Source organism: Ipomoea nil, unplaced genomic scaffold, assembly GCF_001879475.1.
Source record: "Ipomoea nil cultivar Tokyo-kokei standard unplaced genomic scaffold, Asagao_1.1 scaffold2792, whole genome shotgun sequence".
In the NCBI taxonomy this organism is placed as follows: Eukaryota; Viridiplantae; Streptophyta; class Magnoliopsida; order Solanales; family Convolvulaceae; genus Ipomoea; species Ipomoea nil.
In genome coordinates this window covers 373,419-445,507 of record NW_017619220.1, presented here as the reverse complement: position 1 = coordinate 445,507, position 72,089 = coordinate 373,419, and the positions used below count along the sequence as shown (strand labels likewise).

General features: G+C 38.0%; 3 protein-coding genes across 10 annotated transcripts; 1 reads left to right on the top strand and 2 right to left on the bottom strand.

Annotated features, from left to right (window-relative positions):
- Positions 1 to 28,605: 28,605 nt before the first annotated feature.
- Positions 28,606 to 30,073, top strand: LOC109157712 (tropinone reductase homolog). Its single transcript, XM_019305552.1, has 5 exons — positions 28,606 to 28,717; positions 28,883 to 29,090; positions 29,215 to 29,431; positions 29,541 to 29,653; positions 29,731 to 30,073. The coding sequence occupies exons 1-5, from the start codon at positions 28,653 to 28,655 to the stop codon at positions 29,899 to 29,901; spliced, it is 774 nt and encodes a 257-aa protein (XP_019161097.1). The 5' UTR covers positions 28,606 to 28,652; the 3' UTR covers positions 29,902 to 30,073.
- On the bottom strand, positions 29,332 to 33,817 carry LOC109157714. 8 transcript variants are annotated; one of them, XR_002050274.1, is made up of 8 exons: positions 33,500 to 33,817; positions 32,366 to 32,650; positions 32,160 to 32,273; positions 31,977 to 32,059; positions 31,720 to 31,789; positions 31,222 to 31,301; positions 30,763 to 30,915; positions 29,332 to 29,419 (listed from the first exon to the last, which is right to left on the bottom strand). XR_002050274.1 is itself a non-coding variant. In XM_019305556.1 (5 exons), the coding sequence occupies exons 1-4, from the start codon at positions 33,502 to 33,504 to the stop codon at positions 32,051 to 32,053; spliced, it is 321 nt and encodes a 106-aa protein (XP_019161101.1). In that variant the 5' UTR covers positions 33,505 to 33,807; the 3' UTR covers positions 31,566 to 31,789; positions 31,977 to 32,050. The 8 variants fall into 8 exon arrangements, 3 of the variants coding, with proteins under 3 accessions (XP_019161101.1, XP_019161102.1, XP_019161099.1); XR_002050275.1 differs by lacking the exon at positions 29,332 to 29,419 and adding an exon at positions 29,810 to 29,897; XR_002050276.1 differs by lacking the exon at positions 31,222 to 31,301.
- Positions 33,818 to 43,678: 9,861 nt separating this feature from the next.
- On the bottom strand, positions 43,679 to 45,573 carry LOC109157713. The gene is made up of 5 exons (XM_019305553.1): positions 45,543 to 45,573; positions 44,985 to 45,105; positions 44,483 to 44,628; positions 44,194 to 44,309; positions 43,679 to 43,987 (listed from the first exon to the last, which is right to left on the bottom strand). The coding sequence occupies exons 2-5, from the start codon at positions 45,094 to 45,096 to the stop codon at positions 43,948 to 43,950; spliced, it is 414 nt and encodes a 137-aa protein (XP_019161098.1). The 5' UTR covers positions 45,097 to 45,105; positions 45,543 to 45,573; the 3' UTR covers positions 43,679 to 43,947.
- Between the last annotated feature and the right edge of the window lie 26,516 nt (positions 45,574 to 72,089).

Genomic DNA, 72,089 nt, shown 5'->3' with positions numbered 1-72,089 from the left:
ATATTGCCCAATGTCATTACTGATAAAAGTGAGATTTGAACACATGCATTTTACAAGGACCAAAACTTAAATTTCACGTTTTAAACCACTCAAAAATCATAACCAATTATAAATATATAATGTTTATTTTTATTGAATAATTGAATAATTGATGTAGCTAGTATGGATTTTCATTTTTTTTTTAACGCTTCATTATATACGATAATGTTAAACAAAATCTTACAATAAAAGAATAATATATAAATATTGAATTTGTTATTTATGAGTGCATTGATTATGAATATATATAATTAATGTATTTGTTACATTCATTTTTTTTTTATTAAACACAAATCTCATATCCTTTATATAATAAAGCTATATGGTTTGGGAAATAATTAATGTTACAATTAATGCCACAACATCCTTTATTATAAAAAAAAAAGCACAACATTTTAAAAATAAAATAGCTATATATTATATAATCATATAAAAAATATACTTTTGAAAAATAAAATAGTTATATATTATATAATCATATAAAAAATGTGTTCAATTAGAGTTTAAATTTACACATACAAAATTTGAAATTTGCTTTCCAAATGTAATTATCTTAGTTATTATTCGTATTGTAAAAATTATAATATAGATGAAATACAATTAAGAATAAATCAATGTAATTATGTAAATTCTCTCTATAAGTTTATTTGAATATGCACATAATTAGAGATTATATTAACCATACAAAATTATAATTTTAATATTAATTTTAATTGTAATTTTTTATTCTATAAAAATAATAAATACTTGACCAATGAAAGCTCAAAAATATTATTATATTAAATAATTTAAAATATTTTAGTTTTTCTATTTTTTATTTATATTTATAATAACATAATTTTTTTCCGTGCATCGCACTAGTGAATTACTAGTTACTACAAATATTGCCAAATGTTGTTATTATGAATCTTAGACCACTGTCCATCATGATGTTTAAATTTATTAAATACTGTAGCTAGTATGTATTTTAATTTTTTGAAATTGCCACATTATATACCACAAGGTTAAAGTATTACTTATAAGAAAAAAAATATTGTATAAATAATAAATTTGATTTATTAATGAATGTATTATTTTTAAATTCAAATAATGTTTTTGTAACAAACATTTTTATTGATCACAAATCTTTTATTGCTAATAGAAATATTGTCAAATGCTATTATATGTTGTCAAAAGTGGGATTCAAACTCACTTTTGCCCTTTTACGAGGACCAGAACTTGAGTCTGGCGTCTTAGACAACTCATACATCCTAACCGTTTATCAATGAATAATGTTTAATTTTTTTTAATACTTGATGAATGTAGCTAGTATGTAATTTTATTAATTTTTTTTTTTTTTGATAATTCTTCATGTATACGATAATGTTAAAGAAGTTCGTTTGGAAACTTAGAAAATGATGTCCAGAAAATAACTAATTTTTCAAAAATTATTTTACTTTTCTGGTGTTTGGTTGAATGTTAGAAAACTATATTTTTCTGTTTGGGAGAAGCCTAAGAAATTGTATTTTTTTATTTGGTTCATTTTCCTAAAAATGACCATAATATTTTTTATAATAATAATAATGACAACAACAACAGCAACATCATCAACAACAACAACAACAATAATAATAATAAAAAATAATAATAATAATAATAATAATAATAATAGTGTGTGATGATGACAGTGGTGTTGTTCTGGTGGTGGTGCATAGTGTGGTGGTTGTGGTGGTGTTGGTGTTGGTGTTGGTGATGGTGGTAGTGGTTGTGGTTATGGTGGTGTTGGTGGCGGTGTGTGTTGGTGATGAGGTTGGTGTTTATGGTGGTATTGGTTGTGTGGTGGTTGTAGGGTAGTAGTACTGGTAGTGGTGTGGTGGTGGTGATGGTGGTGGTGTGCGGGTGATGGGGGTGTGAGTGAGATAGTGGTGGTGGTGGTGGTAGTGTTGGTGTTGTTTCTCGTGGTATGTGTGGCGATGGTGCTGGTGGTGTGGTAGAGTTGGTGGTGGTTCTAGTGGTGGTGTTGTAGTGGTGTTGGTGTTAGTGTTGTTGTTGTTGGTGGTGGTGGTGGTTCAGTGGTGGTGGTGTGTCATGGTGCTGTTGTGGTGTGGTGGTGTTTGTGGTGGAGGTGTTTGTGATGATTTGGTGCTTGTAGTGGTGGTAATAATAATAATCTTGAAACTAACTTTAAAAAACAGAGAGGAATAGAGATGGAAAATAAAGAATAATCCGGAAAATGTTTTCCTACTAAAAAACTAGGAATACATTTTCCATAATGAATATTTTGTTCAAACGGATTCTAAAAACTTTTGCCCAATGTCATTATTGATATAAGTGGGATTTGAACACATACCTTTTACGAGGACCAAAACTTAAATTTCACATTTTAAACCACTCAAAAATCCTAACCAATTATAAATAAATAATGTTTATTTTTATTAAATAATTGATGTAGCAATGAATTTTCATTTTTTTTATAACGATTCATTATATACGATAATGTTAAAAAAACTTTGTACAATAAAAGAATAATATCTTGTTGGGAAAAATCTTACTTCCTGTGACAATGAAAATCACAGACCCCGACACGGTACACAAACACGAGATAACACAATAGCCCAAAATAAATAACAATGCAAGGGACACCAAATTTACGTGGAAAACCCCAAAACCACGGGGAAAAACCATGGACCACCACAACCAAAGTTTCCACTATCACAAATATTGGGTACAAAGTTTCTGGCTACCACCCGAGCCAAACATCAAACATCATCAAATACAACAACTCTAGGCCAAAGACTTCTATTATGTTCCACAAGCGTAAAACGAATAATATCTCGTACTTCAAATATTTTCAATTACTACAAGAGATAAAAAGAATACAAATACTACGAGAATACTCAAAAGATGCCTGGAACAAACAAGCTGACCTCCAAAAAGTATTGATGAATAAAGCACCCAAGAGCTTCGGCAAACCTCACGACAAATCCATCAAACGTGTGACAAAACCCGCCAAACACGCTGCCGTCGTGCCGCTAAAAGTAGTGGAGAATGTCCTCACAAGACCGGCCAAGGAGACAAAAAGAAGCAAAAGAAACTTGGCTTTGTTTCACTGCTCTCTACTGCCTTGCACTACTGCCGAATCAATATCATGTGTGTGTGGTAGTGGCCATCTTGCATCCAAAATCCCTAAGCATTTTTATAAGGAATGAAGTACATGAAAGATCACAAGATGCCAAAAGTCTCTTTGTTTCCAACCCTTCATAATCCCTTATTATTATTATTATTATACATTAATAATAATAATAATTAGGGCTCAATAAAAATATATATAGTGGATACAAAAATGCTCGGTCCAAACATGAGCTATTTTCCACATAGGAGGGAATCTCAACCCAACATATCTAAATATTGAATTTGTTATTTATGAATTCATTGATTATGAATATAATTAATGTGTTTGTTACTTTAATTTTTTTATTAAACACAAATCTAATATTACTAGAAATATTGCCAAATGTGGTTATTATGCGTCTTAGACCATTGTCCATCATGATCATTTATCAATAAATAATATTTAAATTTATTAAATACCGTAGCTAGTATGTATTCTCATTTTTTGCAATTGCCACATTATATACCATAAGGTTATAGTATTTATTATAAGAAAAAAATATTGTATAAATAATAAATTTGATTTATTAATGAATGTAATAATTTTAAATTCAAATTATGTGTTGCTACAACACATTTTATTCAACACGAATCTTTTATTACTAATATAAATATTGTCAAATGTCATTATATATGTTGGCAAAAGTGGGATTTAAACCCACACTCTCTTACAAGGACAAGAATTTAAGTTTGACACCTTAAATCACTTAGCCATCCTGACCATTTATTAGTGAATAATGTTTACATATTTTTAATACTTTATTCATGAAGCGAGTATGTATTTTTATTAATTTTTTTATTTTTGATAATTCTTCATTGTATACGATAATGTTAAAGAAGCTTTTATAATAAGGGTTCGTTTGGAAACTTAGAAAATAATTTTAAGAAAATAACTAATTTTTTGAAAAATATTTTACTTTTCTGGTGTTTGGTTGAATGTTAGAAAACTATATAATTCTGTTTGGGAGAAGGTTAAGAAATTGCATTTTTTATATGGTTCATTTTCCTAAAAATGACCATAATAATAATAATAATAATAATAATAATAATAATAATAATAATAATAATAATACTATTATTACTATTATGTGATGATGGCGGTGGTGTTGTTCTGGTGGTGGTGTATATAGTGGTGGTTGTGTTGGTATTGGTGTTGGTGATGGTGAGAGTGGTGGTGGTTATGATGCTGTTGGTGGCGGTGTGTGGTAGTAGTGATGGTGGTGGTGTTGGTGATGGTGTTGGTGTTTGTGGTGGTTATTGGGTAGTAGTATTGGTAGTGGTGTCGTGGTGGTTATGGTGGTGGTGTGGGGGTGATGGTGGTGTGAGTGAGGTAGTGGTGGTGGTGGTAGTGTTGGTGTTGGTGGTCGTGGTATTTGTGGCGATGGTGCTGGTGGTGTGGTAGCATTGGTTGTGGTTCTGGTGATGGTGTGATAATGGTGTTGGTGTTGGTGTTGTTGTTGTTGTTGGTAGTGGTAGTGGTGAAGGATCAGTGGTGGTGGTGTGTCATGGTGCTGTTGTGGTGTGGTGGTGTTGGCGATTGTGATGATTTGGTGGTTGTAGTAGTGGTAATAATAATATTCTGTAAACTAACTTAAAAAAGAAGAGATGAATAGAGATGGAAAATAAAGAATCAGAAAATGTATTCCAACTAAAAAACTAAGAATATATTTTTTGATAAATTGAGCCTTTTTTTCTGTTGACAATAATGAATATTTTCGTTTTACTTAAAAAATATTGCCCAATGTCATCTTTATCTTTATCTTCTTTATATGTATTTTCATTTTTTTATAATGCTTCATTGTATATGATAATGTTAAAAGAAATTCTTACAATAAAAGAATAATATCTAAATACTGAATTTCTTATTTATGAATGCATTGATTTTTAATACAATTAATGTGTTTGTTACATTAAATTTTTTATTAAACACAAATATCATATTGCCAAATGTCATTATTATGCATCTTAGACCACTGTCCATCATGACCATTTATCAATAAACTAGCAATTTGTACGCGCGATGCGCGAAAATTCATGCCCAATATTAAAATAGTGATGAATACAAATAATTAAAAATTATAATTTGAATTATATATGCACAAATAATATATGTATTTTGTACACATACATATATAATTTATCATTGATAGAAATTTAATTAAAATATAATTAAGTACTAAATTAATATATAATGATTTTAATAGAATGATAATTAAAAGATAGGAAAAAGATATGATGGATATAGGTGTATAGTAATAATGATGTGTTATTAATGTTAGAATTAAAAACTAACGGTGTTATAACGGTGTAAGGGTAGTTTTGTCTAATAACATTGGAATGTACAACATTTAATGTAAAATATACACATTTATTTGCATAAAAAAGAGGGACAAAAATCAAGGATATAACTTTAATTGAGGCTTATTATGTTTTTTTGCATAAAAAAGAGGGACAAAAATCAAGGATATAACTTTAATTGAGGCTTATTATGTTTTTAGATAATGTTTAAATTTATTAAATACTTGATGTAGCTAGTATGTATTTTCATTTTTTAAAATTGCTTCATTATATACCACAAAGGTTAATGTATTTCTTATAAGAAATATTGTATAAATAATAAATTTAATTTATTATTAAATGTATTGATTTTAAATTCAAATTATGTGTTTGTTACAAACATTTTTATTGAGCACAAATCTTTTATTGCTAAGAGAAATATTGTCAAATTGCTTCGTTTTATACGATAATATTACGGTATTTCTTATAAGAAAGGTATTGTATATTATTTCCTTTAGCTCGTAGCATTCCCCGGTGAAACAGATTATTGTGATTGGACAATGAATACAAATGAAACAGGAACAAAAGAAAAGAGAGACAAAATAAGAGTACATTTCATTCCAACATCAAAATTAATACAAAATACAAAGGTTATATATATATATATATATATATATATATATATATATATATATATATATTTTTTTTTTTTTTTTTTTTTTTTTTTTTTTTGAATCCGGTGCACACCCCCTAGTCAGCCGAGCTCGTGAGCACACTCCCTGATCGTTGATTTTAATTTTTTGACGATTCAGATTGATTACCACTTGGATCCCATGTTATACTGATTTTAGATGAAGCATGACTCTTTTTGTCCTTAAACACTATATTAATTACTTTCCATTTCATTTATTTCCATGTTTCTAAAGATTTGTAGCGTTATTTCAGCTCTCCTTAATCAATATTTCTCTCTCTCTTAGGGTCCGTTTGGAAAGCAAGAAAATGACTTCTGGGAAATGTTTTATGGAAAATGAGTCATTTTCCAGAAAATATTGTCCTTTCCGGTGTTTGGATGCACAACAGAAAATTGTGTTTGTGTGTTTGGTTCATTTTTTGGAAAATGAGTAGAATTGTATAATTAAAATATAAAAACCAAAATAAAATTGCAATTGAAATTAATAAACCAAAACAAAATCACACCAAAACAAAATCACAGCATAATTCAGCCACACTAAATTATTCAAAATTGGACTAATAACATTCTCATGGCAGTTGACGGAAATTCCCATGGACTAGAAACAGCAGCCACATGCGAACAAAGACCACCGCCATCACTGATTTCTTTGTCCGCCTCCTCAATTTGCCGGCTGGGTGCCAATGTCCAGAGAACTCGCCGGTGTCGTCATGGATTCGAGGATGGCGCAGACTGCAAAAGATCGGGTCATGAATTTCGACTTTCCCCAAATTCGATTTCCGCCACCGTACTTGATCTACCTCGAAAACTCAGTCGGCGAAGGATGCTCTGGGACGGAGACGACGAAGGAGAAAGCTTCGAGGACGGCGCAGACTGCAAAAGAGAAAACTATGGGGGCAACGCAGTCGATGAGGGAGAAGGCGACGGAGATGACGGAGGCGACGCTCTCAGAAGAGAACGGGAGGAGCTTTTAGATGATTTTCGCCGGCGACGCTCTGGGAGGAGAACGGGAGAACAGAGGCAGCGAAGGCATCACTCCGATTCCATCGACGTCGAATCCGCCCATGGGAACGCAGTTCACTGGCAGCTTGTGGAGATGTGGAAATGGCAGAGAGAACTGTTAGCCATGTTATTATTATTATTATAATTGTTATTCATATTGTATTAGAATAAGTCAGTAGTTTACTAGTATGACTAGCCTATTGTGTAGGAGCAGTTTACGTTAAACATATCTACTTAGTATTCTATTGTAACTGCTTTCTGAACTAATCAACGAATATCATTCTCATCTGGTATCAGCCAACCAGGTTAGACTATCTCTCCAATTTTTTTCCCCACCACCACCGTAAACCACCATCCTTTATCGCCATGTCCAGTGAGTCGTCCGAGAGGACCGTCACCGCCGCCGGTGCTGCGTCGCCGGCGACCGCCTCCAATCCACTGTCCAGGGCACACCATTTTGTGTCTATAAAGTTGACAATGCGCAACTTTCTTTTTTGGAGGACTCAGTTGGTGCCATTCCTCCATGGCCAGGAGTTGCTGGGGTTCGTTGATGGCGAGATCCCGTGCCCTCCACCGCTCATCGCTGCTATGCCGGAATCCGGCGAATCCACGACTGCCTCCGCCACCCCGACTTCGATCCCGAATCCTGACTACAAGGCGTGGATCAGACAAGACCAGGCAATCCTGTCTTTACTCATCTCATCCCTCTCGGATGAGGTGATGCACTTGGCGGTTGGCCGTTCAACATCCCGGGAAGTGTGGGAGTCCATCACCACGACACTGAGCAGCTCCACCCGAGCACGTTGTCTAAGTCTTCTCGGTCAGTTCCTTTCCTTACGGCAAGGGAACAGCTCGGCCGCCGAATACCTCGGTAGAGCACAATTACTGGTGGAAAACATAGCGCTAGCCGGATAGCCTATTTCACTTGATGAACAAAATTTGTTCGTCTTCCGCGGGTTACGTCCAGAATACCGAGCCATGGCGTCGTCTCTTACAGCCGCAGGTACACCGGTAACAATCTCACAACTCTCAGATTACTTACAGGCGCAGGAATTCATACATGCAAAGGACTTTCTGGTGGGTGCCGAGGCTGGTTTTGGCACTCCACCAACGGCTCACTATGACGGACGAGGCCGCAATGTGGGCGGTGGCCGGCATGGCAATGGACAGTCCGGGGGTCGTAATCGCGGACGAGGAGGCCAAGGCCGGGGACGAGGTCGGAACGACACTCCTCGCTGCCAAATTTGTCGCGCCCAGGGCCATACCGCCGTGACATGTTACCAGCGCTACGCCGGACAGTCAGCAGCGCAGGCCCACGTCGCCGTGGCCGGCGACAAATCTGGCTCGGGTTCAACGGCCGGATGGTTTCCCGACACCGGCGCGTCGGCTCACGCTATACCAAACGCAAGTCTGATGTCCCAATCAGACGAATACACTGGTGGCGATATTCTGCGCGTGGGAAATGGTGCAGGTTTGATTATTTCCCGAGTTGGTCAAGCGTCTGTACCATCTGAATCTAAGTCACTAAAAATGTCTAATGTCTTATTTGTTCCTGATTTATCTGTTTCTTTACTGTCAGTACAACGGTTTACTAATGAAAATAACTGCTACTTTGAATTTCACAAGAATTGTTTTTTTTTTTTTTTTTTTTTTTTTTTTTTTTTTTTTTTTTTTGTGAAGGATTCCATAACTCAGGCAACACTGCTTAAGGGGCCCACCTCGGGTGGTCTATATAAACTTCCGGTGTCACAATCTCATTTTGCCTACCTCACTTCCCGTACCACTCCCGATGTGTGGCATCGAAGGCTTGGCCATCCTCATGCAAGCGTTTAGAGTCGTGTCCTAAAAACCTGTCCGGTCGCAACAAATAAAGCCACTTCACTGGAATCATGCAAATCGTGTCATATGGGAAAATCAGTTAGATTTCCTTTAGATAGGGTTCCTTTCAGTAGTCAAAATGTGTTAGATTTGGTATATACTGATATTTGGGGGCCTTCCCATGTAATTTCCAGTAGTGGCTATAGGCATTTTGTATTATTCGTTGACGACTTCTCTCGTTTCACCTGGTTTTATCCCTTACGGGTAAAATCAGATATATATAAAACTTTTGAGGTGTTTCGTGTCCTGGTAGAACGTCAATTTTCGCGTTCTATCAAATCCATTCAATCGGATCTAGGTGGGGAGTACCGTAAATTACATAATATTTTTGCTAAGCTCGGTATAAACCACAGACAATCATGTGCATATACGCACGAACAAAACGGGCGGGTAGAACGCAAAAATCGGCATATAGTTGAAACCGGATTGGCCCTACTGGCCTAAGGTTCAGTCCCTCTACAATATTGGGACTATGCTTTTGAAACAGCCACCTGTCTAATAAATTATCTACCGTCATCAGCCCTACAGTTTCAAAGTCCATACAGTCTTATACACAAAGTGTCCCCGCCATACACATTCCTTCGTGTGTTTGGGTGTCGCTGCTACCCTCATCTTAGGCCCTACAATCGGCACAAGATGGAGTATCGGTCTACACCCTGCGTATTCTTAAGTTACCCGTTGTCCTTTAGGGGGTACATATGCGTTGATTTAACTTCTGGAAAGGTCTATATCTGTCGCCATGTGCGCTTTGATGAACATGTCTTTCCTTTTGCAGAATTGGAGAAACAGGTTGACAACTCCGTATCATCACCGGCACTCCCGTGGGCGACCAGTCCAATCTCAACTCAGACTGTGTCTAATCCTACGGTGGTGTCCCATGAGGCCGTTCCAGGGCCGTCGGCTAGTCCGGTTCCCTTGGCACAAGAGGCGCCACCCACATTGGCTATTGAAGGGCCTGTCAGGACTCGTGCAGTCAGAGTCCGCAAAGCCCAGACTCGGGTTCGGGATCATACAATGCGGCTTCGCCGTATGACTTGAGGAATGGGCGAAGAGTTTCACGCGTTAAGCGCAACTACTGACCCAACATGCTACTCTCAGGCTGTTGGGCACCCGCAGTGGCGTGAAGCCATGGATCAAGAGTTCAATGCACTCTTACACAACAATACTTGGTCCCTGGTGCCTCCCGAACCCCACATGAATGTAATCGGGTGCAAGTGGGTAATCCGGACCAAGCATACTGCTGATGGCTCAGTTGAGCGTTATAAAGCCAGGCTTGTGGCCAAAGGCTTTAATCAGGTAGCCGGCGAGGACTTCTTCGACACCTTTAGTCCTGTTGTAAAGCCGACTACTGTCCGTTTGCTATTTTCCCTTGCTATTTCTCATCATTGGACACTCCGTCAGCTAGACGTTCATAACGCCTTCCTTAATAGGTATCTAGCTGAGACTGTCTACATGAAGCAGCCACGGGGTATGAAGATCCCACACATCCGGATTATGTGTTCCATGTTCATCGCTCCTTGTATGGCCTGAAACAAGCTCCCCGAGCTTGGTTCAAAAGGCTGCATGACTATTTGCTTTTTGCAGGTTTTGCACCATCGAAAACGGATGTATCTCTCTTTCATTACACATCTGGCCAGTCACGGGTCTACCTGCTCGTGTATGTTGATGACATAATTATGATGGGCAATGATGCAGCCCTCATCAACACCCTCCTACACCGACTATCAGACACATTCAAAATCCGGGATCTTGGCATGTCTGGATTCTTTCTTGGCATAGAAACGGTTCAGCTTGACTCCGGCATGATGCTCTCACAACGTCGTTACATGAATGACATACTAGCTCGCGCTGGAATGTCCGAGTGCAAACCGCTTGCTGCACCCGTGGCAGTAACTCACGATGTTTCACCGTCTCAGGAACCGTGTGACAATCCGACTCAATATTGCCGCATAGTAGGGGCACTTCAGTACTTAACCATTACGAGGCCTGATCTGTCTTTTGCTGTGAATCGGTTATGTCAATTCATGCATTCCCCCACTACTGATCATTGGAGTCTCGTGAAGCGGGTCCTTCGGTACATCAAAGGGACTCTTACTCACGGTCTACGACTGACAGCTTCTCCCTCGGCTACTATTCATGCCTTTTCGGATTCCGATTGGGCCGGTTGCCCGGTAGACAGAAAGAGTACTAGCGGATATGCTGTTTTTCTTGGGACTAATCTGATCTCTTGGTTATCCAGGAAGCAGCGCACTGTTGCTCGCTCTTCCACTGAGGCTGAGTACAAAGCTCTTGTTGACGTCTCTACTGAGGTCACGTGGGTTGTGTCGCTACTGCGTGAGCTAGGGCTACATAGCGGAGAACCGTCTAGCCTATGGTGTGACAATCTCGGCACTACCTATCTTTGTGCCAACCCAGTTTTTCACGTCAGGACTAAACATGTGGAAATTGACTACCACTTCGTTCGAGACAAGGTCGCATCCGGAGATATGACAGTGAATTTTGTTTCGACCAAGGACCAGCTAGCCGATATCTTCACCAAACCGCTACCTGGCCCTCGTTTTGCTGCTTTACGAGACAAGCTCAACGTGGTTGTGCACCCTCCTTGAGTTTGAGGGGGAGTGTTAGCCATGTTATTATTATTATTATTATTATTATTATTATTATTATTATTATTATTATTATTATTATTATTATTATTATTGTTATTCATATTGTATTAGAATAAGTCAGTAGTTTACTAGTATGACTAGCCTATTGTGTAGGAGTGGTTTACGTTAAACATATCTACTTAGTATTCTATTGTAACTGCTTTCTGAACTAATCAACGAATATCATTCTCATCAGAACAAGGGTGATGGCAGAGAGAATAAGCGTGAATAGTGCACTTGGAAAATGACTTCCCCAAAAAAAAAAGGGGAAGTCATTTTCCGAAAAAATGGGGTTGTTTTCCATTGACTGCAAGTCATTTTCCTTTGACTTCTTATTTTCCTGCCTAGCCAAACACCACAAACCCGGAAAATGATTTCTGGAAATCATTTTCCGGGTTTCCAAACACACCATTAGTGATTTTCTTTGGAATTTTATGACGGTGTATGTGTGGGTGTGGAATGGTGTGTGCGTTTTACTGTAACAGGGCTCGTACACCATGACGTGTTGGTTTTTTTTTCATAAAATTATGCGTTTTGGTATGTGCATTTCGTGATAAAGGCATGTACATTTTGGTTTGTGTTTTACTAGTTTCGGGCGTGTGCGAAACGTATCCAAAAGAAAACAAAAATATACGAATCTAATTTGGGCATTGACGTTTGAATTTCGAGTAGATAATCAGCGAGTAGTAGATATAGTATTGGGCTTGTTGTGTTTTTTTTTTTTTTTTTTTTTAAATTGTGGGGAATTTTACGATGGTGTGTGCGCGGGTGTAGAATGGAGTGTGCGGTTTTCTGTAACAGGAGGTGTACACCATGGCAAACTATAAAACGCACACACCATTCCACACCCACGCACACACCACCGTAAAATTTCCCATAATTTAATATTTCAGATGTACAAAATTTAATTAATTATTACCATTGATAGGGTCTCTAATAATTTAAAATATCAATTTCCGTTCATAATCTCCCTAATATAATGCTTAAGATTCCAATTGAATTATATCCATAATTAAACATATATCTACAATTACTATTTAATCCTTTTGATTTAAATATATCATTAATTACTTTCACAATCTCTTATAATCTCAACCATTTATGAAAAATGAATCAATGGATATCATGAGATCATGAGATCTCATGATCTCATCTAACGTGTGTTTTCCTATTTGTCTATGTGTTGCTTGCAAAACCCCTTTCAGGTGGGCCCAGTAGTGAGAAGTGATCGAGTTAGATTAGTCTCATAGTTTGAGATGTCTAAACTCTTATGTTTTGTTGATGACCTTATTATTCATGTTTTAGACTTATGATGATTTGTAGACGTTGATGATGTAGACTTTTGGGGTGACTTTTTCCCCCTTATGATTTTCAGTATTCATTATGGATGTTAGATATTTATTTTATTTCTAGTTCTACCCCTAGCCTGTGCAATCACCCCTGGTTGGTGGTTGTGGCAGTGACATTCCCACTAGTTATCTTTTTAGCTTTTATTTCCGCTGCTTAGTTTATGATAATTGTGGTTTAGATTTGTGATTAAGAGTTAGAAAAGTGGGGTGTTACACCTACGACTTAGAGTTGATGTCTGAGGACTTGAGGAGTTGAAGTTATTAATTATTATAATATTTATATATAATACTTGCATTTTGTACGCGCGATGCGCGAAAATTTATGCCCAACATTAAAAAATTGATATATGCAAATAATTACAAGTTATAGTTCAAATTATATTTCACAATTTCTTAAAGTAGTAAATTTTAATCATCGTATTTGAAAATTATAGAGATGAACAAAATTTATAGTTTGTTTATTGATAGTGTAAAAAATTTTGATATAATTTATACTTTGTTTTTAAAAGGAATAATGTTCAAATTGGCCACTGAACGTAACCTGAAAGTGCAATTAGGCCACTGAACGAAAAAAAAAGTGCAATTAGGCCACTGAACACTTCAAAAATGTGCAATTTCACCTGATAGCAGGTTACCCTCAATTTTAGCAGGTTATCTGCTTACGTGGCAGCTGAGTTGGCATTTTTAATAAATTTTAATTAATTTTTAATAAATTTTAATAATAAATTTTTATTAAAAAAAATTTTAAAAAATAAAAACGACTTTTATTTTATTTTTTATTTAATTTTTTCCAATTTTTTATAAAATTTATTATTAAAATTAATTATTCAAAAATTATTTAAAATGCCAACTAAGCTGCCACGTAAGCAGGTAACCTGCTAAAATTGATGGTAACCTGCTATCCAATAAAATTGCATACGTTTGGAGAGTTCAGTGGCCTAATTGCACATTTTTTGAGTGTTCAATGGCCTAATTGCACTTTTTTTTTCGTTCAGTGGCCTAATTGCATTTTCAGGTTACGTTCAGTGGCCAATTTGAACCTTATTCCTTTTTAAAATAAATAAATAAAATATCTATAATACTAATCTAGTACCACTGCTGGAAATTCCGACCACCCGAAAGTGGTCGGAAATGGCTTAAATTCGATAGGAAACGCCTTTTTCGACCACTTTTCCGATCATTTGGGGTATTCAGAAAATGCCTCGTCGGTAATACCGACCACCTTCTTGAGTGGTCGGAAACAGCGACTACCTTTTATAGACTCGTCGGAAAAAAGACGAGCCTAGCAATTAGACGGATTCAGAATTTCTGACCACCATGTGGTTGGAGAATCCGGATCCAAGAATGTGTTTCATATTTTCCACCACCGGTGGTCGAAAATCAACCAGTAAATATTTTTTAAAAAAATTACAATTTTTTTTGCTAATTTCCTACTAATTATCCACTGGTTACCAATTTTAAAACAAGTAGTAATTTCATAACACTACAAATATTATACATTTCAATAGCAAATTTAGTTACACATAATGTTTCAATTCTAACATTCACTTTCAAAACACTAGCACTACTGGAAATTATGAAATTTCCGACTACCTGAAAGTGATCTTAAATCAAGTCGAAAGCCTTGTTCCGACCACTTTTGGTATCCAGAAAAACCTTTGTTGCTATTTCCGACCACTTTTTGTTTTCAACTTCCAGGTGGTTAGAAATTCCATAATTTCCAGCAGTGTAGCTTCCAATTCTAAAATTCTACTATACAAATCAAAATATTTCCTACATTATCACAAGTAGTATCACAAAAAATTTAGAATCTTGACCTATTGATCTTGCATAGGAGATTGTGTGTCATCATTCAATCCAAGATCATCTAGCCCAACACCACTACTTTCATGGCTACCGACTGGATCTGTAGATTGGACACACGGTTGATTTGAACCACAAAATGCAGCAATTTGAGCTTCCACCAATGCAAATATGTCCTGCTCTTCCTGTAGTATGGGGTATTCAATCCGAATCCAAAAACGTTCCCTCCTTTCTTGAGGCCACCGGTTGCCTCGTACCATACGTTTGAATATCCAAGCTCAAGTTGAGTTTGTTGTTTTTAAATTGCAACTGCCACGCCGGGCGCGTTAGGCGTGCCTGACAGGTCCAATAAATATATATTTTTTAAATCAGTTTTGATTCTTTTTTCTTTTTTTTTTTCCTCTCCCCTCTCATCTTCTCTTTCCTAACCGCACTTACAAAAACTCCTAAAAACCCGCAAAATAACTCCACCATTGTGGATGCTCTAATCTCTTTTTCCCTCCAGGTCACGCCAGCCACACACAGCACTACAGCAGTGTTGAGCATATAGTCATTAATGTGCAATCCAACTATCAGCTTAGGCTTTAAGTTGAGATGGAGCACATGCTTCAATTTAGTATCAAGGTCATGGGTTATGGGTTCGAATCCCAGTGCCACTCGATAAAAAAAAAAGAAAAAAAAGAGAGACTATGCACATGTGAGAGGACGTGTTAAGCACAACCATTAATATGCAATCACCTTTTTTCCGACCACCCAAAAATTTGGTCAGAAAAAGTAGTTTTTTTCATTTTGTGACGGATAGTTAAAGTGGTCGGAATTTCCTACCACGTTCACTAAGTGGTCGGTAATTCCGACAACCTTTAGAGGATGGTCGGAAATATTTTCCGACAATTTAATTTTTGTAAACTAATCTTGTTTCCGACCACCAAGGTGGTCGGAAATATTTATTTATTTATTTTGTCGTTGTTGTTGTTGTGGTTCAATGGTATGAATACTACATGATTTATCTATTTATCATTGATTATTTCACTTATACCTTTTTTTTTTTCGATATCAACTGACCACGACGCAGAGGGTTTACTAATAGATACCATCTCACCATTCTTGCTATGAAAAATAAGACCACGCCCTTTCCATGTAGATACATGAAATCATTTTCTTACTTTAACTCTTTAAATCCTAGTTCTGTTAAGTTTCATCATCCTATATAATGTATTGTATATCATCGTGTATTGTACTACGTATTATTTTTATCACAGAATACAAACATCCATATGGTATTATTAGTCTATGTTTTCTCATGATATCCATTCCTGATGGCTTTGCCACTGTTTCTTATGAGCGAACCATATCTGACGCTGCTACGGTGTCTCCTACATCGATGGCCATGACTGCCCTTGTATACTCCATTTGTATACTCCAGCTGTGTGGCAGCAAAAGGTGGGGAAGTTGGTCACTGTGAGAAATAAATTAGGTACTATCAGCAATTAAGTAAGGGAGTTTAGATGTACTTTCAAATGATGTACACTTTCCAGTTTATACATTTAGCAATTATTAAGAGACTTTAGGAATGCCAAATTTTTATTGTATATTGATGAATGAATTCTCTTCAAGCATATGAAGTGTGTATTTTATGTTTTTCAGCATATATCTTAGCAACTATATTATATATTTCGATTCTCAGTAGTGAAATAATTTTTTTTTATTTGAGTACACTTCCGACCACTTTTAGTGGTCGGATATGTTAAATGTTCTTTGCATTAAGTTTTCCGACCACCATTGGTGGTCGGAAAACCCGGCAGCCACTTTTTGGCAATTTCCAACCACTTTTTGGTGGTCGGAAAATCGCTGATTTCCAACCGTGGTGAATCCAACTATCAATTTAGGTGGGGGCGTGTTGTGTGTTACGGAGCTCAAGATAGGTGGAAGAAGAAGGGAAAATTCTCATTAACTGTCAAGGATGCATACATCCATCTACTTGTACAGCAGAAGGGAAAGAAAAGATAGGTAAAAGCAGTTACAACAACAAATTTAATCTTCTAACTGCCTCTAACTGCCAAGGGCCTAAGATGGTGACAAGTGTCATGCTAAGGCATGTTCTACTAATCTCCTGAAAGCTCCCCTCAAGCTGGATTGTACAAATTTAGCAAGCCAAGCTTGGAAACATAACTTTGAAAAGAAGCTGGACAGTGAGTCTTCTTGAAAGGATTAGCTAATTGATTTTCAGATGAGATATGGAATAGTTTGATGAGCCCTTTGTGTAGCTTTTCTCTCACAAGATGGCAGTCAAGCTCTATGTGCTTTGTCCTCTCATGAAACACAGGATTTTCTGCAATTGCAATAGCAGATTTACTATCACAATATATGGCCACCTCCTCATTATTCTGTATGCCAAACTCTGCCAGTAGAAACCTCAACCATTGTATCTCACATGTTGTAGTTGCTAGTGCCCTATATTCTTCTTCTGATGGGGACTTGGAGACTGTGAGCTGTTTCTTAAACTTCTAAGATATCAAGGCATTCCCAAGAAAAATGCAGAAGCCAGTCATAGATTTTCTGGTGTCAACACGTGCTCCCCAGTCTGAGTCAGAAAATGCTTTCAGGTGAAAGTCAGAGGAGGATGGGAAGAACAATCCTTGACCAGGAGCTGCCTTTAAATATCTCAGCACTCTGTATGCAGCTTGTAGATGCAGACTTGTAGGTTTATCAAGGAATTGAGAAAACTGCTGTGTTGCAAAGCTGATGTCAGGCCTAGTGACAGTTAGATAAAGTAATTTGCCAATGATCCTTCTGTAGTGGCTGTTATCTTCTAGAAGCTCACCTTCATCTTTGCTCAATTTGTGTGAAGGGACTGTAGGACTATAAACAAGTTTTGCACTTGTAAAACCTGTATCTTCAAGAAGCTCAATGGTATATTTCCTCTGGCATACTGCAATGCCTTTACTATGCCTTGCCACTTCTAGGCCAAGGAAATATTTCAAAGAACCTAGATCCTTTATTTGAAAGTTTGTGCTGAGTTGCTGTTTGACTTCTTGTATAGTCTTCAAGTCTGCACTTGCAATCACAATATCATCTATATAGATAAATAAAGCCACAAAGGATTCTTCTTTACCTCTAGTAAATAGGGAGTTGTCAGGGACTGCTTGCTTAAATCCCATACTTTGTAAGGCAAGTGTAAGCTTGGTGTTCCACTGTTTACTGGCCTGTTTTAAGCCATACAAGGACTTGATTAGCTTGCACACTTGGTTGTTACTGTTTCCTGAATATCCAAGAGGAATTTGCATGTAGACCTCCTCTTCTAATTCCCCATTTAAGAAGGCATTATTCACATCCATTTGATGAAGCTCCCAGTTCTTTGCTGCTACCACTGCTGATAAAGTTCTAATAGTAGTCATCTTGGCAACTGGACTGAATGTGTCTAAGTAATCAATGCCAAGGGTCTGATTGTATCCCTTTGCTACAAGCCTAGCCTTGTACCTTTCAACACTGCCATCAGCTTTATATTTCACCTTATACACCCATTTGCACCCAATGGCCTTTTTAAAAGGAGGTAAATCCACCAGCTGCCAAGTGTTGTTCTTTTGCAATGCATCAATCTCATCTTGCATAGCCTTTCTCCAACATTCATGTGTTACTGCTTCATAGTAGTTTCTAGGCTCAGATTGGTGAGATATATTCATCACAAATGACTAAAAAGATGGTGTCAAGCCACTGTAATCTACTACCTTGCTCATTGTATGAGGAGAAGTTTTTAACTTGGTACTTTGACAGATATAATCCTGCAAGTAATTTGGTGCTTGCCTGTGCCTGGTGAATCTCCTGGTATCTTGTTGTTGAGGGTTATGGATATGATTAAGTGGCAGTTCAGAAGGCAACACAACATGTTCACCACAACTGCTCGCTACACTTTGCCTCTCACTTGGTGGTTGTGCTGGATGGGACTGATTATGATCACTCTCCCTAGCTGGTGACTGTTGAGGAGTGAGATCTTGATGAGGCCAAGCTTGTTCACTTTCTCTACTAGCTTGACCTTGAGTCTGAGGCACCTCATGTTCCTCAAGAGATGCATCAATCATTGTAGGAAGTATGATTTCAGATCCTACTTCTAGAGTTATAGAGTGTTGAAAGGGGAATACTAGCTCATGGAAAACAACATCCCTAGATATGAACAATTCTTTGGAGGCAAGGTCATATACCTTGTACCCTTTTGTTCCACCTGCATAACCAAGGAAAATGCACTTCTTGGCTCTGGATTCCATCTTTGTCTTTGGTCCAACAGTAGTGGCATATGCTAGGTATCCAAAAACCCTCAAGTGTTGATAGGATGGGGTCCTCTTAATCAGAACCTGATATGGAATTTGGTTATTGATGGCAGCAGATGTAATTCTATTGATTATGTAAGCTGCATGTAGGACACATTCTCCCCAAAACTCATCTGGAAAATTTGCCTAAAATTTTAGGGCTCTAGCAGTAGACAGTAAGTGACCATGTTTCCTCCCCACTCTGCTGTTTTGTTGAGGTGTGTAGGTGTAGGAGGTCTGATGTATGATCCCCTTCTGCTTGAAGAATTCCACCATCTTAAATTCCAATCCATTGTCTGATCTGATGCACTTTATGTTTGCCCCAAACTAATTCCCAATAAGATTGCAGAATTCAGTGATCAGCCCTCTAACTTCTACCTTGGACTTCATCAGATATATCCACACAGCTCTACTGTGATCATCTAAAATTGTGAGAAAGTAATGATGGCCATGAAGATCTATCTTGTGTCTTGTACTGCATGGTTCCACTCTGCAAGAAATCCGAATCATTCTCTTGAAACTCATCCTCTTTATCATAAAAGATCCGCTTGCCCCGAAATGACCTGGAGCAATAGGAAAATCTCAATTCATTGGGCCTTTCGATACAAAGAAAGCCCTAAGGGCGCCATATTCTAGGAGCCCAAACTATGTGATTGAATAAATCCTCCTCTATCTGTTGCGGGTCAAGGTTAGGGTTAAGGGTGCCTTCTTCAAACTCCGATTCGTATTTTTCATAAGGGCCCCATATATCCATCTGTAGTAAATCAAAACAATTACTTGACAAAGAACTACTGGACTGAAAAGGAAGCCTTTTTTGTTTTGCAAAATGGCAACTGTCACATATCATATCCTTATTAAACTGAATCATAGGCTCTATTTCTCTCAAAGATTGTAACTTTGAATGTGAGGCATGCCCAAGTCTGGCATGCCATAGAATACATTTGTTTGTAACTGAAATAGAACTACATACAAAATGTGCAGGAATGGGAAAAACTAAGTAATACAGTCCATTTCTTAGCTCAGCTCTTCCAATCATCTTGCCATGGGAAACATCCTGTATAATGCATTGATCAGAGTACATCTTCACAGTGTGATTAGAGTGTTTAATGAAAGAGCTCACAGAAATCAAGTTGTAGTGGAACTCAGGGATGTAGAGAGCATTGTGCAGGACCAAATCATCATATAGGTAAACTGATCCTGTAAAACCAATGGCAGCCTGTTGCCCATTTGGCATGCTAACATACATATTTTGTGCCCTTTTCTGATTGTTTAACAGCTCTAAATCACACACAATATGGTGTGTAGCACCACTATCAATGATCCAATCTGTTCTACCATGTTTAACAGAACTTACTGAAGGAGGCATACCTTCATTATGGAAGTCCACTGCCACAGTGTTAGCAAGGGCTGCTTGAGGTCCAGAGGTGAGTTGAAACTTCCCCCAACTGGTTTCTTGGCTTGTATGAACTCCATGAATCTTTTCACATCATCTTGAGTGAATGCCATATTCCCATCAAAATTCTAATGTTGTGCAGCTGGTGGACCTTGGATCTGGTTCACAGATTGGTTTCTTGGCCTTGGTTTCCATCCGGGAGGATATCCATGCTGTTTATAACACTTGTCCTGAGTGTGACCTGTGTACCCACAATATGTACACACAGGTTTCTTGTTGAACCCTGATGCTTTCTTGAACCCTTGCTGATGATGGTTGGTGTCTGTTCTGGCCAGTAGGGCACTAGCAGCAGTACTACTCTCCCGTGCCTGATATAAATGACTCCCAAAGCCACTGTAGGCCATGTGAAACTGCCTCTCTTGTTGAGCAATCATAGAATATGCTTCATTAACATCTGGAAGTGGCCTCATCAGCATGATATGATCCCTAGCACCTATATATTTCTCATGTAAACCAATGAGAAAGATAGACAGTCTCTCGCTGAACAGATATATTTGGCTTTCAGGCACAGAAGAATAAGTCACTGGAGCGCGCTAGAACTTGGAACGTAGAAGTAGATAGTTTCCCTTTCGGCCTGCGTGCCATGTTTATACATTACATTATTGAGGAAATTAGTTAGTTAGCCTGTGCACCTGAGTTCTCTAGCTCAGGTGTGGCATAGCACCCCGTACTCTTGTATTACGTTTTGGGATTTAATGAGATTTCCCCTTTATTTTATAAGTTTTAAATATCTTGAAAATCTGGGGTGTTACAGTTGGTATCAAAGCCTAAGTTTGACCCTAGGATAAGACTCTTAAGACCGGACTTTAAGACATTAGACTTGAACTCTAGGTATTTAGGAACATAGGATTCAAGAATCTTAGGACGCGCAGTGAGATTGTGAAACCTACACATAACCTCCCCTCCCTTTACTCCTTCCTTACCTGGCGCAAACTTTCCCCCGCTTGTCAAGAAGGACACCAAGCCCCAATTTAACATTCTTATAAACATTGACCCAGGAAGACGACAGCATGGCGCCCAACAGAAGACAATCAAGGACTCTAGAACCCGCCGCACACGACCCCCTAACCCAAACACTGCAACAACTAACACAAGTCGCCCAAGCACTAAGCGACATGGCTCTTCGCAACAATAGGCCCCCACCACCTCCATCGAACGCAAACGCAGACTTCGCCCGACAAGTCTCTAACCATCGACCACCCACGTTCTCGGGAGAAGAGGATCCCGCAATCCTGGAGGAATGGATCCGAACCCTCGACAAAATTCTCGGGTTAGTAGAGTGCCCAGAAGAACGCCGCGTAGAGATAGCCTTGTTCTACTTCGGACACGAGGCCGATCTTTGGTAGATCCACGAAGGTCCCACTTACCAACAAGAACAGGGGTTCAACTGGGAACACCTCAAAACGCGACTACGAGAGCGATTCTATCCAACACACGTAAGAGCATCCATGTACGAAGAGTTTCTCCATCTGAAACAAGGGACAGCTACCGTCATGGAATACCACAGACGATTCCTTGAACTAGCACGCTTCGCTCCAGAACTAGTCCCCACCGAGGCAACCAAAATAGAGAGATTCGTATCGGGCCTCAACTTTGAAGCCCGAAAAGCACTAGTGGTAAGCAGACCTCGGACTCTCAACGAGGCTTACTCCAGTGCCGCTAATCTCTACCGAATCCAACTACTCCAACGCGGGGTTCAGGAACAAATACGAAAAAGGAACCCCGGAGGAGGGGTACCACCGGTAAAGAGAACAAGAAACGACGCCAACACAAGACCAAGTAACCTGACCAACCAAAGGCCACCTCTGGGGAACAACGACGCTAGCGCCAGAAGCTTTCCTTGCCCGAAATGCAACAAGAACCATAGAGGCAAGGATTGCAAGGGCAATCCCTTGCGATGCTTCAACTGCGGAGAGGAAGGACACAAGGCCTTCCTTTGCACCCAACCCCAAAGACCACGCACTACCGCCATGGGACAACATGGGGACGCCGCTCATCGAGGAAACTACAGCGCTCCCGGAAAAATATTCGTCATGAGCTGCACTCAAGCCGACCTCGGAAACGAGAGCAGTCTCGAGGAACGAAACCTAACCCCAGAAGACGAGGACCACACAAACCCCGTGGGAGAAAACCAAGAAGACGAATTCTGTCTAGGCTAGGTTAGCAATTTCTTGTAATCACCTTCGTAGTAGAACTACTTATTTAGCTTGATTACTTCGGAGATATTATAAATAAAAGATCGGTTCGAAATTCGGTCCTATTTACGGGGGTAGAACTAGAACTACACAAACTAGCCAAGCCTCACCACTAGAAGACTAAAGAAGGAAAAAGACAAGGGCCCCATCATCAAAGAGCATAGTGTTACCAATGAGAATTAAACTCTTGACCTCCCACTTAAGTGACTAAGACTCTAACCACTAGCCCATAAGTGTTTCTTAAAACTTTAAGGGAACACTCCCTTGTTAAAGCCCCTACAAATCCCTAAAAACCCACAAAATCCCCAAATCAAAAACCCTTATTCTTCTTCCCTTTCTTCCACACCCCCTCACTCTCACTCCTCCTCTCCATCTCATCTCGCCCCCCCCCCCCCCAAAGGACACCACCCAGCAACCGACGAGCCACCGCCACTAAGCCGGACCACCAGCAGCCACCTCGCCGCCGCTCACCGTACACCGCCGTCGACAACCCGGCAGCAACCCGCCACACCACCGCCACCCGTCGCTCGCCCGAACACCGCCCAGCTGCGACCCGCCTAGCCGTCGTCTCCCTCACAAACACCGCGCCACCGGGAACCTCGCCGGAAAACGTACCGGGACTTCGCCGCCGACTCACCGGAAAACCATCGGAAAGTTCGCCGGATAATTTTCCACCAAGAGAAGCTCCACAATGCCGAAAAGGACCCTCGGAACCCGCCCCCCGGAGTGGAGCAACGCCGATTACACCGTGATCGGAGGTAAAGCCCTTGAACCCGACCAATTTTCTCCGGAATTGGTTGATATGCTTAGACACCAAGGGCTTTTAGATACATATCTCACCATCAAGGGGGATACGTACCCCGAATTGGTGAAAGAATTCTATCAACATCTTGTAGCCGCCAAACGGGGCGATAAGCTAGAAATCACTACCAAGGTCCGCGGCAAGGAAATCATACTCTCTGAAGGCCGTTTGGCCAAGCTTTTGAAATTGACCACCACGGGTGTGTCAAGCTATGACCGAAAGGGGTGGATTGATACCCAAAACACGGGGTACAAAGAATACCTCGGGTACCTCCTCAGGAAAGAGGAAGGATTCACCTCGGCCACACGACCGAATAGAAAGTGGCTATCGGCGGAACAAAAGATATTGGTTATGATTGTAACCGATAGCCTCTTGCCCACGAACAATAAAAGCAAGGACGTGGGGAGTTTAGAGTGCACCTTTGCCTACTTCTTGAAACACAAAATCAAGTTCAACCTGCCGGCCCTCATGCTAAAACACATGGAGTTTTGCAAATCAAGCAACCGACTTAGCCTACCCTACGGGATGATCCTAAGTTGGATCATGGAGAAAAAGGGGGTGGACCTAAGCCACACCGAGGTCAAGACCGCAAATGGCATGGTCTTTAATGCCCAGAACCTACGCCGCAATGATATCTACTACACCGAGGGAGGACATTACCTCACCCTCGAAGAAATTTGCCAAAAACCCGAGGAGGAACGAAGAGAATTGGTCGACCAATTAGACATCGCCAACAAGAAGCTCAAACGGGCAATGCAAGATTGCGGAATCCTGGAGGGAAATGAGGACCAGGAGGAGGATGACGAGCCTGACCCATCGTTGCACCCACGACCAAGAGGGAACCCAAGGGAGCAAAACGAGGGCTCGATTAATGAGCGCATACTTGCGCAGCTTAACCGACAAAACCAAATCATGGAGAAAGGGTTCTCGTCCTTGATCCGTACGACGCGCGCACTAGATCAGAGGGTGGCAGCGATCGAGGTCACCTTGGGCACTCGTGGGGCGTCCAGCTCAGGAGCAGGAGACCAAGGTAGACCCAAAACTTTCCTATCACGACACCAACAGAAGCCCAGCCTACCCCAGCTAAGGCAAAACGTGGGGCCACGTTCCTAACCGGGAGGCCAATATGCGGGATGCCTAGGGGTGAAAGGATGGGTTAACACACCGGGCTTCGGGGACGAAGCCCCTTGTAAGGGGGGGAGAGTGTAACACCCCGTGTTACGATCCCTAAAACCAATTAATCACTTAACCAATTACCCAAAAGAAAGAATTAAATCACAATAATTAATTAGGAAAGGCCCACCATAGTCCATGGGCCCTTATCCCTAAACCCAATCCTTAGTCCCAAAAGGAATAGAATTAGCAAGCCTATAATATTAGCTCCTAATTAGGACTCCTAAATATATAAATAGGGGACTTAAGAGGCACCTAGAACCCCCCACCACAATAACGTCTCACCACCCAAAGAGCTCCAAGAATTCCCTTAGAAGAAATCAAGAAAACAAGAAAGCTTAAAGAAAGACCCTTCATAGCCAAGGAATTAATTAAGGCTAAGAGGTAACCCATGTCTCAACAAAACCTATTTTCATAGCTATGTTTCCCTTCTTAGGATTTCCCCCATATTCTTGTGTGATTGATGATTCGTTATAATAATCTTGATAATTGGTATTATGATTCCATGGGTGATCTTGATGTTCTTGAGAGGTTCTTGATGATTAAATGGCGTTCTTGATGTTCTTGATGATTATGTGATGTCCTTGATGATTATATGATGTTCTTGATGTTTATGTGTTATTTCCTACTGAATCTTGATATTAAAAGATGAATTGTGTTCTTGTTGATTTAAAAGGGATTAGAACCCTAGGTTGTATCGTGAAGCTCGTGTGGTATTAATTCTTGGTATATTGGGCGGGAATTCACATGTTTGGGTGTTGATTATGTTTAGAATAGCATGATAGGATATGTGCCGTATGTTTCTTGATTTTGATCCGTTAATTGTCCACGTGTTGTTATTAATCGCGTTTGAAAGTGTCTAAGCATGGTTCCGGGTTGCACGAAGGTTCCCGGGGCGTTTTGTGATGAAAAAGAGTCAGTGGGGGGTAGGGGACCCGCCACCTACCCGCGGCCTACTTGGGCATCGCCGGCAGCGGGCAGCCGGCGGGCGGGTAGCTGCCCGCCGGGCACCCGCTGCCCGGAACAGTTGCCGCCAGCGGGCAGCCGGCGAGTGAACCCTCACCCACCGGCTACCCGCTGGAAATTCCCACACTTCGGGATCCCGGCTTCCCCGTTTGATGTTCCCCCGGCCCCCGTGGTGTCCCAACGGACTCCGTCTATCGTGCCTATGTCTAGTTTGATTTTCGGGTACCGTTCGTAGGTCGTATGAGTCTTATATATTGCATGCTAGTTGAATTGGTATCCCGTTGACCTAGGTAAAAGAAATATGAACCCCTTAGGAATATTCTTAGTATGTGAAGGATCACGCATAGGTTTTGTTATACGCTTTCTCCCCCTTCCCAATGTGTTAATGTGGGCTGCATGTGCTTGCTATGTGTTATGTGTGCATGTTACCCCGATTTGGTTGAGATCAATCGGGCTATACGGGCAGTCGGATGGGCTGAGAACCATACCGGCTGTTAACCAGGCTGGTAGAGACCGGTCAGGTATATAAATATTATATAGGACTGAGGTCCACTATACGGGCAGTTGAATGGGTTGAGAACCATCCCAACTGTTAACCAGGCTGGTAGAGACCGGTCAGGTATATAAATATTATATAGGACAAAGGTCCACTATACGGGCAGTTGAATGGGTTGAGAACCAATCCAACTGTTAACCAGGCTGGTAAAGACCGGTCAGGTATATAAATATTATATAGAGCTGCGGCTCATCAGTCGGTTGCGATGGACCCCTCCGTAGTGTGAGACGGGGCAGGGTGCTGTGGGGCCGTGTCAGAGCTATATGCGCTGACCCTCATGTATAGGCATGCGATTGGTCCTGTGGCGCCAACAAAGTGTGCTATATGATGAGATAAGAAGGGTTGATGTTGTGACTGTTATAGGACTCTTGCTAGTAATGCTTAATTGTGATTATTGGTTGTGCTTATCTATGACTGTTTCCTGTGTGAGAATTGTATATGCTTGGTTATGACTGTAGACTATGTGTACCCCTAAGTGTCGAGTCAGTTCCCTGATTTGAAAGCTAGAGTCTCTTAGGAAATATCTTCATGCTTCGAAATGACTTTTCGTATATATATATATATATATATATATATATATATATATATATATATATATATATATATATATATATATATATATATATATATATATATATATATATATATATATATATATATATATATATATATATATATATATATATATATATATATGTATTGTATTTCAACGCGTTGGAGTGGGTTACCAGCATCTCTCAGCTCGCTGAACAGATATATTTGGCTTTCAGGCACAGAAGAATAAGTCACTGGAGCGCACTAGAACTTGGAACGTAGAAGTAGATAGTTTCCCTTTCGGCCTGCGTGCCATGTTTATACATTACATTATTGAGGAAATTAGTTAGTTAGCCTGTGCACCTGAGTTCTCTAGCTCAGGTGTGGCATAACACCCCGTACTCTTGTATTACGTTTTGGGATTTAATGAGATTTCACCTTTATTTTATAAGTTTTAAATATCTTGAAAATCTGGGGTGTTACACCTAAGGATGCTCAGCTCATCCCATAACAGCTTTTGTCTAGTAAAATACTCATTCAAAAAGTTGTCCCCCTACTTGGTTTGGTAGATTTCACACTTGATTTTAGCAATCTGAAACAAGTCTTGCTGGCTAAATCTCCTTTTCAAGTCATTCCAAATGCCATAAGCCGTGTCAATCCACAACACGCTACGAGCAATGGTGGGGGAAAGTGTGCGCACAATCCAAGTAGATACAATATTTTTGCACCTTTTCTAGGCTAGATATCTGTCTAGGTTGTCTGCATTAGGCTTCATAATGCTTCCATTGATGAATGGAACCTTATTTTTACATGAGAGGGCCATTGTCATTGCCCTAGCCCACGAATGGTAGTTCGGACCCTCGAGAGGGGTAGAAACCAGCTCTAAAGCCGGATTTTCATTGATATGAAGGAAGTAGGGATTGGACTGTGATTGAGGGTCAAATGTTACCTCATTTCCATTCAATCTGCTCGCCGGAGTAGCAGCAGGAGGTGTTGGATTCATCGTGTTAGTGTTGACAGTTGGGCTGCCTGCCATCACTGGCGTTCGATTGCTTAGGGAAGGCCAGGCTGTTGTTGTCATTGTAGGGTGGATAGAAGCTCCTAATGAATGAGCTCTGATACCATGTTACAGAGCTCAAGATAGGTGGAAGAAGAAGAATGGAAGAAGAAGGGAAAATTCTCATTAACTGTCAAGGATGCATACATCCATCTACTTGTACAGCAGAAAGGAAAGAAAAGAGAGGTAATAGCAATTACAACAACAAATTTAATCTTTTAACTGCCTCTAACTGCCAAGGGCCTAGGATGGTGACAAGTGTCATGCTAAGGCATGTTCTACTAATCTCCTGTGCACATGCTCCAATTAGCAGTACACACGGTAATACTGCTCACAGCACATACAGCAGGTCGTTTCTTTCTTGGCACACCACACCGCTACAATAAAGTATTGCTGCTATTAAGTATAAAATATTGAATCCAAGTTTTAAGCGCTTAAAATAATATGAGTTAAATAAAATGATTGGAATTTGGGATTTTGTAATTAGCTAATAATTACCAACGCACACCCATGTTTAAAAAAAAAAAAAACCAACGCACAGGGCACACCCATTCTCTCATTAAATATAATATCGTTAAACAAATGATAAATAAACGTGTGAGCAGATAATTAGCAACGCACACCCATTCTCTCATTAAACAAATGATAAATAAACAAATGATAATTAGCAGACGCCATTTTGTGGGTATATATATACAGAATACACCTGATGTATTGAAACGTACGTGTGCGAACTTTGAGATCGAATCGAGAGTGAGTGAGCAATCAAGAATCAGCAATGGCAGGAAGATGGTCTCTTCAAGGCATGACTGCTCTTGTTACTGGTGGTACTCGTGGCCTTGGGTAATATAGCTAACTCATTTCAACTCATATATATATATATATATATGTATGTATGTATAGTTACTAATCTATCTATACACTACATTTATCAACTCCAATTGTGTGTGAAAATTAGAAAATGCAATAAATAATACGGAGTATATATTTTCTATGCACCAATCTTAGGCATGAAATAGTGGAAGAATTTGCTAGTCTTGGAGCAACTGTGTACACATGTTCGCGTAATCAAAAGGAGCTTGACGAGTGCCTCAAAATTTGGAAAGACAAAGGTTATCATGTTTTTGGCTCTACTTGTGACATATTACAACCATCTGAACGTGAGAATCTAATACAGTTGGTTTACAAACAGTTTGACGGAAAACTCAATATCTTAGTAAGTTGAAAAAGATGAAAAAAATATTTGAACATATTTTTCATTTCATGTAAAGAAATATATTACTCCGTACAAAACAGACAGTTTAGTTGATTCTAATGCGAAATTGATTTTTTAACCACAGGTAAATAATGTGGCGAGAATTATACCAAAGGATACTCTGAAATCAAACGCTGAGGATTACTCCATTGTGATTGGAACAAATCTAGAGGCTTCATTGCACTTTAGCCAGCTTGCACACCCATTGTTGAAGGCCACAGGAAATGGAAGCATAGTCTTCATCTCTTCATGTGCTAGTTTTGTTTATGCACCTGTTCATACAATCTATGCTGCATCCAAAGGTATATTAGTACACAATCTATGTCAAATTTTTCTTTACTTAATATTATTTGCCTAAAAATGTGCTAAATTTTTTTTTATTAACACCTTTTTACTATTTACTGATACAAGGGGCCATTAATTCACTAGCAAAGAACTTGGCTTGTGAATGGGCAAGTGACAACATCCGCGTCAATGTTGTTGCACCATGGCCGATGCAAACCTCCCTCACCGAGTCTTCTAAAGTAAAGTTCATTCTTATTTTTTTATTTGACTCAAATATTAAATACCTAATTAATCATTATTTAATTTGATTTTGCAGAAAGAACATGGGAAAATAGTAGAAGCTTTGATCCAAAGAACACCACAACACCGACTTGCAGAGCCGAGAGAAGTGTCAGCGGCGGTTGCATTCCTTTGCTTCCCTGCGGCTTCTTTTGTCACCGGTCAAATCATTTGTGTGGATGGTGGAGCAACAATTTATGGTCTCTGAATCAATGCAAATTAAACATATGGTTTAAGTTGCTAATAAACATGTTTGTCTAATTATTAACTGGAAAAGATTTTCCGGCCTGTACTTGTTTATCTTAATTATGATTGTGTCTGTAGGGAAATAATGAAACAAATTAAGGTATTACTTTTTAATATGATGATTAATGTTTACATTCAAATTCCGATATTCGTCTTCTTGGCGTTCTTACCTATCTCTTCAGGAACTATAAATTAAATTTGGGTGTTTGGTGCTCGACACTTAGGACCATGGTTGATTAAAATTTAATAGTTGAAGGACCATGAGTGGTTAATTTGGATCGCGAATTGTAAAATTTGAAAGTTGAAGGATCAGATAGTCAATTTGAAAGTTTACTAAACGTGACCATACACTCGGAAGATTTCAGATGGTATTAATTCAAGTCTGCCTTTTGTGGGAAAAGACGTTTCACGTACTTGTTGACCTTTTTGTCTTGGTGTTAGGATCTCTTGGATCTTTCTTAATATCCAAGACCAATGACTTCTTTATCAGTAGACCCAAAAAAGCTTTCCCAAAAAAGCTTTATACAGAATACACCTGAAGAAGTGTACCCAAAAAAGCTTTTACTAAACCTCTCAGAGCACTCCCTGTAAACTCCACATATCATTACAGGGATAATTGGAACTTACTACTCATGTTTTCTTCCCTCCACTAATTTCATAGTTATAGTGATATCCTAACAGCACTTCATTGATGGGTTGCGTTTAGTTGATGCCACCATTATTCACTATAATTAAGCTAGGAATAGACTCCAGCTGACAGAAGAGCATATATCCAAACAGGGCATGATATGAAAATAAATCAAATAATTGTAATGAGACAAACCTCGGCAGCTGCTCCTTCGTCATCTTTGTACCCAAGTTTTTCTAAGATTTCATGTATGGCAGTCAAGTCCGATCTCAAGCAAGCTTCACCAAGAGGAGATAAAGACATAGATTCACCATTCACTGGTATACCCATTAATACATGAGACGGAACCTGAATACCAAGTTTCCACAACTTCAATTAGTCACGTTATCTAGTTAATCAAATAATCCATTACAACATGCTCATCAGATGAGAAAACATATCGAAATGACTAGATGAACCCATAAGGCGTAAACAATGCAGAAAACTAAACAGACAAATATAAACAGTGCAACTGTTAAAGACTTCTTTAATATGAAAAGCAGCCTCAAGTCTCCTCGGGCTAAATATAACTTCTCTGTAACTTGAAACCCAAAACAAAGGGGAACAGAGAAGAGAATATAAGAGGAAGAAGATAGTTCATATGTGATGGCTGACCAGATCAGGCACACAAGTGGAGAGCCAACCCTTAATTCGTGCAAGAGCTCGTCAAACCTTAATACGCACCACAAACGAACCTGATTAAATTATGAACACATACATGTGCATCAGAAATAACTCAGGACAGCTTTGACTTGTAGGGTTTTATCAATTCATCAAGTTTATCAAGTGGCGAAAATCAAGATCATAACAAGAATCTATACTATTTTCTTCCAATTATTGGGGGTAGTTTTACACAGCTAATAATTTGCACAGCTAATGATGAAGTACCTTTTAACTTTTTAAGTTTGTTTAGTAAGCAAATTTGTCAAAAACATTTGAACTAGATTTGAGCCAACATCTCTGTAAATGGACACTTCTCCACTACCCATGAACATCTTTGGTGCAAAAGTAAATGTAATGCTTGTAATCTATTGTTTTCCAGGACTAGGAGTGACTTTTCAGATAGAATATACTCTCAAAAAATCTCAAAAATTAACAAACTTGGTTACTAACAGTCTGATAGAGGGACCTAAGCTGTGTGTTCCACTTATCCACGTCAGTGTATTTCTTCATCCCCTTTGACCTGCATGCAAAACATTACAAATGTGAAATATAGTGTGGAAAAAAAGTCAAAAACCAATAAAAATCAGTAGAATGGCGGTATTTAAAATAATACTCTGTAATAATGAATAGATAAATAGGAAAACAAATATGGAATGTCCTTGCAGCTCCTTCACTGTACAAGAGGACACTGATCTCTATCTAATCACCTTGGATATGAAAGGGATCCGAATTCTTGTGTAAGGCTTGATCAGTTTGAGCAATACTTGAGTCCTCACATTCCTCAAAAGATCTTCAATGTAATTTCGTATAAAAGGATCATCCATTATTGTCCTTCTATTACTCTGAAGAAATTTACAAAATTAGTTTAAACTAATCACAGCCGCATTTACCTCGTATTTGTTACGGAACTTGTTGTTCATAAAGTGAGTGATGATACTGCTTTTGCCGACAGACTCGTCTCCTAAGATGACGAGATTGTACCTGGCACTGGCGAGGACGGGAAACTGTCGTACATAAAGCAAGTGAGTGATGATACTATGAGCTCATAGGCAGGGAGTATTTCTACATTATATTGTTTGACCTATCCAATGATTACCAACAACAAGAAGAACCATTAGTTGCAGAATCAGCAGAAGCAAAATGTGTTTTTCTTGCCTTGGTATCATCCAGGTACTTCTGATATATCTCCTCCTGTGACAATACTACATTTACAAGACCAGACCAGCTACAGGGCATCGTACTTGTCGAACCATCAATGCCTCTCGGTCCCTGTCGTACAACGAGCACTCTCTCTCCCATCTCTTGCACTGCAACAACGAGCATTCCACCGCCAGTCTCTGATTCTCCTCTAGTCACATATGATAGCACTAGTCATCAGCAACTAGAACAATCATAAAAACATCAAAACAAACTAATTGTTAAACTTGGGAGAAGATTGAGAAACCACAAAGACATGAGAGCAAGAACTGATCATGGAACTTGCATTTTAGAGATACATCTTTTCAAGAAACAGTAAAGTGACATACTGGCATCTGCTAATACAATTACTACAGAATACTAGAACTACCAAAGATGTTTATTACGAAACAAGTTTTTTTCACTTTTGGTTCCTCTACTATAATACCCCTTCCAAAATTAGGTCCCCGGCTATCAAGATTTTTAATGTTTGTGCATGAATATTCAATTTCTTCATCCTTAGCTCAATTTCTCGGGCAACCTAAGCCTCCGGAAAATTGAGCTGATGACAAAATGTGAGAGCAATTGAATAGTCATGCACCAAAATTGGGGGTATCATAGTCAAGTAACCAAAAGTGGAAAAAACTCTTAGAAAACTAAACCATTATTTAACTAAATTATTTAACTAAATTAGAGGTCCTGGTTAATTATTTTCAGCCCCCACCCCAATCTCATGCTTATTGTATCTGCAGTTAAGGGTTCCTTAAGTAAATACTCGAAAACCCCAAAAGAAGAATCATCTAGAAATGAGAAATTACACTTCAATTCCCAGGTTGAAACCTAGCTCGAAACAGCTATTATCTGCTAAAAAAGAAAACAGATATCAACAATCTCTGTCTAAACAGAGCTAATTTAGTCCACGAAGCTCCGGATCCAACTAAATCCAAGCTAAACGCGAAGAGGCAGATCAAGCAAAACACATAAATTCATTTCAATAACATTGGCACCCCAAATGAATTGAGAAAGAAAAGGACGAAGAAAGCAGAAAGAGAACCTCATAGGTAGTGCCTTCAGCGGAACCGGCGGCGGCTGAGAACCACAGTGGTGGTGGCGACGTCAGTGGCAGGCGTCGTCGACAGTACGTGGAGGCGTCGTTTTCGGCTGGGTCTGGTCACCGGTAACTAACGAGAAGAAGAGAAGCGTCATGGGTGGTTGATGAGAGTGGCGCTTGAGTCCTTAGCTTGGTGTCGGCGGTGGTATTTGATCGGGGCTGAGGGAGCGTGGTGAGAGAGGCGGTATCGACGGCTGAGGTGCGGTCAGTGAGGAGCGACGGCAGAGAGTGTTGGAGAGGTCTGAGAGCGAGATCTGGTTTGTGAAAACTGAAGAGGCGTTGAGGGTTTTTGTTTTGTTGTTTTTTTTTTCTTTTTTGCTTTTTTTTTTCTTTTATTTTTTCCCGATCTGGTTTCCGTGTCCTTTCTAAAAGAAAGGGTAGCGGAAAGTCCATCCGCTTTAATAAACCGCTCCCCTTTTTTAAAAAAAGGTAGCGGTTTCTTATTCATTTATTTACAATTATGCCACCGCCCTATTTTTTTTTAAGAATACACTACCTTTGTTTAAAGAAGGGTAGCCTAAAGTCAGATTTCTTTGCTCCATTTTGTACTAGTGACAGAACACAAACTAAATGGCTCAAATCATTTGGAATGTAAACAAATTATTAAAATATATCTTCGTATTATTGACAAAGATGACTATATGACTAAAGACCCACCTGAGGATGACAAAACTAAACACACTTGGTTGCGTGATGATGCTAAGTTATTTCTTCAAATACAGAACTCAATTGAATCTGAGATCTTTGGCTTTGTTAGTCACTGTGAAACTGTAAAAGAATTGTTAGACTATCTCAATTTTTTGTATTCGGGTAAGGGCAACATTAGTCGAATCTATATATGATGTTTGTAAAGCTTTTTATCGAGTCGATATGCTTGACAAACCTCTACAAACATATTTTATGCAGTTCAAGAAAACTTAATTATGAGGCCCTTAATGAGTTAATGTCATTCACGGAGGATATAAAAGAACAGCAGAAACAGCGAGAACAGATGGCCATCATCAGTTTTTTGGCTAGTCTTCATCCTCGGCTAGAACCAGCAAAGTCCCAAATTTTGTCAAGTGAGGAGCTCAAATCCCTATCTGATGTGTTCTCTAGAGTACTACGTACAGAGACCTATATCAACCTCCTACGTCAAGTAGTGTCCTTGTTACCCAGAAATCAAAGGGGGAGCCTATGAAGTCATCATATCATAGTAGGGATCCTCATGGACAGAAGTATAATCCAATCATTTGCCATTATTGTTAGAGACCGGGGAACATGAAGAAGCACTACAAGAAAAATGCACATAGACAACACTAGAAAGACAACAGTTTTTAAGAAAAGTGTTGTCTTTTGTATCAAAGACAACAGTTTGGTCCAAAACCGTTGTCTTTTATGCAACACTTTTGTCAAAGACAACAGTTTTTACTTAACCGTTGTTATAAGTGTGTTGTCTTTGTGCATTTTGTGATAAGACAACACCACAACGACAACGGTTTTTTAAAACCGTTGTCTATGTGCGTTTTTTTTTTAAAAGACAACGGTTTTTTTAACCGTTGTCGTTGGTGTGTTGTCTTTAAGCGCACTAGAATACACAACACTAGAAAGACAACGGTTGTTTAAAACCGTTGTCTTTGTGCGCACTTTTTTATAAAAAGACAACGGTTTTATTTAACCGTTGTCGTTGATGTGTTGTCTTTAAGCGCACTAGAATACACAACACTACAAAGACAACGGTTTTTTAAAACCGTTGTCTTTGTGCATTATTATTTTATAAAAGACAACGGTTTTATTTAATCGTTGTCATTTATGTGTTGTCTTTAATAGCACTTGAATACACAACACTACAACGACAACGGTTTTATATAACCGTTGTCATTGCGCGTTCTTTATTTGTTTAAGACAACGGTTTTATTTAACCGTTGTCTTTGGTATGTTGTCTTTAAGCGTATTTGAATACACAACACTACAAAGACAACGTTTTTTTAACAACCGTTGTCTTTGCGCATCATCATTATTCTATAAAAGACAACAGTTGTATAAAATATAAACAAGGATTTTAACAACAAGAATCGAACCTCTGACCTCAAATATAGCAATTAAGGTTTAACCAACTTAGCAACACAAACTTTTATGTATCAAAGTGCAACATCTTGTATATAACTGGGTTGTTTTTGTGTTGTCTGTGAAAACCAAAACAACGATTTTATAAAATAGGTTAAAAATGCCTGTAAGAAGAATAGAACTTAAGATTTCTAACATAATCTAACATCACAAACTAAGATAAACCCACCAAGCCACACCAACACTTATATACTTAAGCGCAACATCTAAGATATAACGAGTTTGGTTCTGTGTTGTCTGTGAGAACCAAGACAATGATTGTATAAAATATAGGTTAAGGATAGAACCCATGACCTCTAACATAACAAATAAAGCTAAACCCACCAAGCCACACCAACTCTTGTTTACTAAAGTGTTACACCTTATCTTTTATCTATAATTTGGACCTTCATTGTTTTTGTTACGAGATGAAAATAGATGTTTAGAAGATCTAGAACAAAAAATAAAATGTAAATAATTTTTTTTGTCCAAATATAGTGCATAAAATTTTAACAAAGAAATAATACAATTCAAAAGTTAATTTAATAGTTCTATTTTCGTTCATATTTAAATATAAAATTATTCACCAAAGATTTTATAAATCTATAGTATGGAATTTATGAATCTACAGTATAAAAATCTATGAATCTCGCGTTTTGTACCTATATACCCAGTACTATTTTGGGTCTAGTGACCCGGGTAATAAAGCTAATATTTTCTTACCATGTTCTATATCTATATCGCCCGGTTTATGGTGGACCCGGTCCCTATAAAACCATGAATATACCCGGCCTACAGGCACACTAGTCTAGTGGTCTCTAGTCTCTACAGGCACCCTAGTCTAGTGGTTCGATTCCTATGTATTCACACATCACAGAACTATATGTTCATAATTTGATAACTATACAATTTAGAAATGATGAATCAACAATACAGAAATTATGAATCTACAGTTCATATATTATGAATCTGCATACGTGTAGAAATTATGAATCTACTGTATAGACACTATGAATTTAATGTATTTAAATTATGAATCTACAGTTTAGAAATTATGAATCTACAGTAAAAATTTTATGAATCTACAGTATAGAAATTATGAATCTATGCCTATATAAATTCAGAGTTTGTAGTATATAAATTATGAACTATTTTGGACCTAGCACCCCAGGTAATAAAGCTACTATTTTCTTACTTCCCGTTCTGTACCTATATACGCGGTACATCCCGAGCAATAAAACTACTATTTTTTTTACCTCGCGTTCTGTACCTATATACCCGGTACTATTTTGGGTCTAGCGTCCCTGATAATAACGTTAATATATTCTTACCCCGTTCTATACCTATATACTCGGTTTATGGTGGACCTGATCCCTATAAAATCATTGAATATATATAATATACTTATTTAATTTGAAAAAAATGAAAGCTTATTATAAATTAAAATAAAATTTCGTTATTTTTCTAATTATATTAATACATAGTATATAATATGTTATTTCCCTCTTTGCAAAATCAAAATAATTCCTTCAATTATATTATTTTCCTTTGCAAATTTTTAGGCGCGAAATTTCCCTCTTTGCTAAAGTTTCCCGTCAGAACACTTAGGTCTTCTTTGCAAATTTGCCCTCTAAACACCGCCATCTCCACATACATTGCTCGCCTCTAAACACCGCCATCTCCTCAGACATTGTTCGCCGCCAAGTGCTCTCCGCCGACCGTGCTCTCGCCGCCTCCAACCTCCGACGCCGTCGCCGCCTCCATCCTCTGCCGCCATCGCCGCCTCCCTCCTCTGCCGCCGTCGCTCTACTTGAAGATGAAGGGCGATTACCATCGCTATTTGGCTGAGTTTAAGATTGGCAATGAGCGCAAAGAGGCTGTCGAGGACACTATGCTAGCCTATAAAGCTACTCAGGTAAAAAAAACACAAAAACCATATTTATGTTTCTATGCATCTGGATTTAAATTCTCTATATTTTCACTACTTTTCTTGTGTTGTTGAGATCATTAAGATAACGAGAGCTTTGAACTGTAAATTTGCTTCCATCAGTAGTACAATTTTTGGATTAGAAGAAGACAAAGGTTAAGGTTTGAGACTTGGAGTCACTCAGCTCTTTGAAAGCTATTGATTTTCTTGGACTCGAAATTTTTTCCAAGTAAAGGTGAATTCCATATTAGGATGAGCTGGAATGGCCTTTTTGGTGACATTACTGGGGTTATTAAATATTATGTTTGCTTCTGTGTCATGACTCTTATATCCATGCCCTTGAATTGATGTTTTCTAGGATTAAAAGGCTGATAAGAAATACATTGGTATTCATTTACGCAAATCAAAATATATGCTTCTATAATGTATCGGTCACTTGGTATTTCTCATGAGTGCTCCATTTTCTCTCCACCAACAGCTATAAGAACAATTTTGAACATTTGGAACTCCTTAAGCTTTTGGCAGATTGTTTTACTTCTAGAAAAGCAGAAAAAATGTTCCCCCAAGTTAGGATCTATGGAGAATAATGAGTTAAAAGATTCATCATTCATGTCAAAGCATTTATTATTTGGCTAATCATCCTTTTTCTGCTTGTTAAAATTATTGGAAGGAATGGATTTCAAATTGTTCAATTATCAGTGGCTCCTTTCTGTCACTTTTTCTTCTTTTTCTTGTTTTTTTTTTTTTTTTTTTTTTTTTTTTGGCATTATCTCTGAAATGCTTCCATTTAGTATTTATGCTGCAGTCTTTATTAAAGTGAGGGTCACCTAATTTGTCATGGAAAAGTACTTTGTACGTTGTGTTTACTTTTGGTAACTTTTGTTTAGGGGATTTATAGAAAACAATTGCAGATTTGGTAGAGTGACAATTCTGAAAGCAGAGAAAGATGTTTCAAGCATCTTCACCATGAAAGGATAGAAATATTGAAGCATTTGTCTAACTTGCAGCAGGCAGGTTAACTAGAGAAATATTTTGATTTCCTTTTTTATGAGAGTTGATGTTCATCTCTGAGAGTGCCTTGTTACTTTGTTCAGTAATGGCTTTAATTGGATATTTGCTTTACAGAACCTAGGATGGTTTACCTCCTTGTAAACAAAATTCATATGTTTTGATTATATTATTATTTATTTTATGGATCTAGTAAAATGTCATTGTTTTCTGCACTATTAATATAACATGGTATCTGTTCTGTGCTTGGATGTAATTATTTAGCTATATGTGTTTATTGTGGAAAATGCTCATTATTTGTGCTCTGAATGTTTTATTAATATCCTCACTACACTTTTGGGCACTTGTAGTTTTGGGGATGCAGTTTGATATCATCTTGCTAGATGGCACTTAATCTATCTCAAGTTTTGATAAGATTTCTGATGTATTTTCTTGCTGATTAAAGTTTGTTGGGACAGAGGAGGCAGTACTTTTAGATTACTTGATTCATGAAATGCGGAAAGTTCTGTCTGCTGAATCACATTCTTTCCCCGTCTCCTTTATCTAATTTCTGATTTTCTATCAGGATTGATCCCTGCAGAGTCATCCCATGAATTGAAGATGGAAGTTAAAAACCTGAGGCACACTCTAAATGAACTCCATATGAAGCACATAACATTGACAGGTGAATTGCAGAGCCATAGAGATGCTGACGTGAAGAATAAGGCCATAGAATTTCTTGCTGTCTAATAAAGCTGAAAATGCTGCCTTGAAGGCAACTGATTTTGGCCTCTCTGTGTTCATATTTTCTTTTCAATTTGTGACTGGTACTTCCATAGCTTATTTCAATCTCATCTTTTTTAGTTCTTGTCACACTTCTTCAGTTTACAACTGCTGGCCGCTGGATAATCAATCTGGTCACTCTGGGTTGGAAGCTGAAAAGGTACCGCATTTCTATCTTTGCTTTATTTTCATGTATATAAACTGTTTGATATATTGTGCCACTAGAGCAAAAAAAGAATATTTGGGTGATAATGTTCTGCAGTTTTCATAAGGTTGTACTGATTTTCCCTATTTAATTTTCCGCCTCTCCCTCTTTAATTTTCCCTTCATATGGACATTTAACCATTCAACTTGCGCATTTTAGAAACATGTCTTTGAAATTGAGAGAATTATCGGTGGTTGAAATCTTTTCAATTTTGAGCACACCTTACCAGATTCCCATTTCAATTTTGTCATATTCTGGATGGAATCTTCTGTCTTGTTTCTCTTCATCTTCCTTGTTCTTAAGTTTGTATAGTAATCATAATTAGGATGAATTATCTGTGGATTAATTATTTAATTAGGTGGCATTATCTTATCTCTAATACCACTGTCCTTGTCTTCAGTTCTAACTACTCTTCTTCTTCTTCATAGCCACAACTTTTAAAAGCTCACCAAAAAGGAAGGGGAAAAAAGACTGTACTGATACCTAGTTAAAGCTCAAACAGGTAATTTTCTCCTCTTTCCTCTTCCCCCTCCCATGGGATTTATGGGTATGTGAAAAATCTTCAGTTCTAAATCTCGATCATGAATACCAAGTCATTTTCATAAGGCTGTACTGATTTTATTTGTGGGCTCTTCATCATTAGCTTGCAAATGAGAGTTATCTGGATATAGAAAAGCTGCAAGTTGGGTGATAATGTTCTGCAGATAGCTTTTTAGATTCTTGTATTCTTGGTACTATCATACTTTCTTGTTGTTGGTTTTATTGTTGTTAGTTTTATGTGGTGATGGGTGGATTGATTTTTAATTCCTTAGGTACATAAAGGAACATCAAACCAGTTAATTAAATGCAAATTTTCATCAGAATATTCTTTTTTTTTTTTTTGGATATGAGGGAAACCTCACAACCCTTTTGGTTAAATATAGAATTCAAAAATGTAAGAAAAATTATAAGTTGGTATGAGTGGCATTTGGAATAAAAAAAAAAAGTCCAGTATTATACACCCAAAAATCCAAAGCTACAGATTTTTTATTTGACAAATTTGGGTTTAAATTAATTAACTTTGTAATTTAATTGGATGATGGACTGACTTAATAAGAGTATAAAGAGTAAAAATGAATTTAGGTGGAAGTGTGAGGTGTTATTATATGTGAGTTAAGGGATTTTGGACAGAATGTAGTCAATATTTGAATGCTTCTTTGTTGCTTTTTTTGTTGCATAATCATTATTTTGAAAGTTATGATAATATATGTGAATATAAATATATTGGCATCGCGACCACCCGACAATAATTATTTCTTTAATTTAGTTTAGAACAGTTTCATATGGACACATATTACAGCTCTATACAGTGGTTAAATTTTGTCTCAACTCATAAGTATCTTAATTTGTAAGTTTAGTTTACCAGTTGCTTTGTCTTAATGAGTATTTGGTACAATGATAAGTTAATCCTATAATTGCAGTAGAAGGCTTATGCATTAACTTAAAACTATTTATTCTATTAGCTTCTTTTGAGTGCAGCAAATAGGTAGAGTTTCTCCTTGAAAACTATAAGTTGGATCACTGGATTGTTTTTATATTGTTTTATATGATACCCAACTATAACTCTACTTTTATGCTTTCTGAATTACTCCTAACTTATTTCGCATTTCATTGCAAATTTATTATATCTATACTAATTTATTTACTCACTTTTTACATGTAGTTCCAACAAGTTGATTATGATAAAGCGGTTATTGATCTGGTGCGTTCAGAATGAGCCGATATTCTATCAAGTTATATAGAGTAGGTATGATTTGACGTTGTAATCATTTAGACTTTGTTCGTAGAATTGTTTTTTGTAGTATTATGACTTGGATGATGATTCGATTAGAATTGGTAATGAAAGTATTTTGACTTGTTATTTTGAACCTTGCTTAGCTTATTCAAAATTATGTAACTATACTTGGCCATGGTGAATGGATAAATTGATTTTTTTTATATGATTAAAATTTAAGCAGGTTAAAAATGGGTTGAGACAACGGTTAAAAACCGTTGTCTATTTTACAATAGACAACAGTTTGAAACTGTTGTCTTTTCTACAAAAGACAACAGTTTATGAGCGTGATTTTTGACAACAGCGATTTCAACAACACACAATAGACAACAGTTTATAACTGTTGTCTTTTAAAGAAAAGACAACAGTTAAAAATCGTTGTCTATGTGCATCACTTTTAACAACACCGGTTTCAACAACATTGAATAGACAACGGGTCAAAAACTGTTGTCTTTTCTAGAAAAGACAACGGTTAAAAACCGTTGTCTATGTTCGTGACTTTTAACAACACCGATTTCAACAACACTTAATAGACAACGGTTAAAACACCGTTGTCGTTTATAGAAAAGACAACGGTTAAAAACCGTTGTCTATGTGCGTGACTTTTAACAAAACCGGTTTCAACAACACTTAATAGACAACGGTTAAAAAACCGTTGTCGTTTCTAGAAAAGACAACGGTTATTAACCGTTGTCTATGTGCGTGACTTTTAACAACACCGGTTTCAACAACACTTAATAGACAACGGTTAAAAAACCGTTGTCGTTTCTAGAAAAGACAACGGTTATTAACCGTTGTCTATGTGCGTGACTTACAACAACACCAGCTTCAACAACACTTAATAGACAACGGTTAAAAAACCGTTGTCGTTTCTAGAAAAGACAACGGTTATTAACCGTTGTCTATGTGCGTGACTTACAACAACACCGGCTTCAACAACACTTAATAGACAACAGTTAAAAAACCGTTGTTGTTTCTAGAAAAGACAACAGTTAAAAAACCGTTGTCTATGCGCGGGACTTACAACAACACCGGCTTCAACAACAGAAATTATACCCCTACGACAACGGTTATTAACCGTTGTCTATGTGCATTTTTCTTGTAGTGAAGGATTGCCGAAAGCTTCAGAATAGAAATCAGGGCAATCGGTCTGCTAATATGGTGTCTTCCGATGCTCATGGTGAGAAAACAGTTGTCTTCTCTGCAGATGAGTATGCTAAGTTCCTAAAGTACCAAGAATCCTCATCATCTACCTCAACTGTAGCTGCTGCAACCTCAGGTAATCCCAACACTTCCTCGTCTCTTTAGCTTCCAAATGGGTTATTGATTCGGGAGCCACGGATCATATGACAGGTAACTCTAGCCTCCTATCTACCTTTCAATCCACTTCTTCAACTTCCCATGTCACTCTAGTTGATGGATCCACCTCTAGTGTGCTTGGGATTGACACTGCTAATCCAACTCCTGATCTCCCGTTATCCTCGGTCTTAACCTTCCCAACTTGTCTTTTAATTTGATCTCTGTTAGTCAAATTAGTAATGCTCTAAATTGTTCTATAACCTTTTCCCTACTCACTGCATGTTCCAGGATCTTACGACGAAGCGGATTATTGGTAAAGGGCATGAGTCGGGTGGCCTCTATATTGTTGATTCCAATATGACGAGAACGGTTGCCTGCTGGGCTGCTTCGGGATGGGTACTCCGTTTGAAATCCATTGTCGTTTAGGGCACCCCTCTTTACCATTGTTGAAAAATATGTGTCCACGGTTTAGTGATGTGAGCCTAATTGTGCATATTTTTAGTATTAATTTATTTATATTTATTAGGCTTGAGTTCATAATTGTGGTAATTTAATTGCATAATCCTTTATTTTATTATTTAGTTATGGTTCACACTCGTTTTGAATGTTTTACGGTGTTTGTTAGTGTTTTTGAACCATTGTAGGTCAAAGTTAGCAAGGGAAGTCTTTCTCTTGATCTTCACTTCAGGTAGACCTATCATACTAAATGCAACTCAGATTCGTGTAGGTGTATCACTTAGTACGAATCACATGATGAGTTGTGACTGCTTTCATCTAACACGAAAGATCTAATATAATGAAATTAAAAGAGGGGTCTACAAACCTAGCAAGATTGGTATCATCAAAATCTAAGTACACTTGTTCCTAACATTGGGTACTATCTAGTGAGGGTGCTACCATCTAAAATTGTTATTCTAACAGTTAATCCAATATTTTTTCCATAAGTCATAGTTATGAATTTGAGAAATATTTACTTTTATGAAAAATTTGATAAACTTGCATTGATACTTTGATAAATTCAAAAACACTAATTTGAAAATACAAATTGGGCATTGAATTATTCGCGCAATGCGCGTACAACATGTGAACCAGAGTCTACAACATGTGAACAAGGTTGTAAAAGAAAGCAAACCACACTCTACAACATGTGAACAAGGTTGTAAAAGAAAGCAGACCACACTCTACAACATGTGAACAAGGTTGTAAAAGAAAGCAGACCACACTCAATTCCAAGAGTTGGCGAGTTGCAAAGATGCAGATGCCATTTGTTACAGGGAACTGCTCGGCGTTCATCAGAATCGGAGGGGCATATTAGAAAACCAGTTTCTTGCACTGTCAAATTTATCATGAAAGTGAGATTAGTAAGCCACATCAAACCAAAACTTATGAACAACGTTCCAAATGGCTCTTGTTAAGTGATGTGTATATATGTATATACATTAGGGAATTCATGAATAAAATGTAATACTTAAAATATATCAATAACATATGCTATTCATGCATTTTATGTACGGAGTATATTTTATTACAACTCTCACCTTTGTTGAGAAATGGGATCAACTCCTTCACAGAAAAATTTGCAGAAACTTTCAGGCGTTGAGGAGTTGATCCGGTCGAATATACTAGTAAGTATTGGTTCATAAAGGGCAATGCACTGTTTGCAGAATGGAGTAACAGATCAATATTTGTAAAAGGAATAAAGTTATAAATAATAACATATCAACACAACATTCTCTGCTTAAGTAAGCTAGATTATTGATGAATTGTTTCCAGATAAAATTAAAGATGGAGCTTTAATGGACAATTAGAAGCTGAAGGATTGAATACCATTTGCGCCAAATCAAAAAACCTAGAGCAGTAGTTGTGAAGATCGTCAATCATCTCGCTTTGTTTCTGCTTATCAGAATAGATTGCGAAAAGTTGTTTACACTGTAAGCACAGATCTTCATTTCCGCTGACTTGAACTTGTTTCTCTGTGGAAGGTATGTATTCCATAATCTCATTAAGCATTATCACTACTGGAAATTATGGAATTTCCGACCACTTTTGGTATCCGAAAAAAACTTTGTTGCTATTTTCGACCACTTTTTGCTTTCGACTACTTGATTTAAGATCACTTTCTGGTGGTCGAAAATTCCATAATTTCTAGCCGTGACAATTACATTTATTGAAATGAGTCAAATGACTCAAGAAACCAAATAGAAAAAAGTAAGAATTGAAAAGATAAAAGGGCACAAGCAAGCAAAAGATTCTCTCTTAAGGTCAGAAACTGGATGAAAGTAAAATATTTTATTATGGAATGGGAAAACTAACCAAAATGGATAAGTACCTGAGAAGACATCTCTCTTATGGTCAGCAGCTGCTAAATCTTTAGCACTACAGCGCCAGCTGCTAATAGCAGCTAGTACAAGAACAACAACAAAGCAGAGCCTTCTATCCATGCCGGCCTCCTGATCGAATCAAAATAAATATTCATTAATTTTCAACTTAATTACGTCTCAACCTGCATTCTTTTCAACGCCCAATATTTCACTTCTTGATATATGCTGTGTCAAATTTACATGTAATTTTCTAAATATTCTCTTGAAGCATATATATAATTAGGATCAGAACCTTCAATTCTATCTTGTGAAACCATTGAAAAATTGTTAGCATTTACAATCTAAGATACTTAAAAAGATTAAAACCTGTGTTGGAACTCAAAATTTCCAACACAAGTATCATACAATGATTAATCAAAATGCTATGCTGAAATAAATGAAGATAAACACCAAAGTTTAACATGAACTACGATCAAAATGTATCAACAGATGAGATGCATTTAGAGATATAAATTAAAGTGTTGCAATTGAAGCAGCAATGAAAGGGAAATCACTGTATAGCGTACAGAGAGAGAGAGAGAATCAGTGAGAGTAAGAGAGTAAGGAGTGATTGTTCTTCCGTGGGTGGCACACTTTAAATAGTGAGACACAGGAGCGTTTGGTTGGAGGGAGGGAATTAGGTGAGAAAGAAATTGCAATTTCATGAGCGATGAATTACTGGGAATAAAGTGAAAATTTAAATTTCAGTATTTGGTTTATAGGAATAAAATTACTTGGAATTTTAATTCAATGCTTGGTGTACATGGGAATTGAAAGAAAATAAGTAGTATAAAGTCCAAAATGCTCATTGTTGTTGTCAGGCATCAATTTTAGGTTAAAAAATGAGAGGGTAATTTTGTCTAATCATTATTTTTTTTACTTCCTAAAATCCATGGAATTAAAATCCCAAGGGGGCCATGAGATTTTAATTCCATGAAAATGAAGGAATTGCAATTCCTTCTAACCAAACTAAGGAATTTAGTGGCCTTTGGAATTAGGTGGTGGTAGGATATATCCCGACCGACCAGAGATGCTCTCCAAGAGGGTTAACACCGGTTCCTTGACCCGAGCGCTGCAACAGAAGGAGGGTCGGGACCGGTCGTCCAAGTGCGTTGATATTGTTTTCCTGCGTAAAGACGGTCGTACTCGACCGATGTTTTGCCCGACCACCCTACCTTTGTTCTACGGAGAGACAGTATCTTTAGAGAGGGACACGTGGCGACGCTAGGTGTTGACAGAGAGGGCTCACCAGGTTGGGGCACGTGGGTGTTACGTGGATTACATGCCGGTAGGCCGGAGAGTTGTCCCCGGCTAGAGGCTATAAATATCCCCGGCGATTAGGGTGAGGGGGACTTTTGGGAACGATCAATAGACCATCTACAGAGCTGCTCGACCGCAGTCAGTCGGCCCTCGAAGTGGTCATTTAGATTGTATTAGGTCACCCTCTTAATAAATATACTTTTCCTTATACACACCATTTTATATTCAGTACGCATACCGCTTACACATGGACATTAGTACTATCAGGTGAGAATTAAGTGATAGTGGAATTTAAATTCCCTCCAACCAAACGGCCTGTGAGAGTTATTGATTTTTCATTGGCACGTGCATGCTTCAATTGTTATACCATGCATTCATAGTGTATTCTTAACACAGATACAAAAATTTTGACCGTAAATTAATACATTATGTATTTACAAATAACTTGATAATTGCTGACACATAATATGATAGCTACAAGTATAAAAACTATCAATTGCAGATACAAAATGTATCAACTATAAATACAGAATCTGATAATTGCTGACACATAATAGAATAGCTACAAGTATAAAAACTATCAACTACAGATAGAGAAAGGCTATATGCAACAAACTTGACTTAGTGGCATAATTTTATTAGAATTTTAATTACTATAAAAGTATGAATTATTCTTGTATTTAAAATTTTTTTTATTGTATTAATCCTAATTAATCCCATCCTTTCCGTCGACATTATCAATCAATCTAAATCTCATGCTACAATAAATAGTAGAACTTTGTTTTCAAAAAAAAAAAAAAAGTAGAACTTTCCTTTTAGAGTTTACATTATAGCTATAATATATCAACTAGTATTTGTCTCGTGCGATGCACGAAAAATATGTTATAAAAATATACCTTATATGAGGTTTATTCATATATAAAAATTTTGTTATTTAATAATTATGTGTGAATTGCTATGATAACATTATGAACATAAATATATTTACAATTAAAATAAGAAGTGATATTTAAGGTGTGTGATTACTACAAATCTTAAACTATATTAAAAATTTAGTACATAGTATTTAATATTACCAATTTTTAAGAACTTAGTAAACTACAATAGTAATTGAATTACAATTTTCAGAGTCATCACGGATCAAAATTTTTAGACTTTTGAGATTTTTAACTCTAGATATAACAACATATAATTGACCTTTAAAGATCAAATAATTATTTATAAATATAAATGACTATTAATCATCATCACCATTTTCTAAATAATAATATAGAAGATCCAAAAAATTAAAGAATACAATAATAATAAGGATAGAGATAATAATTGTAACAATAATTGCTCACCAAACTATATGGCTATATTATAGTTAAGATAATTAATGAATTTGAAAGTTTTTTAAAAAATGTTAGAACCCTAATCTACCAACCTAGCTAATTTGCCTTCCTTATCCAAGAAAAAAAATAGTCTACCGGAAATGATAAACTAAAGAATATTGGTCTTGCTGGTATGTGTTCTAGAAGACTAGCTACAACTCCAGCTGCCAGAAGCTCATCCCCCGGCCTCACCAATAAAAACTAAAAAATAAACACACACAAAATAATATATATATATATATATATATATATATATATATATATATATATCATCTCCCTTAGCTTGTAAAAAGAATGGAATCTCATCCACACCTTTCATCTTGAAATATCAAATTCTAGGATAATTTTACCATTACTAAATTTTTAAATTTACAATAATTATAAAATATACACTTGTCAAATCATACAGATTATTGTAAATTTGTAATAGCAAGTTGATATTTCAAATTTGTTTCCCTCTTACAGACAAATTCGAAATTCAGCTATAAATACTTGAAAAATGATCAAGAAAACTAGAAATACAAAAGACTTAATTAATAAAGCAGAAGAATTTATCTTTTAAAGCATGAATTAGAAAAGAGAATATTAATTCTTCTCAATAATTAGATAATAACCAACAATCTAGATCAACAGGTAATAAAATTCCTACCAAGCATAAATAATATTTTCAATTCCACAACATCAAAATATTATTTATATCTCCAGTAGATATGTTTAGACATATAAATTCAACCATTTCCTATATAAACATTCTACACTTTTCACTGCATTCTCTTTACCGCCTATCTTGAAAAATGTCAAATCATTTTTATTATTTTTTTTTTTTTTGCGAATGAAAATCTATTGACTATTGAACCTTCTTTATCTAGCAGGCCATCTAACTTAGTAATATCAAAAAAGAGATGCTTGACAGTGAAAATTGGGCAATTTATATCCTGCATCACGGCGCGCGTTGCATTGTGCGCCTAGATGCAAAACGACGTCGTTTTAATTTTTATTTTTATTTTTTTGAAATTTCGCTACCGAGTGTTTGGCAGTTAATTTTTCTTTAAAAAAATCTCATGTTCAAAAATATACATAATGTTATACTATAATACACATAATTGTATACATGAATGTACATAATTATATAACAAAATACACATACTCGTTTTTAAAAGATAATACACATAATCTAACATAATACATAATTAACATAAACTTTTAACATAATCAACTCTTAACATAATACACCAAAATTTCCTGATTCGGATGTACATAATTGTCTAAAAAAAATATACATAATTGTATAAAAATGTACATAATAAAAAATATACATAATTGTATAAACAAATATACATAATCATTTCAACTTACTATCGCGCTTCCCAAAACGACGTTGTTTTGGGAGGCGCGGGGCACACTGTGCACCGTGGTGCAGGGTATAACGATTGTGAAAATTGGGAGAAAAGCAGCCGGTTCCTTTCCCTTGTACTGTTCACGGCACACACCAGAATCTCCGGTATGTGTTTCTCTTGGCACACCACACCGCCACAATATATAATACATATATTAATAATGTATATTAGCCCGCCACAATAATACATATATGTTAATAATGTATATTAGCTATTAATTAATTCGTAAGGAATACTAATACGTGTCCAATATATTATTCCTCTTATTACGTATATAATAATGCTCTTATTATATATAATATCGTTCTCTCATTAAATATACTAGTAATATCTATCGTTAAAAAAAATGTAGGAAACGACGAAGTTGCGTCGGTGGACAGTGGCTGGTAGCTGTGGCATCGCAGGGAAGCCGGAGGAGGGAACGACGGCGTTGGCGACTGTGGCGTCGCGGTGGTGGGTGCGCTGTGCGTCTGATCTAGATTTGGGCTGAAGATCGATTTAGGGTTAAAGGATATTAGATCGGAATTCTATCTGTATTAAATTGATATTACACCACCGTTAATAAAAGAAACGGTGGCGGAATAAAAAAAAAAGGATTCTTTTTATTATTTTTAAAATACTTTTCGCCACAGTTCATGTAGGAATGGTGGCGTTTTATTTTTATTTTTCGCCACTGTTTCAACTAGAAACAGTGGCGAAATTTAAAAGTCTTATTTTAATTTTTTAATCCGCATCCGTTACATCTAAGAATAACCGCGGACTATCTATCAATTATTACGAACTTGTCACTGTAAATTTTTGAATTAATAATACACTACTATTTTTTTTTAATAACAGTAGCTAAATGTCAGTCTTCTATGTCCTGTTTTGTACTAGTGTACTTATCTAGGCGTTGATTAATCAACGCCTAGACGCTAGGCGTTGGCCGACCGCCTAGCGTATCACCATAATCGGTGGTCTAGGCTTGGCTACCTAGTCGGCCTCCTAGGCCTCCTAGGCAACAATTAGGCCGCCTAGTCCGTCGATTAGCTATTGTTTTTTTAATAGATTATTTCACTCAAAACGACATCGTTTTGAGTAAAAATAATCCTAAATTGTTCAAGTTATAGATGTTTTTAGGTTAATATTTAATATTTAAGTATTAACAGTTGGTCCGGTAGGGTCGAAAGAAAGTCTAGAGGGGGGGGGGGAGGGGGGGGGGGGGGGAATAGACTTTACTCGATTTTTCAAAGCAACTCCTTTCAGAGGTTATGCATAGCGGTAATATATGAGTTTGTTTTTAAATTGATCTTTGCACTATTTCGTTATGAAGATTTAGGGTTTGGTCAATATGGATGCTATGCACGAAAGATAAATTACCGAAAGTAAAGAGAGATAGAGAGAGATTTTTATAATGGTTTGGCTATTAACAAAACATATTCCACTCTTCTTTCACAACTCGTGAAAGGGTTTGCACTATCACTATTTAGTACAAACTGACAAGCTAGCTTCCTTGATCACTAAGTCGGACAGCCGCTTGTGTAGGTTTTTTTAACTTCTCGAGTTTACTCCACCTCTATCAACGTCTTCTCCAGAGTTGAGTGTTGGAAAGAAATAACACGTTTCTCCAACTACCTGAAATCTTGACTTGTTGTTGAATAATTCTTCACATAAACGTTGCAAGATTTCTTCAAGTTGTGAAGTATGAGATCCGGATGAACTTCTTGAAAAACTTCACAACTACACGCTGGTTAAGAAAAGCTTTTGAATAAACTTGTTTGAAGAGCTTTTCTAAGATAGAAGCAGTTGTAGAACCAGCACTTTCTTCTGTGGTGAAGAGAGGTATTTATAGGTGAGGAAAAATTCATCCGTTAGAGGGAGATGAAAATTCAAACCTATTATCCAACGTGTATTAACCACTGGGCATGAAGCATTTAATGCAGTTGTGTTGTGTAGCTGTTGGTGACAAAAAGTAACATGGTTTTTTGTCCTTTTTCACTGACAAGAAGTACTAATCATGTTATGCTTCTCGGTTTTTGTGAATATCATTCTTAGGACTCCTTTTGTCTAGGATGATTGCCCAGCTGTGAGACATAGACAACATTCTTCTTGTTCACTTGTAAAGGTTGTCTATTCAAGTCTGACTTAGACTTATAGTCTCGGGAATATACAACGAAAGATTGTCCTTATCTTTCGTTTTCCCTTTTGGTCAAATGATCTTCCTTATCACTTGACGTTTACACAAGAGTTAGACCCTTCCATCTTTCGGTCTAAATCGTTCTCTCGGTATTCTCTTGATCTTCTTTTCTTCAAGTAGACTTGATTTACTAAGTGCAACTCTGATTCGTGTATTTGTGCTACTGAGCACGAATCACATGGTGAGTTATGACTACTTTCGTCTAACACGAAAGGTGCCAAACAATGAGATTAAAAGGAGGAGTCTACATTCCTAGTAAGTTTGGTATCATCAAAATCTGAATACACTTGTTCCTAACAATTTTCCCCTTTTTGATGATGTCAAAACCTATACTCTTGCTATAAGGCTGAAAATTATCCTTAAACGGATTTTCATTACAAAACAGCCAAATAGTTGAGTTTACAATAAGTTCTAAGAAAAACACACATAAGAACAACTCAACACAGATTGTAACACCCCGTGTTATGACCTCTAACCTAAACTAATTATTTAATTACTTAGCCTAAAAAGAGAATTAAAATCCATTAATTAGCTAAAAAGAGGTCCACCATAGCCCATGGACCCTTATCCCTAAAACCAACCCCTTAGTCCTGTAAGGAATAGAATTAGCAAGCCCACACCATGTAGACCCTAATTAGGACTCTTAGATATATAAATAGGGGCATAGGAGGCACCTAGAACCCACACCACAATAACTTTCACCACACAAGAATTTCCATAGGTGAAATCAAGAAGAAGAGATCTTAAAGAAAGACCCTTTATAGCCAAGGATTCTAATTAAGGCTAAGAGGTAACCCATGTCTCAACAAAACCTATTTTCCTCGCTATAATCTTCTTTTTTGGCTCCTTATTCTATGCTTGTGTCTTGATGAAATCTTCTATGATAATTGTGATATGATCTTGATAATTGATAAGGTGATTTTATGTGTAATCTTGATGATGATTAGAGGATCTTGATGATTGTGTGATGTTCTTGATAAATCTTGGTGTTTCTTGATATTAAAAGATGAACTATGATCTTGATAATTTAAATATGATTAGAGCCCTAGGTTGAAACATGAATTTCGTATTGGGATATTCTTGGTATATTTGGGTGGGAATTCACATGTTCGGGTGTTGATTATGTTTAGAAGTCATGATAGGTTGTGTTCTATGTGATTCTTGCTTTTGATCCGTTAATTGTCTACATGGTGTCGTCTTTTGTGTTTAAAAGTGTTTAAGCATGGTTTCGGGTTCCACGGAGGATCCCGGGATGTATATTTTGGAAAAGAGTCAGTGGGGGGTAGGTGGGGGTAGGGGGACCCGCCACCTACCCGCTGCCAATTTTAACGCCACCGGCAGCGGGCAGACGTCTGTCCGCCGGCCACCCGCTGGAATTTGTCCACCTTAGGACTACGGCTTCCCCGTTTGATGTTCCCCAACCCCCGTGGTGTCCCAACGGACCCCGTTTGTCGTGCATGAGTCTAGTTTGATGTTTCGGGTACCATTCGTAGGATAAAAGAGTCTTGTGTATTGCATGTTAGTTGAATCGGTAACCCGTTGGCCTAGGAGGAAGATGCATGAACCCCTTAGGACTATTCTTAGTATGTGGATAATCACGCATAAGTTTATTTATACGCTTTCCCCCTTTTCAATGTGCTAGTATGTGCTACTATGTGTTATGTGAGCATGATACCCCAATTTGGTTGCGATCAAATTGGTTATACACGAGCTGCGGTTCGTTATCTTGGCTGCGGTCAAGCTGGTTACTCATGAGCTGCGGTTCATTCTCCTGGCTGCGGTCAGTGATTCACTTCTTGGGTGCGGTCCACATGGGCCTCGTGTGCTATGGTCCACCGACTGGATGCGCCAGGCGGTGTGTAGGGCCACTAGCCCGAGGAAGGCCATAGTCTACCGAATGAGTGATCAGGCGGTGTGTAGGGCTATGGTCGGCTGCGATCCACCGAGTGTATGTGCCAGCGGTGTGTAGGGTCGTAGTCCCCGAAGATCATTGCCCACCGAATGAGTCCCTCAGGCGGTGTGTAGGGCTTTGATCGGTTACGACCCACTGATTGAGCTCGTCAAGCGGTGTGTAGGGTCGCAGTCCCCAAAAGAGGATCACAGTCCACCGACTGAGCGCGTCAGCGGTGTGTAGGGCTGTGATCCACCGTTGAAACTATCGACGGTCTATACAGTTGGCTGCGGTCAACTCCTTCATGCTGCGGTATGAGGTAGGGTTCTGCGGGGCCGTGTTAGTACTATATGTACTAACCCTCATGTTCGGGGCATGCGATTGGTCCCGTGTCGCCACCAAAGTGTGCTTATGTGACAAGGTTGTTGATCGAATGATGATGTGAATGATTTGAAAGTGAACTGTGACCTCAGATACATATTCTTTATGATATTTTCTCTATATAACTGATTATCATTGTTTAACGTGCTTATCCCTACCTGTCGAGTCTATTCCTGGTTTTAAAGCTAAGAGTCTCCTAAGCATATATCTTCATGCTTCAAAATGGTTTTCATATATATATATATATATATATATATATATATATATATATATATATATATATATATATATATATATATATATATATATATATATATATATATATATATATATATATATATATATATCTACCTATATTGTATTTCAACGCGTTGGAGTGGGTTACCAGCATCATTCGCTGAATAGATATATTTGGCTTTCAGGCACAGATGATTAGCTTCCGGAGCGCGCTGGAAGAACTTGGATTAGATAGTTAGTTTTCCTTTCGGCCTGCGTGTCATGATGATGTATTGAGGATATTTAGTTAGTTTAGCCTGTACATCTGAGTTCTCCAGCTCAGATGTGGCATATCACCCCGTACTCTTATGTTTAGTAATACTATGTTTTGGGATTTAATGAGGATTTACCTTTATTGTATAAGTTTTAAAAGTTTCAAAATTTTGGGGTGTTACACAGACAGCAAAAAAGAGATTTCATTCAGATTTAGTGCAATACAAAAGAGATTGAAGTATCTAGTTATTACATGTTCAATAACTTATCTCTCTGTGCAGCTTCTTGAATTCGGGCTTCCTTTTCTTCAGCTTCTCGCTTTCTTGCTAAGGTCTGGTAGTCGAGTTCGTCATTGAAAAGCTTTCTGAAAGCTCTAATTCCTTTATCTCGAGCTTTTTCTGCATATTCATTAGTGAAGATGTAGTTGATGTAGTTGCTGTATGCTTCAACTACATTTCGTCCTGGAACGATTCCATTATTCTACCAGATGACAAGTTCTATGGAATTCATTCCCTCGAGGTAGCTTTTGCCAGATTCTTCATGGATTTTGAATACAGCATTGTGTTTGGCATTTGGATCAACATCTATGTCAATAATACTGAGGTCCTTGATTTTCTCCTGGATTTTCTGAAAGTAGGCAAGTTCTTGTTCTCTTCATAACTTGATTTCTTCTTCTTCTTTTCGCCTCCTTTCGTTTTGTTCTCTTATTTCTTTGTTTCGGGCTCTCTGATATTATTGTCTAGCTTGATTATCTTGCTCTTTCATGCTGACAGGTATATTGCAACCTTCAAACCGTCTTCCACTGCCAACAACATACTCTTCATAAGGAAGGAACTGTCCTTCTGCATCCAATGTCACAGTTTTGTCTTGCATCCATTTCTTTCGAATCTGCTCTCTTACTGCTTGACTGGATTGACGAGTGCCTTTTGGATAATTTGTTTTGGAGATGGGAGGTAATGTGAGTTGCTTGGTCTTCTCTCCATCTCCTCTTGAGTTGCTTCTTCCATCTCTTCTTTCGTCTGCATTCCTCTTGTATCTTCTTTCACTGCCTCCTTCATCATCTTTATCTCCTCTTTCCCCCTTTTTGGCATCATCGTGTGCTGAGGATAGAGGTTGAGTGAGAGTTTGAAGAGAGATCGAAATGTCACGCACATAATTCAGAGTGGCCAACTAATTCTCGCCAATGCGAAAGAGATCATTATGCACTGAATCAAATTTCGTGCAGGCAAGATCAACTCGTTCCTTGAGGTTGAAATTGGAGTGTTTCATGTGATGATGTTCCTTGAGAATCTTTGTTTGATTTTCTTCAATTTTTGTTTGATTTGCTTGAGTAAACGTCAAGTCTTGAAGTAGATGTTCCACAGATTTGGCCATATCAGTAATGGCTTTGTGTGTATCTTGATCAGGGGAGGTATTCGGAGCCGAGAGTTGAGCATTTTCTCTCTTTGTGTGTCGCAGCGTTTTCTTCAGCTCCTTGAAGTGTGTATTGATGTCAACCCTTATCTTGCCAAGTGCCGATAAAATGATTGTAGTACTGAGACTACCAGCAGAAGGGGTATTCATTTCATGGTAACCAGGCTCGTCTTGCCTCGCACCAAACGATGCTTCCAGGTTTCCAGCGTTGGCTGATCTCAGAGTTAGTTTACCATCAGTATTTGCCGTAGATTGATCTTTTCCAACAGAACCCGAAAAAGCTGGTGTATGCTGCTGGTCTTTCGGGGTTGAATCATTTGGACTGGGATTTAAGTGAATGACCAGTGCATTTCTATCATCTTGGTCGTCATCTCATCCTTGATCACCGTCTTTTCCAACATCATCAGCATAATCATCCCTGTTGTGAGGATCACTTAGTTCGTTGTTGTCACCAACATCATCATCATCACTGTCGTCCTCACTTGGATCATCCTTCTCATGATCATATTTATCAGCATTATCATGTTGATCATTTTTGTTTGAATCTTCATCATCATCATCTTCTTCTTCCTCTTGTTCTTTTCCTTCTTCATCTGCAACACTTTGTTTTCCACTTGTCTTCTTTCTTTTGCTGCATTCGGGATCATTTTGATGGATCTTTTCAAGCTCAATTTTAATCTTTGATAGCATCATTGTAGCTTTGAGTTCTTTCATTTCGGCTTCATACGCCGGATCAAGCGGTGGTTTCTTCACATCCAAACTGATTGGAGCTTTTCCTTTTGCAATGCTTCTGTTGGTTATTTTGTATGAGTAAGCTCAGTTGATTGTTTCGATCCTTGTGGCTTCGTACACATTTTGAGTTCCAAACCACTCAAGAGCAAATTTTTCTTCACTTCTCATTGTGTCAATCCTTTCCAGAAAAGAGTCAAGAGATGAAGTTCTCCATTGTTGCCAATTCATCACTCGTTGATAAGCATTTGTAATGGTTTGTAGGAGGGCTTGATCTTCTGATGGAGGTGATTTTGCATGCTGTGTATTGACCACTCCTTTCGTCTCTGCTGGCAAGCCAGGTTCTTGTGGGAGACTTGAGTGATCGATAGGAGAGGATTGAGGCAAGTTGTCGTCCTTATCTACTTCGACAGGTTCTTGTGTCAGAGTCTTTTCGACCTGCTTTGCCTCAGTAGGTTCTTGTGTAAGGAGTCTTTCGACTTTCTTTGTCCTTGTTTCTCGCAACACAACATCATTGACTTTCCCCCTGAGCAGCATGCTCGGGTGAGTTCGTCCATGTACCTGAACTGGACTCCTCAGGTGCATCATGGTTCAGGACAACCTTTGTTACCTCAAGAGATTGTGCTTCTTTTCGCAGTTGTTTCTGTCTGGCTTCGGCCTGAGCAGTGAATGAGTCATCTGAACTTTCATCTGATGAACTCTCCACTTGAGTTGATTCGGAGGATGAGATGCATTTCTTGTGAGCTTGCGGGGAAGGCTTGATTTCAAACTTCTTGTCGAAAGTTCTTTCCTTCATAGGTTCTTTCATCTCTTTTGTTGAGGGTACAACTAGTGGAGGCTTTAATGTTGGATTCGGAGCTGTTTCGACCAATGTTTGCTTTTGCAGTTTCCTTTTCTTTGGAGCTGAAGGAATTAGAGCTGGAGTATCAGTTTGAGTTGGAGCTGGTATAAGGACATCAGCTTGAGTAGACTCATTATGTTTCACTTGTCTACGTTTGGCTTCTTTGGTTGTTCAATTTCTGGGGCCTTCTTTCGTTTTGATTTTCTTTGGTTGTTCAGTTTCTGGCTCCCATTTCTAGAGCTTTTTGCTTGTCATAGCCAGGGGGCTTTGTTTTCATATGACAAATCTTTGGTCCTGGGAAAGATCTGGATCTGAGAGTAACTTCCTTGTGCTTTAGCAAATGACCTATCATCAACCCGAAACCAATCTTTCGTCTGATATCCCCCGTAGGCAGCTTCCTAGAAGATATGTTCAACTTTAGATAGTCGAAAACAACTTTCGACCAATCCACCTTGAATTCATTTAGAAAGGCATGAAGCATCTTCAGCTTGTCCTTTGAGACATCATCAGTTCTGGATGTCTTGTGCTCAACGATCTTGTTAAAAGTGTCCACTGTGAACTCATAGTCGAGTTTGAATGACATTTCTTGAGAGGCCATTTGATTTCTTCAGAAGACTGGTTGTTTCGAATGCTTTCGTAGAAGGCATTTTGATCAAACACATGTTGAGAGAAATATGAGTGATAGGAGTCATCTCTCACCGGAAAGCTGAAGGCTTCTTGAATATCCGTGCTTGTCAATGAAATGTCCTTCTTGTTTACCACGGAGGTGATGGTGGTAGTGTCTGAAGAAATCTTCACATTGAGATAAAATTCGGTGACATCGTAGGAGAAGAAAGCCTTGTAGACATGGGTGACTAACTTGTAGAGACCACTTTCTTGGAGTAGATTAACAACCCATTCGCCATACTCTTTATCAAGCACATATTGCCTGAATCCATGAACATCCCACATGTAACCCCCGATTACATAATGTTCCCTGGATTTGATGAACCCTTCATCAGATATTGGATATGGAGGTATGGTTTCTGCTTTACTTGTCTTAGGCTCTTGATTTGTGGCTTTTGATATGGTGTTTTTCGCCATTGATATAGAGGATGGAGAGGGTTTCCGGTTTATGAAGATGAGCGTAAAACTTTTTGAAGAAGATGAAGAGAGGTAAAGCCAAGGTTTAAAGCCAAGAAGCATATGGCGAAAGAAAAATGAATAGTGGGTGTAGAGTTTTAGGTTTAAATGGGTAAGGTCATCGGGTTGGACCTTCAAAATGGATCACCCGGATTTTGAATTGAACTCTGAAGGACAAAAGCCTTTAATGCCCTTAGAATATTTGACCATTATAGGCTTTTTAAGGTAAAACCCTGTACAAATTCTTCTGATAAGGCAAATATCATATTAAGAAGAATCACTTCTCATTTAATGATGAGAGAGAAAGTACTCAAGTATGGGACAAGGGCATTTAATGCTCTCCCTTTCAACTTCCAGGGCATGCATTTTCATGGGATAGTGGACCACATTTTTCTCCCACATGATCTTCTTCCACCTTTATCATCGAATGGTTGGGGGTAAATATCCAAATAAAGGATAAATTTTCAGAAATAATCGTCACATTTTAGATGAGGGCATATATTTGTGTGACCCTTGATTATCTCATCTTGATTTGGTGAATCAAATAAAGATTCATGGAATGCCCACGAAATAAATAAGGTTTCATGAAGCTGTGTCATCATCCAGAATTCGTGTTGCAACACAAGTGAAGTTTCAAGAATAACATAGTAAGTAGCTCAAAACACGAAACATGAAATTTTATTTCATTGAAAGGATAGAGACACCCATTTAGAACAAAAACCACTTCAACACGAAGGAACAGACAACCCTATAACAACCCAACACGAAACCACTTTACTTGACTACCAGTTTTCATCAGAAAACTACTTCTTGCTTTTCCCTTTCGAGCTTTTGCTGGTTTCACCCTTTATCAGGGAATTTTTGAAGAGTTGGAAAGCAAGGTAGTCTGTCAGGGTTCGATTCATGCTTTCGTCTGATGTTGTGGCTTCAGAGTCATCTTCATTAGACTTGGGTTCTGCATCATACTCAATCCCGATGTTGGGATGTTCTCAGAGCCAGTACATGTAATCCTTATCATACAAAGGATTGTTCATGTCCTCATATGTTGGAAACACATTTGAAGATCATTTTGTCGGGTTGACAAGAGGTAGTCCTTCACTCAGGTCAGCAATGGGTGAAGAATCATCAGTGAGGAACCCTTCATTATGGGGGTACTCTTCCTCTTCAGATGTGATTTCGAGAGGGCACCTAGTGCTGTTGCCAGGATATAGATCACCTTGTTCTTCCCTAATTTTTCCCAATCTCCTTCTGTCTTTTGGATGCTCCCCTAGTAAAGGGTTTCCTAGGAAGCATGGATCCTTTTTTCTTATCCATTTCTTCAGCTTTGAGGAGGTGTGATGTTTCCTTAGGTGCAAACCTCCTTTTATAGTTGAGAGACAAAGATCACGGGTGATGTTAATTTCAAGGAATAAATGACCATTCAATGCAACCATCAGTTATTCAAGACTTAATTCTGAAAAGTCTGTGTCTCATTAATTGCATCTTTTGACCGTGTTGCTAACCGACATCATACTAGGACATTTATTACATTAGAGATATATGTCCATTAGAACTGTTGTTTCGAAAGGAAAATTTACTTATTCTCTTTTCCTTTCGTGCTTGGTCTGTCCACCACTTCAGGTTCTTCCTTGGAAACATCTTCAGTCAGCCAAAGGGAAGGTACATTGATCAATGATTGTAACACTCCCGATTTTAAGCATAAATTAAGGCAATTAAAGCTTAGGAATAAAGATAAATCTAATCATTAAAATAGTAAAAGTTGCGGAAGCTAAACTTTTAACCAGGAAATGTTATCCCACATCTAAACTAAAACTTTAGATGCACAGGCTAAGTTCAAACTACTTAAATCAAAATCTATCACGAGTTCACAAGTCTAGTAATCAAGGCTCGCAGACCACATCGTCTAGGCTAAAAGAGAGGGGAAGGCTAGTCTAAACAACGACTCCATCTAGCGCGCTCAAGGCTGAACTACTCTGTACCTGTAAAACATTAAGGGGTAGCACCCGTCAGCGAAAATTACTAAGTAACCCACTCCAACGCGTTGAGTACAATATAATATAGATATAAGAAAATCAATTTTGGGACTTGGAATACATAGATATAGTCTTAGCAACACTAGCTTTAAAAACAAGAGATAGAGACATCATATGACTCATCGAAAGACACACTCAATCACACCGACCATCAAACGGTTAATCAAAAGAATCAATGCGAGGAATCAATGACAAGGATAACAAGATAATCAACGAGATACAATAATCAAATATCAATCAAAAGATCATGTCAAGACATGCTCATAAGCAAGTGAATGTCAAGGATCACAATCAATGACCGAGCTCCAACCTTATTCCATGTTCCAACCTTTACACCACTCCATCCTTATATCAGTTCCAACCTGTACCTCCAAGACCACCCAGTACACCAGTCCAACCTTATTCATCCAGAGACTATGCTCCCCACATGCTTTATCAGCCAGCTTTTAATCATAATATGATCATTTACCGCCAATCATTTGAGCAAAGCTCATTGCCGCCAATCATTTTAATCATATCACATAGTCATCGACATAGATACTTGAGGCTCAACATTAGCCCAATCAAGGAACAATCATGATAGAGTACAACATTTGTACAAGCTTACAAAGATAGATTCAATCAAATGACTTCAAGAATTGACATGAAGGAAACATTCCAAGATAATGCCACAATAACGAAGGACTTCCAAACCAAGAGACTACAACCATTGGTGAACACAAGTTACCAATCTTCCTTGAGAACAAGTGAGAAAACACATACTATCACCAACAACAATGTAACTAGCATGCAAATCAATAGGATAATCATAAAGGTTCAAACGAACATCATAGACATCATGTTAATCCAACGAGTCACAAGGTTGGATCACATATATGATTCAAGACTCATAAATCCTATTATGGGTACTTAACACTTCGTTCTAGACTTACGAAACATGAATGAAGACACACAAGTGCACAACGGTTGAACAAAATGGAGGCCAAAATACAACGTACCAGTGGGCGGTACGGGGGAGACAAACCACCTACCACACACCCCACCATGTACCAGCGGATGGTACCAGGGGTGGTTTACCACCCGTGGACCCCTCCGCCAAACATCACCATGGTCCAGCGGGTGGACTGGCGGATGGAACATCGCCCGCCAGTGTACTCGCTGGTACCGAACAGAGGAGGAGAATTTCCCTTCGAGGAAAAATGCAACAATGCTCAAGTTCAAGTCCAAAACACCTCAAAACTCACATACAACAACAAAGGAACTTGAACACATAGAATAACTCAAAGAATAACTTCATGAACCCTAATACAAGCTCTACAATAGGCAAAATCACAAGATATTGCACAATTTCACTCAATAACACCAAGAAAATCATACATAGCAAGAGTAAATAGATTTTGTAGGATATGGGTTACCTCTTTAGCCTAAAGAACACTTCCTCAAACACCTAAGCTTCTCTTTGAAGGTCTTCTTCGAAAAGATCTTTCAAACACAAACCAAAACCCCAACAAAACAACAAATCTTAGATAAAGGTGAAGGAAAACTAAGTAATAACACTAATAAAGCTTAGGACTTACCCTTCCTAAGTTTGTGGAGGAGGAAACATGGAATTTGGGTGGTTTTCCTTTGCAAGGTTGGGAGGGTTTTAGGTTAGCTTAGAGAGAAAGCTAAAGTGTAGAGAGAAGGGTAGAGAGGAGTAGAAAAGTTGGAATGGCTGGAATTCTTTTGGTTAGGGTAGGGTTTCTAAAGAAAATCTGAAAAGTTAAAAGGTGGGTCCCTTATTAATTTTAAAGGCTAAGATGGCTTTGTTTGAAATAGATAATACAAGGTTCAATGTTACTAAGTCAAGGTCCAACCATTGACTAAACCAATTGATTAAGAGATTTGAGTCAAACTTGATTCCCTTAATTAGATTTGATGGAAATTGTGAATTAAGTATGAAATTAATTCCCGGGGTGTCACAATGATCATGTCAATGATTTTCAGGGTGTTCTTGATAGTTGTCTAACATGGGCATCAAATTTGACGATGAGGTACTTGGTCTCTGGTTGCTTAACACTCTACCTGATTCTTGGGAAACATTTCGGGTTTCTTTGACCAACTCTGCTCCCAAAGGTGTTGTGACCATGGAGTATGTCAAGAGTGGTATCTTGAATGAAGAATCATGAAGAAGATCTCAAGACACCTCCACTTCTCAGTCAGATATTTTGGTTACAGACGATAGGGGGAGAAACAAGCAAAGGGGTCAGAAGGGTAGATATAAAAGCAGAAGCAAGTCAAGGTCAAGGTACAAGGATCTTGAAAGTCATTATTGTGGCAAGAAGGGGCACATCAAGAAACATTGCTTCAAGTTGAAAAGGGACCAGAAGCAAGACAAGAAAGATGATCACACAGAGAACCAGGTTACAACAGTTAGAGCAGATTTACTTCTTGCTTGCGATGAGAACGCCATCAACATTGCATGCCATGAGACAACTTAGATTGTGGATTCAGGTGCATCCTACCATGTTACACCAAGGAAGGAATTCTTCACTTCATATACTCTAGGCGATTTTGGAGAGCTAAGAATGGGTGGTGATGGTCAGGTGAAGGTGATTGGTAACGGTACAGTTTGTCTTGAGACCAACAATGGCACAAAGTTAGTACTTAAAAATGTAAAGCATGCACCAGGTATCAAACTAAATCTCATTTCTACAGGAAAACTTGATGATGATGGCTTCTGTTGTTTCTTTGGTGATGGACATTGGAAAATCACTAAAGGCTCGCTGGTTATTGCACGAGGTAACAAGTCTTCTAACTTGTACTCTTTGCAAAACTTTATTTCTGGTGATTCAGGGAATGTAGCAACAAAAGAATGTGCATCAGAATTGTGGCATAAACGACTTGGCCACATGAGTGTGAAGGGAATTGATTACCTTGCCAAGAAGAATAAGCTTTCAGGGGTAAAAGAAGCTAGATTGCACATATGTGTTCATTGCCTGGCGGGGAAATAGAAAAGAGTTTCTTTCATGAGCAATTCTCCTTCAAAGAGGCCATAGCCACTTGAGTTGATACATTTTGATGTGTGTGGACCAATGAAGGTTAGGTCACTTGGAGGTGCATCTTACTTTGTGACCTTCATTGATGATTATTCTAGGAAACTTTGGGTCTACACTTTAAAGCACAAGAATGATGTGCTTGGTGTGTTTAAAGAGTTTAATGCCCTTGTTGAGAGACAGACAGGGAAGAAATTGAAGTGCATCCATACTGATAATGTCAGTGAATACCATGGCCCATTTAATGAGTATTACAGAATGCACGGTATTAGACTTCAGAAAACTCTTCCTAAAACTCCTTAGTTAAATGGCTTAGCAGAGAGGATGAACCGGACAATTATGGAGAGAGTAAGATGTATGCTTGATGATGCAAAGTTGCCTAGATCTTTTTGGGCAGAGGCAGTTTCCACAATTGTTCATGTTATCAACTTATCTCTCGTTATTGTTTTGAATAATGAAGTTCCTGATAAGGTTTGGTGTGGAAAGGAAGTTTCTTATGATCACCTCAGAGTCTTCGGTTGCAAGGAATTTGTGCATGTCCCCAGAGATGAGAGATCTAAGTTGGACTCGAAGACTAGACAATGCATATTCATTGGTTATGGTCTTGATGAATTTGGCTACAGGCTGTATGATCCAGTTGAGAAGAAGCTTGTGAGAAGCCGTGATGTAGTGTTCTTTGAAGATCAAACCATTGAAGATGTTGACAAAGTGAGAAATCCAGAATCTCAAGACAGCGGAAGTTTGGTTGACTTTGAGCCAGTTTCCAGCAGAGATACACATGATGTTGATGAGGTTCAGGAGAATGGTCAAAATGGTGATCATGTACCAAACCACCGGGATGATACAGCTGATGTGGATGGTCATGTCGATGATGTTGTGCACCAGGAACAAGAGTTCCTTCGCAGGTTCTAGTTGATCCTCTTAGAAGGTCTAACAGGGAACGGAGACCATCTACTCATTACTCTTCCAGTCAGTATGTGCTCTTGATTAATGGGGGAGAACCTGAGTTCTATGAAGAAGCTATGGAGAGTGAGCAAAAGAGACAATGGCTTGAGGCTATGCAGGATGAGATGAACTCCCTATATGCAAATGATACCTTTGAGTTGGTAGGGGCACCAAAGAACAAGAAATCTTTGAAGAACATATGGATCTACAGATAGAAACATGAAGAGGGCACTTCATGTGACAACCCAAAAGTATTTTTCCTAAATTTTATTTTATAAAATTCCAAAATATTTATTTCACTCTTCCAAATTTTTTTCTAAAAACGGTGTATGAATTAAATATTTTAAAATCGAGTTTTTAAATTAATTCAACACCAAGAAGTAGCCTATTTCGGAAATCCTAAATTTTGGGTACAATTATGTACCTAATTTTGACCCAAAAAGTCAATCTGAGTGAAACCTGAAAGGAACCTGTGAAACCTAAACCAAATGTTTTAATTAGAAACTATCTTATGGAAAATCTATTTTGACACCGAAGTTGTCTAAAATTATTTTTAAGGCCTTAGATGAAAGTCTGATGATTTCTACAAGCCAAAGTGAATGTCTGATATTTTGAACAAGCTAATTTACTCATTTACCCTCATCAGCCAATCATTTTCTACCTAGGGTTTTGGACCCCTAAAAATAAGCATCACTATTCCACCCATTTCTCCTTATCCCCTCTTTTGCCTCTCCACTCCAACTCTTAGAATTCTGCCAAGAAGAAGAAGAAATCACAGTAAGTTATTTGGAGAATGAGATATGGGTAGAAGTTGGAGAGAAGGTGTTTTGGCTGAAGTTGGAGAACAAAGTTGATGAGATGAGGTTTGAAGATAATTTCCCTTCATTTGTTTCCTACGTCAGCAGCATCTATAAAAGGACATAGCCACTTCTACACACTTCTAAGGAATTCCACACACACACACACACACACACACACACACACACACACACACACACACACACACACACACACATATATATATATATAATACAAAAAAAGGTATTTTCGTTATTAGAGTACAAAAGCTATTCCCAAATACTTGGGAATAACTAATACTAGGGGGGTCTCCTAGGAATGGCTATTCCCCCTGTAAAGGGAATAGCTCATTCTTGGGAATGATATTCCCAGCCATGAAAAGGCAAACCAAACAATAGAATATGTCTATTCCAGTGAATGGTATTTCATTCCTGACCTATTCCACGAACCAAACACGCTATAATTGATTTGACATGATCATTGACATAAAATATATTTACACATATGTTGCTCATGCCATTAGGCAATTAACTTCACGCTGGCTTCTGCTTATGATCTTTTCCGTCCCAAGGCTAATGCTACATTGTCTGCTATTTGTATAGTATTTGGTCCCGGGGTGTGCCTTTGAAGCATTCAATTCTTTTATGGAAAATTTGGAGAAGTTTTGTTCCTTTCTCGGACTGTTTCACCTATTTCGAGAGGTTTGGAATTCACCTTCCCTTTGTTTGCTAATTCTGTTGGTCAGCAGGTGCTTCCTTGGAGTATTTTTTTTTTTTTTTTTTTTTTGTGTTCGAGTTGCTTCGATTTGGCGTTATTTCAGTGGCATCTGTGGTGTGTCTTTGAGCAATTCAACTTCCGTTCGCTCAGCTTGTCAAGCCTGGTGGATTCTTGCTAGCAATAACTCGGTTTTTCATACTTAGCTCTCAGGTTCTATATTCCTTCATTTCCTTGTAAGCATTGAAATTTTAAGTGGGCTGAATTGTGTGTTATTGGGTATTGATGGATAATTGGTTACCAAATTAATTACTTTAATTCGGCTAATTTGACTAATATTTATTTCATTGGGTTGATTAAATGATCCAATAAATATTTAAGTGGTCTAATTACTTAAGTACGAGTAATTGGATTTTGTTGGATTGTTCGGTCCAAGATGGTGTGCTATTTAATTGAGTTGGACCAGGCCATTTGCATTAATTGGGCTTCCTAATTTGCGGGTTTGACTTGATTCTAGCCCATCAAAATTATATGTGGATTATATAATTTGGAAGAATTTTGGATAATTGGATATTATTATTTGAAATTGGATGAAATCATTCTTCCAAAAGGTTGAACCCCAACCCTAAGGGCCCCCCACACCCCGACCCGACAGAGCATTTGGGAGGATGTAAATCATGGTAACTCAACTGAACATGAACCACAGAGGCTAGACCTTTGCTTACTACGCACAAGGAGCCCCCCTCACTTTGAGAAGTAGCTCCCACACTGCCGCTGGTGAGACTCGATCCCTGGTCATTCTTCCAACTTTTCACCTCTATGACCAGTTGAGCTGCCCATGCGGGTAAATTGGATGAAATCATGAACCTGGAGGTGACGGTGTCCCGATACATTTCTCATATTTAATTCAATTTGACAATTATCAAAATGATGGAGTTTGTTAGATTTTTCCTACACACTCACCACTATAAATAGTAGTTTCATTTTAGAAGAAAGGAAGCTCTGAAGATCTGTATATCAAAACTCTGTTGGAATCTCGCTAGGATAAAATCTAGAACACGCCCACCATATATCTGCGTTGAGGAACACGCCATTTGAGTACTGGGAGTCCTTCTTTGAAGATGAAGCTGCATATAAGCCCTTCATCGAAGAACAAACTATATAATTCTGGAGGCCCTTTAGCAAGGAACTAGGACGATTCGACATATTTCTAGTAAAGAATTAGAGGACTTCTCATATCTAGATATTTTACCCCTTCTCGTTTGATACATACTTCATTGTAATCGATAGATACACTTTGAATTTAATATATACAATTCAAGTTTTCGCTTATACATATTTTGGCACGCCTAGTAGTACCTCTTTGCCTCTCATCTCTCCACTACCAATCTACCATACCGCTACCATTACCAGCGCATCCAATGGCATCAAACAACCCCTTGTTTAGGAGGACCTGTGCCCAAGCTACCAATTCTAAGTCTACGCCTATAGCTAGCTCTGGCACAAATTGTAGTGTTCAGTTTCGTTGTGACTAAACTGTAGAGTTCATCTAATTTGCCTTTAGCTGAAGTTGCGAAGAAGGTTAAAGTAAAGGGGAAGCTGGAAGTTGTAGAAAAAAGTCAAACAAAGAAAGCATCCAAAATCCCCAAGGCACCAAAACCAAAGGGTAAAACAGTCAAACAGTCAAAGAAGCCGGTGACAGAGAGTCGAAAGGTAAGAGGGCCAAAAATTCCAAGAATAAGCAGCCGAGACGTCACCAGCTAAGGGCGAACAAGTCCGAACAGTTGAGCCTCGAGAGGTTCCACACGCACCTATCTGAGAAATGGAACCAATAGTTTGAGAGGTTGTGGAAACAACTGTTTGAGGAGAAGCTCGATCAAGAAGAAGAAGCATTGTCCCAAGGAGTAGACATTGTTCCCTATGTCCCATATGAACAAGGGAGTGGGATTAAATTTGTTGCTGAAAATTTCCCTCCCTGGATGAAGAAGTGGGACAGGAAAAGGAAGATAGATTATATTCAGCTTCAAAATGACGAAATTGAGAACCAGAGAAGAAGATATGAGGAAGCGGAGCATGAGCGTAAGCGATGAAAGGTTGAGGCCAAGAAGGCACAAAAGGAAATTTTAGAAAGGCTAGCATCATTCTATCATGTTATTCAATGTAATCAAAGAGAGCAGAGTTGTAACACCCCACTTTTTCTAAATCTTAATTATAATTCTAAACCACAGTTAACATAAACTAAGCAGCGGATAAACAACTAAATAAGATAACTAGTGGGAATGTCACCGCCACAACCACCACTCCGTGGTGATTGCCTAGGCTCTGTAACACCCCTAAATTTTAAAACCTTTAACGCTTATGAAGTAAAGGCAATTCTATCATTAAATCCCAAACAGAGCATAACTAAACATAATTGTTGGGGTGATATGCCACATCTGAACTGGGAACTCAGATGCACAGGCTAAACTATCTAAACAGCAGAAATCCTCAAATAAATGTCAAGTACATCATCATGGCACGCATGCCGATAAAAGAACTAAACTAGATAAGCCCACGGGTCCAACTAGCGCGCTCCGGAGCTACTCATCTGTGCCTGAAAGCCAAATATATCTGTTCAGCGAATAATGCTGGTAACCCACTCCAACGCGTTAAATACAATATAGGTAGATATATATATATAAGGAAAACCATTTTGAAGCCGGAATACATATATACTTATGAAACTCTAATTTAAAACCGAGAATAGACTCAATCAAGCAGCGTAAGCACATTCAACAGGATTAATCACGCATATAAAGATACTAGCATGCACCCTAAGGTCACAAGACTATTCCATATCAATCATAACAGTATTCAATCACTATTTCAAACATGTAAAACACATTTGGTGGTGCCGCAGGACCAATCGCATGCCCATACATGAGGGTCAGCATATAGCTCTGACACGGCCCCGAAGCACCCTGCTTGTACCGCAACACAAGGAGATTGATCGCAACCAATCGATGAACCGCAGCTCATTTATAACGTATGATCGCAACCAAACGGTGGACCGCAGCCCGAATAGTATGTATATCTGATCGCAACTAGATTACAGACCGCAGCCCTATATATATATATATATATATATATATATATATATATATATATATATATATATATATATATATATATATATATATATATATATATATATATAACAGTATAACAGCCGATGGTTCTCAACCCATCCAACTGCCTGTATAGCCAATTGATCGCAACCAATTGGGGTATCATGCACAATTAACACATAGCCAAGCACATGCAACCCACATTAACACATAAGGAGGGGGGAATCATAGGGGAGCACATATATAACTTATGCGTGGTCAACCACATTACTCGAGACACGCCTAAGGGTTCATGCACCTTCCTCCAAGGCCAATAGGATACCAATTCGACTAGCATGTAATACACAAGACTCTTTTATCCTACGAATGGTACCCTATAAATCAAACTAGACCCAGGCACGACAAACAGGATCCAATGGGACGCCACGGGACATGGGGAAACATCAAACAGGGAAAAACGCCACGATCCATATCGAGATTCCACCGGGTGGCCGGCGGGTGGAGGGCCACCCGCCGGCTGCCCACTGCCAGGCGGTCTTATGGGGCAACGGGTAGGTGGCGGGTACCCCTGCCCCCACCTACTCCCCACTGACTCGTATGTAATAACTCGGTCCCGGGATCCCTCGTGGAACCCGAAATCATGTCCAGACACATTTAAATACAAATGATGACACCACGTAATCAAGTAATGGATTAAAACCAAGAATCACATTAAATACATCCTAACACGACTCCTAAACTTGCCAAAACTCAATACCCGATCATGAAAAATTCCACCCAAACATACCAAGAATACCACAATACGAAATCCACGTTTTAACCCTAGGACTCTAGTCATAATTAAAACACAAGATCGTTTATATAATTTATCTTAGAATCAAGAACATCAAGATTATCACATAAGCATCAAGATCAACATATAAACATCAAGATCATCTCATAAACATCAAGATTATCTCATAATCATCATATCAATCTTACGCAAAGCCTTATCAAGACGCAAGCATAAAATCACATATCAAAGGAGCCAAGGAAGAAGATTATAGCAAGGAAAATAGGTTTTGTTGAGACATGGGTTACATCTTAGCCTTAATTAGAATCCTTGGCTACTAAGGTTCTTCCTCTAAGATCTCCTCTTCGTGATGTGTGAGCCTCCTAGGTCTAGGGATAGGGGTCCTTATTCTATTCCTTATAGGACTAAGGGTTTGGTTTAGGGATAAGGGTCCATGATCCATGGTGGACCCTTCTTAATTTTATTTTTTTTTTTGAATGCTACTGGCTCTATTACATTGTAGTATCTGTTTATATACTTTCTCAACCTACTGAAACACAAAGAACCAATAACGCTTCCACTGAGGCTCGAACTCACAACCTTCCAAATGGAAGTCCAACCCGGGTACCATTAGACCACATAGTCTTGGTGGACCCTTCTCAATTAATTAAGGGAATTCAATTCTCTTTTAATGGTAAGCAATTAAATAATTAGTTCGGGTTAGAGGCCGTAACACAGGGTGTTACAGGCTAAGGGTAGAACTAGAAACAAAGATTTAATATATAGCATCCATAAACTTAACTGAAAGTCAAAAGGGGAAAAAGACACCCCGAAGTCTACATCATCAAACGTCATCATCAACATAAGTCTAAATTCCGATAAATAACTTCATGATCAAAACATTAAGAGTTTAGACTTCTATAACTACTAGACTAGTCTAACTTGTTCACTTCTCAACGCTGGGCCCACCTGAAAGGGGTTTTACAAACAACACATAGACAAATAGGAAAACACCCGTTAGCACGAAGCTAAGTATAACCACACTCAACCCTGTAAAGTACTATAGAATATACTTTGGAAAACATTTGATAACATTCATAAATAACAATCTCATTTCATAGGCAACTAAAGCCACATCGCATACTTTCTATATACTTGCAACCTATAATATTAACAGGCATACTTCAATACAAATGACTTAACAACATAAAGATTCTAACACATAAATATCACAACGAACTCATAGTAACGATCTCATGCTTACAAGCAATTTCATACTATTAAACCATACGAAAACTATCGTCATGCTTTCAAGTTCTCATCATGCAAACTGGATATACAAGACTTCAAAATGTAACAAAATAATCATGCTCGATATACAAACTTGAATCATCATTCTCATTATGCAATCTCATGCAATACTCTACTCAAATGCAATCTCGTGCAATACTATACTCATATGTAATCTCGTGCAATACTGTACTCATATGCAATCTCTTGCAATACTATACTCATATGCAATCTCGTGCAATACTATACTCATACACAATCTCATGCAATACTATACTCATATGCAATCTCGCGCAATACTATAAATATACTCATACACTCATTTGTAAAATAGAATACTTTCTGTGGAGGTCTCATTGAGTCAAAAATGACTTGCTTTCTTTCTCTTGAGTCTCTTGACTCGATATCTTTCTTGCTCAAACTTTCTCATACTCCTCATTTCTCTTCTTGTGCGAGGCAGGTACTCCCCGCAGCGAAGCCCTAGCGTACGGTGCAATCTCGTGCATCCGCCACATCCGTAACAACGGAACCTCTTACTCGTTGGGAGGTAGGTCTTCACGAATTGTAAATGGACCTAACCGGCTCGGCAATCTAGCTGGCGACATACTCAACTCGCCCACAGAACCACTCTTTTGGTTCTTTCTTTATTTCTTGCTTTCTCTGTGGAATCAGGTATCGTACTTCTAGTGTGCACACCCTCTAACCAGGATTCCAAGCCCGGCGGGAAGTCTCCAACCTCGTAACGTGGGAATACGCCGTGTTACATATACTGGGACCGCAATGTCCATAATAATCATCGAGAGGACATAGTCCAAACGGGGTCCTCCAAAACCTCACCGATATAGATAATATATAAATATATCTCTCAAGCACCAATCTCATGCATGCAACATCTCAATAACTTCTTAATGCATCAAGACAATGTTATATCAAAATGCTCATGGATTTTTGAAAATAATACTTAGTCTCACGTTGGCCACTTATGCACTTTTAAAACATGATATACTCGAAATGCAAAATACTATACAACATGCCTCAACTCCATATGTATATATATATATATATATATATATATATATATATATATATATATATATATATATATATATATATATATATATATATATATATATATATATCACATAGATCTCTCAATAACACAATATCATGCTCGGTTTGCAATACATCAAACTCTATATATTTCTACCATCAAAAGAGACTTCAAATTTCATTGAACATACAACACATTCTACTCATGCTTTTCTAATAATTCTTAATCACTTAACGATCATGCTTCTCTATTTATCA

Bases quoted from the DNA above. Each gene is read 5' to 3' on its own strand.
- LOC109157712 (XM_019305552.1), top strand. From the start codon at position 28,653: ATGGCAGGAAGATGGTCTCTTCAAGGCATGACTGCTCTTGTTACTGGT. The intron at 29,091-29,214 runs GTAAGTTGAAAA...TTTTAACCACAG, and splicing joins ACGGAAAACTCAATATCTTA to GTAAATAATGTGGCGAGAAT. The intron at 29,654-29,730 runs GTAAAGTTCATT...TTGATTTTGCAG, and splicing joins CCCTCACCGAGTCTTCTAAA to AAAGAACATGGGAAAATAGT.
- LOC109157714 (XM_019305554.1), bottom strand. The intron at 32,274-32,424 runs GCAAGAAAAACA...TATGTACGACAG, and splicing joins AGTACCTGGATGATACCAAG to TTTCCCGTCCTCGCCAGTGC.
- LOC109157713 (XM_019305553.1), bottom strand. From the start codon at position 45,096: ATGGATAGAAGGCTCTGCTTTGTTGTTGTTCTTGTACTAGCTGCTATT. The intron at 44,310-44,482 runs GTATTCAATCCT...TTCTGCAAACAG, and splicing joins TTTTTGATTTGGCGCAAATG to TGCATTGCCCTTTATGAACC. The intron at 43,988-44,193 runs GTGAGAGTTGTA...TAAATTTGACAG, and splicing joins GATCCCATTTCTCAACAAAG to TGCAAGAAACTGGTTTTCTA.